The following is a 72089-nucleotide window of genomic DNA, read 5'->3' as shown; positions in this document are numbered from 1 at the left end:
CTTACCAGCAGTCGGTCCTTCTCCCTTAGGTGCGTCTCTTGTAGGTAGATTATGTCTGCTTTTAGGTTTCTTAGGTGGGCGAACACTCTGGATCTTTTCACTGGGCCGTTGAGTCCCCTTATGTTCCAGGTAACAATCCTGGTGGGGGGGTTTCTGACACCCCCCCCCCCGGTCCTACGGGATCACCCATACTTACCTGGTGGACGCGCCCCTGCACTCCGGGGTTTCCCTCTGTTAGGGGGCTGTCAAAAATGGCCGCGGCCGCCTCTCTCACCATGAGGGAGTGCCCCAGCGCTCCAGGGTTTCCCTTTGTCCAGGAGGCACCCAACATGGCCACCAATTATGTGTCTATGTGTACGCCATGTGGCTGTGCCCCTGCACTCCGGGATCTCCCTTCACCCTGAAGCCCTCCCAAGTTGCTGTTTGTGGCGCTATCCTCGCCCTGCTCCATGCCCGCTGAGGCCTGTGTTTGTGCTGCTTATCTACCTCACCCTTCTCTTTGCTTCTCTTTTATTCTGCGCTTTCCCCCCCCCTCCCCCCGATTCCTCTCCTCCCCATAGGCCCTGTGCCTCTGTGCCCCCCCCCCCCACCGTGTTCATCCCACCCTTCTGCCCCATCCCCCCCCCCCTCTTTGTGCCAGGCGCTCCCTCTCCTCTGAGAAGCGTGCCGCAGCCCCCCTTTCTTCCTGCCCTCCCGTGTTGGCCCTCCTCGCCAGCACGGTGGCCCCCCTCCCAGTACTTGCCCCGCTCTGGCCCTGTTTTACCTTCCTCTTGCTCGCCCTTGTCTCGCCCTCCTGGCAGCTTTTCTCACCCTCATTTCTCTTGCTCCGCCCCCCCCCCCCATTGCATTGAGAGAAGAAATGAGCCCGGAAACACAGTACACGCGCACTCCCACACAGTACAACAAACACGTGTGTACAGTTCATGACCTTATCGTCTCTGTTTGCGGTCTGTCCTCCGCTCTTTGTTCCGATTCTTCCTTTCTTTTCCATCCCCATCGCTTTCATGATGGCCGTTGCGGCTGTTTCTCCCCCAGTTTGTTCGACCTAACAAACTCCTCAACCTCCGTTGGGGTGTTAAAATGCAGCTCCTTCCCCTCAAATGTTACCCAGAGTTTGGCCGGGAATAACATTGCAAATTCACATTACTTTTGTGCAGCGCTGATTTCGCCCTGTTGAACTCAGCCCTTCTTTTGGCCAGGTCCGCCCCAATGTCCTGGTACACCCTTATGATCTTCCCTTCCCATCTGCTTGATCCTGTCTGCCGGGCCCACTATAGGATTTTGTCCCTGTCTTGGAACCTGTGTAGCTTCATGATTATCGCTCTGGTCCGAGGCGGCCCTCTCCAACTCCTGAATCGTTTTCCCCTGTGCCTCCACCTTCCTTTCCAGGCCGTTAATGGTTCGCAGCATTTTGTCCGTTGTCTCCGCCAGCATCCCCTCCATCATTGTGTGGAGCTTCGTCCTGAGTGCCTCCCTCATGGCGTTTATCTCCGATTGTATCTTTTCCTTTATGGTGTTTAACTCCGTTTTCAGCATGCTGGGGGGGGGGGGGGGGGGGGGGTGGGGGGGGGGATGGTCGCCGCGTCCTGTTCCTGCTCCGCTGCTCAGCTCGCCAGTTTTTCCGCTTCCTTGTTCGCCTGAACCTCCGCCTCGCCTCATGGGGTCGTCTGCCTGCGCGGCCGCAACTCCTTCTTTGTTTCCTTCACCTTCTCTGCTGCTCCTTCTCACACCTCGCCGTACCCCCGATTTATTATTATTTGCAGGCATACTTCTGTTATTTGCCTTTCTCTTTTTGCTGGGCTTTGGTGCGAAAAAGAAATTCTCTTTTTTGCCAAAGAAAAAAACCCCAAAGGATTTTTTTTTTAATTTTCCCTTTTAAAACAAAAGGGAATTTTTTTTGAAGTTTTTAAATATTTTCAGGAGAGGGAAAAAAAAACTGAATACAAAATTGTCTTATCCACTCCATGCTCTCTGAGTCCTCCGACTTTCAGGCTGTTTCTTAGTCGGGATCCCCACTCCTCCTCTTCCACGTGCAACCCACCGGGACCAGTCTCTCCCTTCCCTCACCTTCAGGGATCCAGGCTGAAGTTGCATTTTGAAATATGCAATTCTGCAAAAAAACATTTTGAAGTGAATAGTTTTCGATGGTGGACTGCGACTGGGATACGGAATCTTCTCGTTACCTCACGGGGATCAGACATGTATTCCTCTGGTATTCCAGGTTTGATCATTATCTTTTTAACACAAACTTTTGCAGCTTGGTGTGACTCAGCTCAGTCTGCTATGAGTTTGGCATGTAATTAGAGCACTGAATCCAAATACTGCTCTTAATGTGCTGAAATAGAAGGTTGAGAGACACTAATTAAAACATCAAATAAGGTATGTGTATGTGAGCATTTGTGAAATTTGCACATGTGCATCTTGTCCGTGCAAACTCATAAACTGTTTGTTGTATGTGTGTGCGTGATTTAGATCACAGCAACATTTGTGCAGTGAGATGTTTGGCCATGTCTGACTGGCTCCCAGGAGTTGGCAGGAGAATATGCTGCTCTGGTGTCTCTCTTTCGTCAGGATTTAAGTGAAACTAAATATCTCTTCTGGCTTTTATTAATCACTTTAAAACATTTGATATTCAAATGTTTCAAGGCTGGACCCTCTCCTAAAAGTCAATTTTGCCTGCCAAATTACTTGGGTGTAACCCTGTTGTCGCGCTCTCCCTCCTGAAACCTGTACAATCAATCGCATTCATTTGGGGATGGGTTGGGGAGCTGGGAGTGCTAATTGACAGTGTGAAGGGGGTGATATTGAACCCAAAGAGATGTATAACCAGCGACTGATTCAAAAAGCTCTGTTTATACAATCACCCTTGCAGTTTTCAAATTCTCTGCTCATATAATGGGGACATTGTCATTTCCTGCTCCCATTTCCCCTGATGCCTTCCTCCCTCATTAGAACATAGAACAGTACAGCACAGAACAGGCCCTTCGGCCCTCGATGTTGTGCCGAGCAATGATCACCCTACTCAAACCCACGTATCCACCCTATACCCGTAACCCAACAACCCCCCCTTAACCTTACTTTTTAGGACACTACGGGCAATTTAGCATGGCCAATCCACCTAACCCGCACATCTTTGGACTGTGGGAGGAAACCGGAGCACCCAGAGGAAATCCACGCACACACGGGGAGGACGTGCAGACTCCGCACAGACAGTGACCCAGCCGGGAATCGAACCTGGGAACCTGGAGCTGTGAAGCATTTATGCTAACCACCATGCTACCGTGCTGCCCACATTCTGTTGGCTTCCAACAGCTCTGCTCTCACATTGCTTCCACGTCTCCTCAGCTTTCTGCCCCTATTCCAGGGTCTCTGCTCCAAACAATCCCCAAATCACAGAATCACCACTGCTCTTGTGGGCTGCCTCCACCTCCTCGATCTGCACCGATGGCTGACTAAAGGTCAGAACATTGCAGGAAAGACCAAAGGAGGCTGCAAAGTATTATTGAGCACAACCTCGCTTCTTTTGCCTGAACTCTCACTTTTCTATGCCTCTATCTGGCTATTTGGGATTGTAATATCCCCAAGCACCTACTTGTGACCATGTGTATATTTTATTTTATTCATTTGCAGGATATGGGCATCTTTGTCCATGCCAGCATTTATTTTCCATCCCTAATTCCCTTTTGAGAAGTTGGTGGTCAGCTGCCGTCTTCAATAGCTGCAGTCCATGTGCTGTAGGTACACCCACAGTGCTGTTGGGGATGTGGTTCTAGGAGTTTGAACCAGCGACAGTGAAGGAATGGCAATATGTTTCCAAGTCAGGAAGGTGAGTGACTTGGAGGGAAACCTCCAGGGAGTGGTGTTCCCATGTGTCTGCTGACCTTGTCCTTCTAGACCAGGGGTGGGCAAACTTTTCCGTGCAAGGGCCACATTCAGAAATTCACAATTTTAAAGGGCCGCATAGTATATTAAGTAAAATAATTACTTCACCCGGTTATGATTCTGGGCGCCTCATATAGAACATAGAACAGTACAGCACAAAACAGGCCCTTCAGCCCTCGATGTTGTGCCGAGCAATGATCACCCTACTTATGTCAACGTATCCACCCTATACCAGTAAGTAACCCAACAGCCCCCCCCCATTAACCTTAAAATAAAAAAATATAAAAATAAAAAAAAAATTTTTTTTTTTTTAAATGACTTGGTGGGCCGCATAAAGACCTTTGGCGGGCCGCATGCGGCCCGCGGGCCGTAGTTTGCCCACCCCTGTTCTAGATGGTAGTGGTCGTGGGTTTGGAAGGTGCTGCCTGAGGAGCCTAGTTGAGTTCCTGCAGTGCAACTTGTAGAAGATACAGACTGCTGCTACTGTGCATCGGTGGTGGGGGGAGTAAATGTTTGTGGAAAGGGGCACCAATCAAGCGGGGCTGCTTTGTCCTGGATGGTGTTGAGCTTTGTGAGTGTTGTTGGAGCTACACTCATCCAGGCAAGTGGAGAGTATTCCATCACATTCCTGACTTATGCCTTGTGGATGGTGGACAGGCTTTGGGAAGTCATGAGATGAGTTACTCTCTGCAGGATTCCTAGCCTCTGACCTGCTCTTGTAGCCACAATATTTATATGACTAATCCAGTTCAGTTTCTGGTCAATGGTAACCCCAGTTTATTGCCTCATGCATCATCAATGCCAGTGAGTGAAATTATGCTCAGAAAGAACATGAGTCCATGTCTTTGATTTCAGAGTAGGAAGATTTTGTAACTACGAGCATGGTCATAGTTTCACAATCGAATCAGATCATAAGCCAGCGCTGGCCATTTTGAATTGATTATCTGCAGTGCTGACTTTAGCTACATCCTGAATGCAGAGATGGGCTTTGATTTTGTCTGTTTATCAGAACAGTAATATGTACAGATAATTGGTAGATCATTCTGATGTGATGTCTAGATTACCGTCTCTATCAGAGGCAAAGCCAGTGGGAAAGATGTCATTTTATTTTCACATGCAGAGGAATTGCCAGTCACAACAGGTAACACTGGCAGAAGGATTGATATGAAGCCTGTATTGGCCAGTCTACTTGACTAGGGTAGATTGTATGGGTAAGAATGGGTAATCAGTTGACAAAGTTGGGTTGTTTGGGAGCCAGAGTCATAATTCCTGAAATGTACAGATCTCAGTTATGGTAAACACTTAGGGATGAGCTTGACAAAGAGTCTTGTGAGAAGCTAACTTTGGTGGCCAGGGTTAGATATGGACATGGAAGACAGTGTACAGCTTGTCCAGCTGTAGAGAAAATGCCCCCATTGGTACATTTGCAAGAGTGGAAATGCACATATATTCCTCAGAATGTGAAGTGCCACATCTATTCAGTGCGATAGGAAGCTATTCATAGTGAGGTGAATGATTTCTGATCAATCGGACGAGTCTCGGGGGGAGCAATCTACAGGGGTGCAGCGGGTAGATGCCGGAGAGGCCTCCCCAGGCTTCTCAACAGCAGTTGTACATCGCGAGATCTAGCCAAATCTTGTAAGGCGTCATGATCAAGATCCCGCCCACAATGTGCAGGACCCAGTCGTGCATCGCTAAGTGCATTTAAGAACCCCACTTAACCGCGCTGACGCTTGATCTAAACTACTCCCGGCATCCACCGGCCTCCCAGGGAGACCCCAGCTGGGTGCCAATTAGTACTACACAAACGTAGACCAGGCGGAATGGTACCTGGAGAGCCTCCCAGGCAATTGGAGACCCCTGGGTGTCGGCGACAGGGCAGGGTAGCACACTGGCCCTCCCCCCGGCACCCAGGCTCCTGGGCACTGCCAAGGTGCAGTAGTGGCACTGCCAGAATGTCAGGGTGGCAGTGCCAGAGTGCCCATGGATCCACCCTTTGGTCATATTTATTCATGGATAAGTTGAATACTATGGAACCTCTTCATATCATCTACAACCAGTCCATATCCAATATCGTTTCCAGATCCTCCACCTCTAACCTTTCAGCTGTTTACATCACAAACTCAACATGTTATGTTATGCATCTTGATTGCATCCCTGGACCTGATCACCCTACATTATTTTCTTTCTTCGCACGGTCTCCATGGGCTCTGCTCTCAGATCCTATCCCTTCCATTTCTCCTCATCTAACCACCTTATATCTCCCTGCTCTCTTCCATCAAACCCCCTTGACCTACACTTCATTGCTGCTCTGTCTACCATCCCTTCTTCCACAGTCCCAGGCTTGATCCGTCTGTTACTAAGGCCATAGCTACCCTCTGCGTCTCTCTCAGCATTATCCACCAAGTCTATTATAATGTTTGCCTCTGGCTCTCCATAATCAGCAACCAAAATTAGACAAACTCTAGTCTTGCCAAAGTTCCCTGCTGAATACAATTGTTGAGGTCTAACCCTGCCAAGGACTGCAGGAGTTGAAGAATGGAATCACCATCATCTTCTCAAAAGAAATTAGGGATGAAAAATAAATTCCCGCCTTGCCAGTAAAGCCCACGTTCCAAGACTATGAAATGGTGTCCAGATGTTTTTGTGCATCAGAAGGAGTTACTCTGATTTGTAATGTAAAGACAGTAAAGACCAGGTCCAGATACATTTGAATGGATTTATTATCACAGTAGCGATGTGTTTAGCCATTACTCCAATGGTTAATTCCATTTTTTCAACTCATGGCTGAAACAATTTGTTTTGGGCAGCTAAATGGAGGGTATCCCATTGGCCGCTACTGTGGCCTCCACATGATCTTCAGTCCGATTGAAGTCAATGGAATTAAGTATCAAGCTAAGAGTGTAACTGCCCGCTGATTTGAGGAATGCCCATGCTACACTGCCCGCCAGGAAACATTTCTACCTCCGTGTCCTTCTCTTTCAGAAACTCTTACAGAAAATCAATCCTCAACTCTTCAAATGGTGAGATTTGAACGTCAGCAACAAACAACCAAAGTAAGAAAGAAAGGGTGGGATTTTATGGTGGCGGGTTTTACCGTCCCACTGCATTTTACTGTCTCTGTCACATTTGTTCTTTGAATATAGTGTGCCCAATTCATTTTTTCCAATTAAAGGGCAATTTAGCGTAGCCAATCCACCTACCCTGCACATCTTTGGGCTGTGGGGGCGAAGCCCATGTGCACACGGGGAGAATGTGCAAACTCCACATGGACAGTGACCCAGGGCTGTGATCGAACCTGGTTCCGTGAGGCAGCAGTGCTAACCACTTGCGCCACCGTGCTGCCCCTCTGTCACATTTTACTGCCCCTCTGCATTTTACCATCCTGCCACACTTTCCTTTCCCCACCGCATTTTACTGCCCCAGCCACATTTTACCACCCCGCTGCATTTTACTGCCCCGCTGCATTTTACTGCTCCACCGCATTTTACTGCCCTGCTGCATTTTACTGTCATGCTGCATTTTATCACCCTGCCGCATTTTACTGCTCCACTGTAATTTACTGCTCCATCACATTTTACCACCCTGCTTGTTGGATTTTACTGACCCTCCCCCGGCTGAATTTTACCGCGCCCGCCACATTTGACCACTCCGCTCCTGTCACATTTTACCACCCTGCTCCTGCCTCGATGGGGGTCATAAAAACCTCACCAAATGTTGTCACAGAGAAAGTCAAATCAAACATGCAAAAATGCAGAACAACCCAGCAAAACCAACCAATGCAGTAGGTGGAAATAAAAATGCAAAGAGATACCTTACCTAGAAAGCTGCCTCTGCCTTTAAGAGGCCATTCTTAGCAGGCCAGGCCCTATTTCTGCAGAGGTGAGGTTTGCACTATGGCCAGAACCTAATGCAGAGAAGTGAATCAGTGCTTACCAGCACCAGAGTTTTATTATTTATCCCCAGTGGCCAGTTGGCAAATTACTCATCCCGCAAATCCATCACACAAGACCTCATCTACTGCCTGTGGGGCTACCGTTACTGATGATAAAATTGGACACTTTATGCACCATTAGTAAATGCTTGGCCAGTGAATGGAGGGCTCCTATCTGCCAGAACCATTTGAGGCTGCAACAATGCTGCAGAACATAGGCCACACGCGGAAGCTTATCCCTTCCAATAGGATAGCCCACCATCTCACAGTGCCGGGGAACGTTCCCTGTGCAAGTGGTGTTTTCTCAGCCATCCTGGTGAATCCTGTCAGTACATGGGGGGTGATGACTCATCCCTACACTGTGTATATTTAACATTGTTGGAAATTTTCTTCATGAGGTTACTCTTTCCAATGTTATAAATGGCAGGACGTGTCTTTAATTTAAACATTTTTTGGCCTTTGAAGCTGTATTTCTGTAACAGTAAACACGCAACCCTTTACCGTATTTTACATTTCTGTACTCATTCCGTTGGCTCAAGCACTGGGTAAAACCCTCAGTAAGAGGCCCAAGTCAGTTGAGTCATCCCAGCCGCAGTCCTTTTAATAGTCACTGAAGCGTTTCCTCAGATGGTATTTGAGGAAAGTGGAGCAGGCTTCTCAGCAATGAGGATTAGTCACCGAGCTCTGTTTCTAGTCAGTGCACAGAGGCTGTGTGCTGAGAAACTTCCAACACCCATTCTGGAGGGCAATGGCGCAATTCATATATTAAAGTTTAGTCAGTGTTAACAGGTTGCCTTTTAGTAGTGTGCACCGGTTTTGATTCCTGTCTCTCACTTTAAGATGCAGTCCATCCAATCCGCTTGTTATGTTGACCGACAATTCCAGTAAGTGGGGAATCCAACGCATGCAGGCCCAAACACCTCATCTTGAAGAGAATCGCATTCTTAACAGATGGACAAAGAGTGATTCAAAATCCTGACTTGTGTCTCTCTGCTCTATCTCGTCCTCTCTCTCATCCAAAGTTCTCTCTCCTGACTTCGGCCCATTTTTCTGCCAGGAATATTTCATTCTTTACTTCATCAAATGTTAAACACTTACTGAATGTGGCTGGTTGTACAGACGCTACTCTTTCAGCCTATGTCCCAACTGAGCTGTGAGCAGTGGACTGAATGTATCCTGCAGAAAGGAGTTTCCGACTTAATTCACTTTCCAGTGCGTCCAGTCCCACAGCTTTCAACAACCTCGTACTTGAAGCAAGGAGATAAATTGGAATTCTGGCTGGGCTTTGCCAGGCCGAAAGTAAGGAAGGAACAAAATGCACTCACTGCGGAAAATGTCAGGCCCAAGAGCCTTTAACCCGTGGGCCTCATTTAAATCTGACAAGTTGGTTGCCCACACAACTTGTAGCTGAATGGGAGCATGCTCTCATGTTTTTAGCACAGTTTCCAGCCAGTCCGCCAGAGGCCAACTTAATGCAGCTGTTAAAGAGAAGTTGCATTTCCTTCCGTCAGGTTTAGCACACTGGGCTAAATAGCTGGCTTTTAAAGCAGACCAAGGCAGGCCAGCAGCACGGTTCAATTCCAGGACCTGCCTCCCTGAACAGGTGCCGGAATGTGGCAACTAGGGGCTTTTCACAGTAACTTCATTGAAGCCTACTTGTGACAATAAGCTATTTCAATTTCATTTCATTTCATTCTTTTTCATTTCATTTCTATCTGTCATGTGAGAGTGCCTTTAAGAATTGGATGTTTAATAAATGTACCTTTAAGAAATGAAACTGGTGATGTCACGGGGGAGGGGGGGGCTGAGCTCACTTTTGCTTTTTGGGAGTTTTAGTTTCAGTTTGAAGAAAGCTTGGGTGTGGCTGTGAGCTGCATTGCTGGTGATCTCTGCCATGAAGGACTATCTCTTAATCCTTTGGTGAAATCAGAATTGTAAAAAGATCTCAGTATTGAATATAAATCTAATGTGCTTCTGTTTGAAGGATTTGTTAAGTCTTTTGGATGTGTAAAGGAACAGTTTGCAGGATTGGGTTGTGTTGTATTATATTCAGGGTTATCTTTGAAGTAAGGGGTGTTAAGAGATCCAATGTTTATTTAAAAGGTTAATTTGAGTTCGTGGAATAAACATTGTTTTGGTTTAAAAACCACGTGTCCATAATTGTAATACTACACCTGGGGAACAAGCTGTGTGCTTCAAAAGCACCAATCCATTAAAGTTGGGGATTGGTTGAACTCCATGATACATTTTGGGGTTCTGAAAACACTTCTCCCATAACATTTGGTCGTCCGGGAAAAAAGTCTCTCTATTGGATTGGCTTTTGTGAACTTAAAGACAGTGAAGGATTGTTGCTTTTCCGGTGTGGTATTTTAGTTTAAGTGTGTTGTGGACAATGGCTCTTTCACAGGCTCAGAAGTTTTTGGGGGTGGAGACTGTCACACGCAGTACCTTACGGACAGAGACTAAAAGCAGACAGTTAGATTTGGCAAAAACATTGCAGTTAACGTTACCTGACAAAATGCGAAAAGATGAGGTAATTATGGCAGTGGCTAAGCATTTAAAGTTGCCTGTGATACAGTTTGACTCATTGGAAATGGCAAAAATTCAGTTGCAAATTAAACAAATGGAACATGAGAAAGAATTAAAGCGGCTTAAATACGAAAGGGAGAGAGAGGAAAAAGAAAAGGAGAGAGAATAAAGGAGAAAAGAAAGAATAACCCTAGCAGAACGAAAAGAAAGAGAAAGGGAGATACAGATCAAGGAAAAAGATAAAGAGAGAGAGTTTGTACTTCAGAAAATGGCCATGAAACAAGACAGTCAGTTAAAATTGGCAGATGTAAAGGGAAATGTACAGTTGGATGATAATGATGAGGATAGTGAGAAAGAGCGTCAAAGTCGAAGGCGTGGCGGGGATCTATTTAAATATGTCCAAGCATTGCCAAGGTTTGACGAGAAGGAAGTGTAAGCCTTTTTCATTACATTTGAGCAGGTAGCTAAACAAATGAAATGGCCACAGGACATGTGGGTGTTACTAATTCAAACAAAACTGGTAGGTAGAGCTTGTGAAGTGTTTGCATCACCACCGGAGGAGGTATCTGGAACGTATGAGGAGGTGAAGAAATCCATCTTAAGTGCATATGAGCTAGTACCTGAAGCTTACAGACAAAGGTTTAGAAATTTAAGGAAATACTTTGGTCATATATACATGGAGTTTGAAAGGCTCAAACAGAGTAATTTTGATAGGTGGATAATGGCTTTGAAAATAGACCAAACGTATGAAGCTCTCAGAGAAATTATACTTTTGGAGGAGTTTATAAATTCAATTCCTGATGCCTACTGTGGTTGATAAGCCAGTGGAAAATCAGACAACTGAAGTGTTGAAGGACGAATATCCTGGGATTTTTCCGGATTGTGTAGTAACAAGGTCGCAAAGTCACAGATTAAGACAAGAGGAAAAATTAAAGAGCGAAGATGAAGTTGAAGTGCAATTATCAGAAACGATTTTTGATCAGATGGTTGAATAAGAAGAACAGGTGGAGGATGAGGCGAATATTTTTAGTTCAGGAAAATTGGCGGAGTTACAACAGAAAGATGTAGAAATAAAACGGATGTATCAGAAAGCATATATGGAAGAGAAATCTGAGAGTATACCAGAGTGCTATTACCGTAAAACTGACGTCTTGATGAGAAAATGGAGACCTGTACATATGCAGGCGGATGAAAAGTGGGCAGAAGTTCATCAAGTAGTATTGCCGGTAGGGTATAGAAAGGAGGTGTGGCGCGTTGCACATGAGTTACCAGTGGGAGGTCATTTGGGAATAAGGAAAACTCAAGCTAAAATCCAGAAACATTTTTATTGGCCTGGACTACATAAAGATGTAGTTAAATTTTGCAATCATGTCACACATGTCAAGTGACAGGGAAACCTTAATCAGTGATAAAACCAGTGCCCTTAATACCATTCCAGCATTTGAAGAACCATTTACGAGGGACCTAATTGATTGTGTACGACCGCTTTCTAAAACCAAAAGTGGGAATCAATATGTTTTGACTAAAATGGATGTGTCTACTAGGTTTCCAGAGGCCATTCCAGTACGTAACATTACAGCTAAAAAGATTGTGGAGGAGTTACTTAAATTCTTTACTAGATATGGACTACCCACAGAAATACAATCAGATCAAGGATCAAATTTTACCTCAAAGTTATTCAAAGACGTTATGGATAGCTTCGGAATAAAACCATTTAAACCAACTGCGTACCATCCAGAATCGCAGGGAGCATTAGAAAAGTGGCAGCACACATTAAAGACAATGTTGAGGGCTTATTCTCAAGATTATCCAGAGGATTGGGATAAAAGAATTCCATTCGTACTGTTTGCAATTAGGGATGCACCTAATGAGTCAACCAAATTTAGTCCTTTTGAACTAATTTTTGGTCATGAGGTAAGAGGACCACTTAAACTGATCAAAGAAAAATTGGTGGGTGATAAATCGGAAATTACACTATTGGATTATGTGTCAAATTTTAGGGAACGATTAAATAGAGCAGGTGAATTGGCAAGACAACATTTAAAAGTTGCACAAAACGTAATGAAACGGGTAGCGGACAAGAAAACCACAGTTCGTAGTTTTGCAAGTGGAGATAAAGTATTAGTGTTGTTACCAGTGGTAGGGGAGCCTTTAAAAGCTCGGTTTCTGGACCGAATCAGATTGAAAGGAAATTAAGTGATGTGAATTATGTGGTAAAAACACCAGATAGAAGGAAGACTCACCGGGTGTGTCATGTGAATATGCTCAAAAGGTACTTGAAAGGGAAGGAGAGAAAAAGGAGGTTTTAAACGATTAAAAGTGATTCCAATACAAAGTGACGAACCAAATCCTGTGAATTTGACATACCTCAAATTAAATTGGAAAAAGTTAACTTCCAGAGGAAAAACAAACTGACCTGAAAGAATTATTGATATCACATGGGCAAGTTTGTAGAGATAAATTGGGAAATACTAAAATGGCTATACATGATGTCGATGTGGGAAATGCTGTTCCGATCAAACAACATCCATGTAGACTTAACCCTTTAAAATTGGCACAGGTTAACAAAGAGATTGAGAGTATGCTTAAAATGGCATAATTGAAGTGGGTTGCAGCCAATGGAGCTCACCCATAGTGATGGTACCTAAACCAGACGGTACCCAATGGTTGTGTGTGGACTATCGAAAGGTGAATGCAGTTACAAGAATGGACTCTTATCCTATCCCACGTTTGGAGGAGTGCGTTGAGAAAGTGGGACAGTCCGCTTTTATTTCCAAATTGGATTTACTGAAAGGTTACTGGCAAGTACCTTTATCTGAAAGGGCAAAGGAAATTTCAGCTTTTGTGACTCTAGATGATACCAGTTCAAAGTTATACCATTCGGCATGAAAAATGCCTCAGCAACATTTCAACAGTTAACTAATACAGTCGTTTCAGGATTACTCAATTGTGTGGTATACATCAATGATCTGGTAGTTTTCAGCCAGGCATGGAAAGAACATTCAAAACATCGGAGAGAGTTATTCGATCAGCTTCAGGAGGCGGGTTTGGTGATAAACCTAGCCAAAAGTGAATTTGGAAAAGCCCAAGTCACTTTCCTTGGCCATACAATCGGACAGGGTCGAATGGTCCCACGGGATGTGAAAACGAAAGTTATTGGGGAGTTTCCGATACCCTCGACACAACGGGAAATAATGTGGTTTCTTGGTATGAGTGGACTTTACCGGAAATTTGTACCAAATTTTAGCAGTGTGGTCACTCCACTGACGGACTTGCTCAAGAAGTGTAACAAATTCCAGTGGACAGCGGAGTGTCAACAGGCATTTGACGGCCTGAAGGCTGTGTTAACCACGGCTCCTGTGTTAGCCATCCCAAATTATACCAAACCATTCAAAGTCGCTGTTGATGCGAGTGATATGGGCGTAGGTGCAGTGCTTCTACAAGACGACGACGAAGGGCTAGAGCGGCCTGTTGGTTACTTTTCAAAGAAATTGAATTCTCACCAGAAAAAGTATTCGACGATTGAGAAGGAGACTTTGAGTTTGGTGCTGGCGTTGCAACATTTTCACATTTATGTGACCAGCAATCCATCTGACACCATTATATATACTGACCATAATCCTTTGATGTTTTTGGAGTGACTCCGGAATAACAATGCAAGTCTGTTTCACTGGAGTTTATTGTTGCAGCCATTTCATTTAAAAATAGTACATGTGGCAGGAAAGGGAAAATGTGATAGCCAATGCTTTGTCACGAATGTGATGAATGGAAGGATTTCGGTTGGAGGAAGAAGAAGGGAAAAATGGACTATATTATTATGCCTGTTTGCGTGTGTTGTTTTTTAAAAACGAAAACGTATATTTACTGTGTGCATTTCTTCATGGATGGTGCAAAAGTGAAAAATGAAACCATCTTGAAGTTGATGGGGTTTTTTTTTTCTTGGGGGGAGGTGTCATGTGAGAGTGCCTTTAAGAATTGGATGTTTACAAAATGTACCTTTAAGAAATGAAACTGATCATATTACTGAAGTGATGTCACATGGGGGTAGCTGAGCTCACTTCTGCTTTTTGAGAGTTTTAGTTTCAGTTTGAAGAAAGCTTGGGTGTGGCTGTGAGCTGCATTGCTGCTGATCTCTGCCACGAAGGACTATCTCTTAATCCTTTGGTGAAATTGGAATTGTAAAAAGGTCTCAGTATTGAATATAAATCTAATGTGCTTCTGTTTGAAGGATTTGTTAAGTATTTTGGTTGTGTAAAGGAACAGTTTGCAGGATTGGGTAGTGTTGTATTATTTTCGGGGTTATCTTTGAAGTAAGGGGTGTTAAGAGATACAATGTTTATTTAAAAGGTTAAGTTGAGTTCATGGAATAACATTGTTTTGTTTTAAAAACCACGTGTCCATAATTGTTATACTACACCTGGGGAACAAGCCGTGTGCTTCAAAAGCAACAATCCATTAAATGTGGTGGTTGGTTGAACTCCATGATACATTTTGGGGTTCTGAAAACACCTCTCCCATAACATATCTGAAAGCTATCTATAGCACGGCAGCATTGTGGTTAGCACAGTTGCTTCATAGCTCCAGGGTTCCAGGTACGATTCCTGGCAGAGTCACTGTCTGTGCGGAATCTGCATGTTCTCCCCGTGTCTGCATGGGCTTCCTCCGGGTGCCCCGGTTTCCTCCCACAGTCCAAAGATGTCCGGGTTAGGTGGATTGGCCATGCTAAATTGAGTGTCGAAAAAATATTAAGTGAAGGTTACTGGGTTACGGGGATAGGGTAGATACGTGGGCTTCAGTAGGGTGCTCTTTGTAAGGGCCAGTGCAGACTCGATGGGCCAAATGGCCTCCTGCACTGTAAATTCTACGATTCCATAATTCTATAAAGGGAGATTTGCAGACAACCCCCTGCACCTCGCCCCGCCCCCCTTTCCTGATCCTTCGGAACCACCCTGGAGATACTATTGGAGGAGGCAAGGTGGGGAGGTCCGGTAACCAAGCAATGAAAACGTAACTTCCAAATATAGTTTGGAGCATGATAGCTGCACGTTCCAGAAGGGCAATATTCCCAGGACCTCAATCTAGTGCGGGAAGCATCACTAACTCAAGAAAGTGACTCACAACCACCTACTCAAGGACAATGAGGGGTTGGCAGTGAATGCTCATACACCAGAAGTAAATTAAACATAATTACAGCATGACCTCCACATCCCCACCCATAGTGGGATTTTCAGTTATATTCAACCTCCCAGCAACCTTACTGCGTTGTTGTAAATATCAAGGCCTTGTTCTGCATTCAACCCTTCCTCATGCTGCTTACAACCTGCTTCTTCTCTCTCTCAGATTGTGGAATGCAATAAGAGAACCCACACTGTGCAGTGGCTTCTGCAGGAGGCATCACTAATCTCTCCAGGAGGAAGACAAGGAAGAATTTCATTTTTATAGCACTTTTTCCAGCCTCAAGAATTTCCAAAGCACTTTATAGCTGAAGAAATACTTTCAAAATGTGGCCACTGCAATAATCTAATATTGTTGTAGGGCAGCACGGTGGCACAGTGGTTAGCACTGCTGCCTCTCAGCGCCAAGGACCCGGGTTCAATTCCAGCCTTGGGTGACTATCTGTGTGGCGTTATTACATTCTTTCCATGTCTACATGGGTTTCCTCCGAGTGCTTCAGTTTCCTCCCACAGTCCAAAGATGTGCAGTTAATAATAATAATAATAAGCACTTATTGTCACAAGTAGACTTCAATGAAGTTACTGTGAAAATTCCCTAGTTGCCACATTCCGGCACCTGTTCAGGGAGGCCGGTACAGGAATTGAACCCGCGCTGCTGGCATTGTTCTGCATTACAAGCCAGCTGTTTAGCCCATTGTGTTAAACGAGCCCCGTTAGATGAATTGGCTATGCTAAATTGAACCTTAGTGTCCAGGGATGTGTAGGTTAGATGAATTGGTCATGTTAAATTGAACCTTAGTGTCCAGGGATGTGTAGGTTAGGTGGTTAGGCCATGCTAAATTGCCCATTTGTGTCCAAGTATGTGTAGGTTAAATGGGGTAACAGGGATAGGGGGGGTCTGGGACTAGGTGGGGTGCTCCTTCGGAGGGTCAATGCAGACTTAATGGGCTGAATGGCCTCCTTCTGTGCTGTAGGAATTCAATGGTTCCATGTAAGACAATAGTGCATGCACCAGGAAGAAATATAGCACCAAGAAAAGATCAGACAATCTCACGGTCGCATCAGGGTTGGCAACATTTTTTATAATAATGGGGCCTATAAGAGTGAAGAGAAGCCCATGGGTAATACTTTGGCTGAACGTTTGACTGAGTAAGGTCTTTGGTGACTACTTGTACCCCTGCATGAAACACAGAAAAATGCACTTTCAGCCAACTTTCTAATGAGCAGTATTTTGATGCGTGGCTTCTTTAACCATCCAGCCTTTCAGAGCCAGTATTGTGTCTATTCTCTTTCCTTTAGGTTCTTCCAAATGGGAATAATCTCCCCAAAGGAGAAACCACAGAAAAGGACAATTCTACAGAGGTGCCACTGTCATGCACTCAAACATTTCCCAACACTGGCACAGACTTGGACACCCAATTGGGTTAGAGAGTGAGTTTGAGAAGACCAGAGCCTGCCTGGCAGCTGTTTGAGCTTTTATCACAGCAACAAAGTTTGGTTGCATCAACTCACTCCTGTGGGGAGGGCCTGGTCGAAGTATTCCTGGAGGTGGCCACTGGAGTGTTCAACTGTTCTTCCTTTTTATTTTGTGAATCTGCCTCCTATTGATGCTCACTGTGCTGGATTGTTTAAGGCTGGGCGTGAATTCAGGAGAAAAAAAACTATATAATTTGCAGGAAGTTGGAGCTAGAAGCACATTTTAGAAGCACTGTGAATAAAACCTCTTACCCACCTAGATATTAGTGTCATATTTCCAAGCATCTGAGATTTAAAATGACCCAACAGCCACATGCTCTAAAGTGGACTGCAATGGTGTCAGCCCAAGGGAACAGGAGTCCAGCATTGCATGTGTCGCCATCCACATTCCTGTTTGGCTGTGTATTCCATTCCGAGTTTATGGGTTCGCTCAGAAATAGCAGCCTTTTTTTCTTTTTGTTTCTCTTGTCACTAACAGATGATCAGCTTAGATAATTCTCCCCTCATCCCTGCCGCACCCCCCCCCCCCCCCCCCCCCCCCCCACGCCCCAATCCTAATTCTGACATTACATCAGCATTTCTGGATACATCTGCCTCGTGTAGAAAATCCTGCAACAAATCATAATCACTCGGCGAGATTTGTTGCGTCGGTGTGCTAAATCAGCCTGTTGCGATGTCTTTGAGAATTTTTTGCTCCTTTTCCTTGGCCCAGCTGCTGCTTTTATCATTTGAACTCTTCCATCTGTGCCAGCAAAGTAACTGATGTTATTCCAACTGGTGGAGGAGATTTCATACCTTACTGTTCCCCCCTTACATCAAATGTGAAGTAACATCTTGTTTCAATTTCTCTGTTCTTTTGTCTTTTGTTAAAAAAAAATAGTGCATTGTACCTGGTTCCTCAGTCAATTTGAATCAAATGTAACCATATTTGATATAAAAATGGAAAGTTCTGGAAATAGTAAGCAGGTCTGGCCAGGATCTTTGAAGGGCGATAGGTCATTGGGCCCTCTTCAGTACTGGGAATAGTTCGAAATGTAATAGGTTTTCAGTCGGTCAAATGGGAGAAGGTGAGAAAGTAAAAGAATGGAAGATCTGTGATGGAGCTGAAGATGTGTTGCTCGTTCTGGGTGAGTGTGCTTAACACTCGATTTGGCTCTGTTTCGTTACTTAGCTTTGGAGTCGCCAGGTATCGTTAAGATACCGCCACAGGTTTCAAGGTCAAGTTCAGACCAATAACTCCATACACCAATTAGTAAGTTCAAACAAATAAGTTTATTATAATACAATTATAAACTTCTCATGCACACGCTAAGATGACTAAACTATTCCTACCACTAAATAGACCAATACTTATCTGAATAAGGAACTGCCGGATCAGGGGGACAATGGCCTCTTGCTCTGCACTGGTTCCGCAGACTTGAGGTTGGTACGGGTTAAAAGGGGTCAGGAGTGTCTATCTCTGGTAGCGATCGTTGTGAGACACTTACTTGCTGGCGGCTGCTGTCTGAACATCTCTCTCTCTCGGTCAAGGTATTTTTCGGTAAAGGCTGGTCGAGAGGGCTGGTCAAGAGAGGAGGGCTGGTCAAGAAGAACAAACTGAGTTTGGGACCTGTCTTTTATAGGTCCCAGGGCTTCGCGCCCTTTTGGGCAGACCCTCTATCTGCTGGGGATCGATTGGGTCTCTTCCCAATCGATTTGTTTGAATCCCCCCCAATACTGAGGCTGTCCCTCGACTACTGGGCGGGCCTTCAGGTGCTTTGTTTTCTAACCCGCTGGTGCCGGGGTGTCTGGCTTCCCATACAATGTTGCAATCACTTCCCTATTTGTGTCCTTTGTCCCTGGGATTGTTCCATTACTATGCTAACTGTCCCGGAGATTGCTTCATTAGTATGCGGAATGTTCGTTTCGGTGCTGTCTGCTCTCTTAGCAGACAGAATACACAGTGGCTTGTTGCAGCCTGCTTGTGCTGCAAACTTTGTCCATTTTACCCTGCAAGCTTTGCGTTCCTCCATTTTGTATTGAGGGAATGGCCAACTTCGGTGGCTACAGATGGGAGACATTCAGTCACCTGAAATGCGATGCAGGTATCTTGCCAAGAAACCGCACCCAGATATCTTATGCCCTGGATGGAAGATTTCAAAAGATTCTTGCATTGTCTACAAAGTCTTCAGCCTGCATTCCAGGTCTCTTGGGGTGTTGACACAAGTCCTTCCACCAGGTTTTTTCAGGCACCCTGATGCTGGGGCACCTTTAGCACACTGGGCTAAATCGCTGGCTTTGAAAGCAGACCAAGCAGACCAGCAGCACGGTTCGATTCCCGTACCAGCCTCCCCGAACAGGCGCCGGAATATGGCGACTAGGGGCTTTTCACAGTAACTTCATTGAAGTCTACTCGTGACAATAAGCGAATTTCATTTCAATGGAGATACAGAGAGCAAGATAAGGTGCGGAACTAGGAACAACCCCATGTGTATAACTGACCCTGCATATACTGAGGACACAGTAGCTGAGGTAGGTCATTGACCCCTCTTCAGAACTGGGAAAAGTTAGAAATGTAATAGGTTTTCAGTGAAGATTTAACGTAGAACGCCTCTGTTCTTGTACTACACCCATTGAACATCAATTTCCCAGCAAAATGAAGTGGAAAGTCTCACCCATGTGTCTGGGCAGGTATCAGGGGCTGGATTCTCCGCTTTCGGGAAGCTCCATTTTGCCGGCAGCCCGGGGGTTTCCCGACGGCGTAGGGCTGCCCCTGGCACAGCGGGACGGAGAATCCAGCCCCAGACCTCCATGTGGGGATCACCTGTGCAATAGTGATCATAATATGATCAGGTTTTAGTTGATTCAGCAAGTTTCTGCTTCAGCTACTCTAATGATTGTGTCACATTTCAGGAGAGCTCAACTCTGAGAATGACAGAGGACATGTATGAGGTCAACTGGGGGTGATTACTTAAAATTTCTTCCAGAGCTAGTCCCTCAGATTAATGAAAGGGTAGAAAATAAATGAAATCTAAATTCTGAAATGACAATGTCTGGAAGCAACTTAAATACTTATTCAGATTAAGGAAAATTAAGTACTCTCTAAAGAATAGAGGGAGGTGTAAGACTCAATTGAGGTTGACAAAATTAGTGGTAAGGTCAGCCAAAAGAGCAACAGGAAAATATAATAATAATCGCTTATTGTCACAAGTAGGCTTCAATGAAGTTACTGTGAAAAGCCCCTAGTCGCCACATTCCGGCGCCCGTTCTGGGAGGCTGGTACGAGAATTGAACCGAGCTACTGGCATTGTTCTGCATTACAAGCCTGCTATTTAGCCCACTGTGCTAAACCAGCCCCAGGAAAAGGGATTATAGTTAAATGTAGAAGTAATAGCATACTCATTCCGACTTCCTCGAGGCAGATTGGGATGAGCATTAAGTGTTGGTCTTGCCAGCCACATCCATATCCCACAAACAAATTACAAGGACCTTATGTTCAGAATAAGAGAGTGATTAGAGGACACATAAGGCCTTTAAGAGTCTCTGCAAGGGCATATTTGGGTACAGTCTCATGGTAGGAGGGAGCTGTAGAATCTGTTTTCATTGATAATAATGAGCGTCTGGAACTACTGGATATATTTGGTCCTCAAATTGACTCGATCAAAGTTGAAGCAAGGTTGTTCCATACCAGGACTCTCAAGACAACACGGACTGCTGACGTTGACGGTATTCATCCTCGAGCACTTATGAACATGAGGGCAGTGTCCTCTCAACTACTGGCTCACATATTTAGCAGGCTGTTGCAGTCTAGGAATGTTCCCATGGAGTAATGTGAGGCCTATAATTAAAACAAAACCAGTCAGAACGTGGGAATTATATGCCCATAATCTGGACTGCAGTTATCAGTAATGATATGATTAGAGGTCACTGTATGGGCTTTTGGAAAGTACAGAAGGACAATTCCTTTGGATTGGACCCTTACTCTTAGAATAGTGACAGACATGGAGAATAATGGGCACAATTCTCCCAAACAATTTCTAAGTGTGGTCTCCAGCAGGAAACACAATGCGATTCCCGACAGATGAATAGGCACGATCCAGATCGCAAAATACCCACACTTAGACGTTTTTGGAGGTTGAGATGATTTGCGCCATGAATAAGGTGTGCAGGGTCTAAAGATGCTGACAATCCTGGCTCCTCAAAGGTATGGAGCACCATTTTTAAAGAGCACCCCAATCTTAAGACAACCCTACAGAGTGCCCCCCCCCCCCCCCCACACACACACACAGTGCTGGCAAAGAACCTGGCTCCCCTCCCAGTGCTGTCATGAGCCCACCCCCCCCCCCCCACTCCAAAGTGAGTGACACCCCGCTGTGGGGTCGCCAAAGGTCCCCTCTTTCAGGGTCCGCCCACTCAGGCCCTACCCTCTTACAGCCCCACCCCTTGGCAGTGCCAATCTGACACCCTGGCATGGTCATCACAAAGGCCTCTGAACCCCCGGGCGAATTCACAATTTCTATCCAGAGAATTCGACAGTGGCTACGAGTAGATCTCACTGAGGAACTCTTGCACTTTAATTTCTGAGTGGTGCCTGCTGCTATGGTAGAAAAATAGCTCCAATGCAGGCATGCTGTTCAGGCATCAGAGGTTCAAAATGATCCAGTCTAAAAAAAAAGCTGGCAGACAGAGCACCTGCTCTTTCTAGGATGCACTTCAGACACTATAACAAGCCCACTATGTGAATCCATTGTTTCTACTTACACATGATGGTACCTTTATTTTCAAGATACAGAAAGCAGGAGATCGGCTGTGGGATTCTCCATCAGCGAGGTCCTCCACCCCGCCAGCAGCGCACCCACGCCTGCACGTTTCCCGACGGCGTGGGGTGGCCCACAATGCAAACCCATTGGCCAGCTGCGCGAACAGAGAATCCCGCTGCCGGTGGGAGGAGAGCAGCGCCGCGAAAGGGGGCTGGCAGGACGGAGAAACCCGCCCCAGGGCCGACGTTCAAAATGGCTCCCCGATCTGTGATGAGCCATCCCTGCTGACGAAATCAGCTCGCCAGCAGGAAGTCGATTTAAATGTGGGCTCAGTGAGGCAAAACTCCCAGAGGCCATAAAAAGGGTAAAGTGCCATTGAATAGGAGAGTGATTTTTAGCATTGCAACCGCCAAAAAACACCCCACCAAATGTGCCGAAAAGAGGACTTTAACTTTTGTTTGCTGAATCGCACCCTACATCTGTTTCAGCATTTGTAGCAATTCTTTTTTTTAAATAAATTTAGAGTACCCAATTTAATTTTTCCAATTAAGGGGCAATTCAGCTTGGCCAATCCACCTAACCTGCACATCTTTGGGTTGTGAGGGCGAAATCCACGCAGACACGGGGAGAATGTGCAAACTCCACACGGGCAGTGACCCAGAGCCGGGATCGAGAAAATAGCAATTCTGAAGAAGGCTTTTGAAAGCAGCGGACCTGTATCACCAGTTTAGTTGAACAGGTTACAAAGCAGCCCATTTGATCAGAACGCCATCGAACACCTTAAATATTGACACCCTTCAGCAGTGGAACACAGTGGCAGCATCTGAGGAGTCGCGAATGGTGCTGAGCATTGTGCAATCATCAGCGAACATCCCACTTCTGACCTCACGATGGAAGGAAGGTCATTCATCAAAAAGCTGAAGTGTTGAGCCTAGGACACGACTTTGAGGAACCCCAGCAGCGATATCCTGGGACTGAGATAATTGTCCTGCAAAAACCGTAGCCATCTTCCTTTGTGCCAGGTATGGTTCCAGCCAGTGGCGTTTCCCCCAATTCCCATGGACTCCAGTTTTGTTCGAGCTCCTTGATGCCATACTCGGTCAAATGCTGCCTTGACATCAAGGGGAGTCACTATCACCTCACCTCTTTGAACCAAGGCTGTAATGAGGTCAGGAGCTAAGTGGCCTTGGCAAAACCCAAACTAGGTGTCTGAACAGTTATTGCTGAGAAAGTGCAGCTTGTTAGCACTATCGATAACCACCTCCATCATTTTGCTGATGATTGAGAGTAGGCTGATGGGGCAGTAGCTGGTTCAGTTGGATTGGTCCTGCGTTTTGTGGACAGGACACACCTGCGAAACGTTTTACATGTGGGTAGATGCTAGGGTTGTAGCTGTACTGCAACAGATTGGCTATGGATGTGACTGGTTCTGAAGCACAGTACTGTTGCCGGAATGTTGTCAGGGCCCATAGCCTTTGCAGTATCCAGTGTTTCCAACCATTTCTTCATATCACGTGAATCAAATTGGCTGAAGACTGACATCTGTCATGCTGGGGACCTCAGGAAGACGCCAAGGTGGCTTTCATTGACACAGGCGAGAAAATATGATCATACATGAATGAAATTTGCCAAGGAAATTGGAGCCCAATTTATAGCAACTGCTTTAGCTGTAATGTTCATAGAATCATAGAATGTACAGGGCAGAAGGAGGCCATTCGGCCCATCGAGTCTGCACCGGCCCTTGGAAAGAGCACCCTACTTAAGCCCACATCTCCACCCTATCCCCGTAACCCAGTAACCCCACCTAACCTTTTTGGACACTAAGGGGCAATTTAGGATGGCCAATCCACCTAACCTGCCCATTTTTGAACTGTGGGAGGAAACCGGAGCACCTGGAGGAAACCCACACAGACACGGGGAGTACGTGCAGACTCCGCACAGACAGTGACCCAAGCCGGGAATCGAACCTGGAACCCTGGAGCTGTTAAGCAGCATTGCTAACCACTGTGCTACCGTGCCTCTCCTGCTTGTTGTAGCAAAGGGCACTTTCAGCTGTATCTTGACTTTGGGCGCATGGTGATTATACGGGATCTTTCTAGGCTTACTCGTACAATCATAAGACCGCCAATATTCATGCATGGCACACTTTTCAGCTTCCAAGAAAGCCTTCCAATGATGTGACCCATTCAACAATAAGCATTTACGTGTGGCGTGTTTCCACTAACAGCCGCTTGCTACGTGCTCATTGATTCATTCAGGCAGGCACTACAACATTTGCACCACAATGTCTGGGATCTTCACAATTGCTGGGCTTCACCATTGTGTATATGCCACAGGAAATCTAAGCTCACAATGAAAGGGAGCGATTATCACAATCTCGAATCCTTAACCTATCTTGAAATCCCCCTTCAAAACTTTAGATTGGGAATGGTAGAGTCTACTGGAGAAGGTCATCTAGGAAGACAGTTCTCACTTCCAGGCTTTTCCTTATTTTCGCTGTTTTGTCTTCCTCCTTTTAATCTTTCCAACACTCCAGAGTTCTGTTAATCACAAACTGCGCCAGAACTTCATGGTGCAACATATCACCTCTACTTCAAAGATGTTGCTGACATTTTTTTTTTTTTAACAGTACAGCACAGAACAGGCCCTTCGGCTCTCGATGTTGTGCCGAGCAATGATCACCCTACTCAAGCCCACGTATCCACCCTATACCCGTAACCCAACAACCCCCGCCTTAACCTTACTTTTATTAGGACACTATGGGCAATTTAGCATGGCCAATCCACCTAACCCGCACATCTTTGGACTGTGGGAGGAAACCGGAGGACCCGGAGGAAACCCACGCACACACGGGGAGGACGTGCAGACTCCGCACAGACAGTGACCCAAGCCGGAATCGAACCTGGGACCCTGGAGCTGTGAAGCATTTATGCTAACCACAATGCTACCATGCTGCCCCCAGACATCATTGTCAGGAATGTTCCTCCTGCACACTGTAACCTCTCCAGTATGGTAATCTTTTGTTTGGAAACACCAGTTGTTTGAAAAGGAATTTTGACCAGAAATGACTTGGTCCCAAGCGTTTTGAAATAGAGAAGTTGCAGGGTATTTCCCTCAGTGTCTCCAATGAACCACAAGCTGCTGGCTTGGAGGATACTGTGTGAATCATCTCACAAGCTCTGCATATAGGAGCAGGAGGCCAGGAATTTGCACTCCAGAGAAAACAAGATTTGACCTTTAACGCCATGAGTGTTCAGCTTTCCCATTTCTGTGACTCACAGGCTGATCCTAGCGACTAGCACAATTCCGCTGTTGCTGCTCACCTGAACCTTCCCCCTCTCCAGCTTCAAAAGGACCATTCTTTCCACAGCACACCAGTTCGCTTTTTACTCCGTCACTCGTTAGCTACCCTTCCTCTATTAACTTCCTGTGCAAATGCAACAGATGCAATACCTGCCCATTCCTACCACATAGCTGGTGGGGTTGCAAACAAGGTAAGGGATTAATTTATTCATCATTTCTCTGACTTTGTATATTGTATTTCTGCTAACAATGTGGTCTCCTCTATATTGGAGAAAGCAAACTCAGATCAGGTTCTTTCTTTGCTGAACACAGTCATTCAATTAGCAAGTGCACCCCAGGTTACCTGTAGCTCCTGGGCAGCACGGTAGCACAGTGATTAGCACAGTTGCTTCACAGCTCCAGGGTCCAAGGTTCGATTCCCGGCTGGGTCACTGTCTGTGTGGAGTCTACACGTTCTCCCCGTGTCTGCGTGGGTTTCCTCCGGGTGCTCTGGTTTCCTCACACAGTCCAAAGATGTGCGGGTTAGGTGGATTGGCCATGATAAATTGCCCTTAGTGTCCAAAAAAGGATAGGTTAGATACGTGGGTTTGAGTGGGGTGCTCTTTGTAAGGGCCAGCGCAGACTCGATGGGCCAAATGGCCTCCTTCTGCACTGTAAATTCTATGATTCTATGAACTCACCACTATAAGCATGAGCTGAATTTTACGGGGGGCCATATTTCTCACCCCCTGGGAGCCAACTCACAACAGGTCAGCTGCCCCTGCAGACATTTTCCGCTCAAAGGGGCATTAGTTGTCTAACGTTGTGACTTTGGTCCCCATCCGGGAAGGAAGCCCCACCTTAGAGAGCAATCTGATGGGTTGCCGGCTCAGCAGTGCCAGGTTTGGAGTGGTGTCCACTGCTGGAATTACAGGCAGCAGTCCCTGAACAAGAGGAGGTTATGGAGTTGGACTTCAAGTTAAGTCTGCGGTATTGGCATGGCCCGCCTGGAGAACCCAACTCGCAGGGTGAGGGAGGTGGGGGGGCAGTTTTGAGAGGCCGGGCAGATGTTTAAATGGAGGGCGGGTTGACATTGGGGAATCACAAAGGAGGTCTCTGCCCTCCTTGCCCAACACCAGCCCACACTAGTAAAAGCTGCTGGGCAAACCCACTGGCATGGGCTTCCCCCTGGCACAGATCAAATAGCAGCGGAGATGGAATGGACCAAGGGCAGGACGACTGTCTGACACCTCCCCCACCCACAATAAAATAGGAGTTGGGGGCAGACTTTTAGGGCCCTGCCATGGCAGAGTCGGGACTGTAAAATGCGATGAGCCATTTAAAACGTGGGGGTAAATTTTCCAGCCTCGCCTGCCGTGGGAACCGTGCACACGGGACGGAAAATTTGACGGACCATTTTAAGTTCCAGTGACCTCGGGCAAGAATTTCTGGCCTTGGGCGGAAGCCACCGGAAAATCCCGCCCTCTATTTATTTTGGCGAGACTGGAAAATCCCATCAGCGGGAGGGATGGTACATTTCTGCCCAGGGTGTGAAGGCAATGGGAGGATCATGCTCTGCATTTACTAATTGCCCCACCCCCACCCCACCCTCACCTTTTAACATAGTTGGAAAAAGGAAAAGGGGACATAAATATTTATTTTTGCATGGCCATGTCTGTCCACCTCTTCTTTCTCAGAAGGGTTTACACCTCTAATGTTAACTTGCCTGTTCTCTCAGAAGACACGAACTGACCTCCCCTGTACTTTCAGGATTTTCTATTTTTAGTTCAGACTTTAGCATCTGTGCTGAAGCTTGTCTTTTCTGCGAGCAACAATATACTCACCGAGCCAGAAAGGCTTTGTGAGCCCTTCGCTGCGCCGATCAGGCAACCTGGAGAAGGGACCGTCAGAGGAAACATTAATGCACGAGCATTCCAGGCAGTTCAAAGGCTAATGGAACATTTTAACCTTTGACCTGTGAGACCAAGAGGGAAAGAAAGATTGCAAATCTGTGCATGGGATTCAGGGTGGTCCTGGGCGGAACCGATAATGAGTGAGGAGTGAGTTACAAACGTTTAGTAAAGAGACTTAGAATTCTTCCACTGCGGTTAGGAGCAAAATGTAGTTTTAAAAGATCACAAGGAACAGCTGAAGTTTATGTACATTGCTGTCATAGGATCAGGGCTTATATTATCCTGCATGGCTTTCATTCAGAATGCAATAACGCCCTAATCCAACCTGGTTTAAGAAATCAAGCTTGTTCATAGCAATAACACCACGTACAAAGTGACTTAGATTATGTGTACCTGAAGGGCTATAGAGACTCTGCTTGGCAGAGAACCCGAGGACCACAGCTCTGGTTCATTGGGGATGTCAGTCCTGCGGGCAATTAGGGTAAACAGCTAGATGAGGGAAGGGTCGGCAAAATATCCTCAAATTATGTCACATTGACGGAAATTATTTTGTTCTAAGTTGAACCAATCCCTTTTACCCATCATCCCTGCCCTCGCTGATTTACTTTAGCTTCTGATTGGATGGTGCTTGGTTTTTAAAATTTTCATCCTTGTTTTCATATACCTCCATTGGCTTTCCCCTCTCCCAGACTCTGGAACTTCCTCTGATTCTGACATCTTGCAAATCCACCTTTTTTTTGCTCCACCATTATCTTCGGTTGCCTTGAGAAATTTGACCGCAAGTTTATCCCTAAACCCCTCCACCTCGCAAACTCTCTTCTCCTTTGAGATGCGCCTTAAAGCCTTTCTCTTTAACCAGTGTGTTGCCCACATGGTCTGTTATATCACCCATTAGAACCATGGGGAACCAATGATTGAACTCACTGTGGGGCTCGTGGGATGTGAGCTCCTGAGCTAAGAGGTGGAGTCCATCCACCTGGGCTCATTAAGGCAGGGGACAAAAGCAGGCCCAACTGAGGGTCTGGTCAGATCTGTCCTCCCAGTGAAGCCTGAAATTTCGGAGCAATTTGGCGTGGCCTATCCACCCTACCCTGCACATCTTTGGGTTGTGGGGGTGAGACCCATGCAGACACGGGGAGAATGTGCAAACTCCAGGGACAGTAACACGGGGCCGGGATCAAACCCGGGTCCTCGGCGCCATGAGGCAGCTGTGCTAACCACTGCGCCACCATGCCACCCGTACTTCTTATTAATAAAAGTATTATAGAAAGGAACTCACATGGCCTCATGGATTCCATTGGTAATTCCCTGAGGTAACTATGGCTTAGGCAGAACCATTCCGGTCCTTGATGAAGTTTGTAGAAAAAGGTAAAGTTTTATGGCTTCCTTCCTTGCCGAGAAAAGCCAAACAGCAAAGGCCATGCTCCTCAAACATGCTCTGGTCACAATGGCTAGTGCTCTATATCCATAACTTATACGATACACCTCTAGACCAGTGGGAATTAGGAAATCTTGCACATCTATCCTTGCTTGGAAGGAGTCAATGACTTTGGGTTTCATAGCAGAATTACATTGACAGGCACTGCCAGAGCTGCCTCTGTTTTCCAACTGGTTTACAAGTCTGGGTGAAGGAAGAACCTTCATTCAGACCATCCAGTGACACAGCTGGGGGCCTCTCAGCTGCATCTGTTTCTTGTCCTGCTTTCTGGCATTATACGCAGCCAGGCCAGGACAGATACCAGACCGTATCCAGGATATGCGAACAGCCTGGGCCAAGGCAATCAAGGCTCATTCTCCTCTTACAGGCACATTGCGCATCAGGTATGCCATGCCGGTCAACACACCCTGTGGTAGGCCGGAGAGGAAAGTCTACCCTTTTTTCTTTTCCTCTTCAATATTTTAAATTTTCTGTTGCTTGTGACTAACAGATATATTTGCACATTTCGAGTCTGGGTGACACTACACCTTGGATATTTAGGTTCAACAGAAACATAGTAATAGGGCCTGAGCATAGTCTCCTGTTAGTTCAGCCAGGCAGGCAGAGCGGTTTTCTGGCGTGGCAGTCAAATTTCTCCTTTCAGGAAAGTAAAGCATTGTGCAAGTTAGGCAGTTGTCTCCTGCCGATTTAGTTGGTTGCATTCCTCTTGCTCCAGATTTATAAATCTTGCAAATCATTTTGTACTGAAGCAGAATTCGGCATTCTGAATTCTCCCTCTGTGTACCTGAACAGGTGCCGGAGGGTGGCTACTAGGAGCTTTTCACAGTAACTTCATTGCAGTGTTAATGTAAGCCTACTTGTGACAATAAAGGTTATTATTATTATTGTTATTATTATTACCAGTGACCAAGTGCAGGTGGACAGGGACCAAGGTGTAGTAGGAACTGCAACAATTGTAAAGATGTTATAATTTAAGGCATTTTTCATTAGATTGGAACTGAAATTGTTCTGTGTTACAGAAATAAGGGGCGGGTTTCTCTGACCCCCCGTCGGGTCGGGGAATCACCGGAGGGCGGCGTGAATCCCAACCCTGCCGGTTGCCGAATTCTCCGGCACCGGGGATTTGGCGGGGACGGAAATCGCGCCGCGACAGTCGGCGGCCGCTGGCAGCAGCCCCACCGGCGATTCTCCGGCCCACGATGGGCCGAGTGGCTGCCTGGTTTTTTTTTTGGCGGTCCTGCTGGCGTAAATTAGAGTAGGTCCTTACCGGCGGGACCTGGCAGCGCGGGCAGCCTCCGGGGTTCTAGGGGGGGGGGGGGCGCGGGGGGGATCTGGCCCCGGGAGGTGACCCCACAGTGGCCTGGCCCACGATCGGGGCCCACCGATCCGCGGGCAGGCCTGTGCCGTGGGGGCACTCTATTCTTCCGCACCGGCGGCTGTAGCGGTCCACCATTGCCGGTGTGGAGACGAACCCCTCTGCACATGCGCTGGGATGACGCCAGCACACGCTAGCGCTCCCGCACATGCTCCAACTCGCGCCGGCCGGCGGTGGCCCTTCGGCGCCGGTTGGCGTGGCGGCAAGCCCCTTCCCCACCAGCCGGTGCAGTGCAAACCACTCCGGGGCCGGCCGAGCCCCTGAAGGTGCGGAGGATTCCGCACCTTTGGGGAGACCCAACGCCGGAGTGGTTCACGCCACTCCCTCCTGCCAGAGTTGCCCGCCCCGCCGATTACGGCAGAATCCCGCCCAATATGTATGCTAAATGTGCCGTAACTTTGTACACTGGTATATATGAAGTATTCACACATTTCTGCCTACAGCTTTTGAAATGCCACCTGGGATTAATCCAGTTTAATACCTTTGGATACATTAACTCAACAACAATGTCAGTTTAGCTTCAGTTGAAAAGCAAATGTTTTTTGAGTGACAGGTATATACTCACGTTCATAACAGACCTGAGCCGAGTGAAATGGAAAATTTGTTCTTTGTATGAAGCGAGAGGGCCATGTACACTCTCAAATGAGATAACGTAGATCACATCCATTGCAATTTAAACATGAAAAACTGCAGATGTTGGAAAAATCAAAAGCTGGAAACGCTCAGAAGGTCAGTCAGTATCTGCCGGGAGAACAGAGAGATGGAAAGCAGACTTCCTGACAATGTACCTGTGCACAAATCTGCAAGGAGACTCAATAACCTATCTCAGAGACTTCCAACAGATGGACATCAAGGGTGGGATTCTCCGGTCCCCCAGCTCCTAATTTCCCGGCGGTGTGCCATTCCCAGTCAGTGGGACTCACTACTCCCACCGCTTGTCAAGGAGAATTCCCACTGAAGCCATCCCACTGCCGGGAAACCCACAGGCCGGTGTGTGCTGCTGCAACAGTGGATCGCAATGGCTGGAGAATTCCGGCCCATAGATTTTCCATCGCGATTTACGTTGGTTTTGTTTCATTTAACCCTTTATAAAGCTGCCAAAGAGAAGAATGGTGTACCTCGGCCTCCACTGCATTTAAACTGAAATCTTGGCAGTAAAAGAATACTTATTTAATACCACCAACAGACAGGAAATAGAATCTGTCTCAAGTACAAACTAAGGACATAATCAGCAAATGAGTAATTTAAGTGCTATATTGTGTCTGAAAATATAAAGGCAGCCTTTTTGTTACTTGGCAGTAACATTGCTAACCCTCTGGGATTGGCCTGGCAGTCTTCAGGAATTGAAGATCAATCTCCACCTCACTCATGGGAGGCCACACTGGAAAATTATAGCGACATTAAAATATTTTTCTTTCTATTCTTTTGAACACTTCTCCAAAAGTATTGGAGATGGGCGGAAAGACTTTAAAGCATCAACCAATTGGGTAACAAATATTATTTTTGATTGTCATGTGGTGTGCTGTAAGGATGGTTCTTTTGGGAATAGGGAGTGAGGTTAGGATGGTTGTGTTGGGAATGTGGGGTGCCATAAGGATGGATGTGTGTTGGGAATGTACAGTGCCATATGGATAGATGTGTTGAGAATGTGGCATGCCATAAGCATGGATGTGTGTTGGGAATGTGGTATTCGTCAGGGTGAATGAGTGTTGGGAATGGGCAGCACTGTATGGATAGGTTTGTTGGGAATGTGGTGTGCCATAAGGATGGATGCGTTATGAATGTGGTGTGCCATAAGGATGTATGCGCGTTAGGAATGTGGAGTGCTGTAAGGATGCATGCGTGTTGGGAATGTGGTGCGCCGTAAGGCTGGATGTGTGTTGGGAATGTGGTGCACCGTAAGGCTAGATGTGTGTTGGGAATGTGGTGCACCGTAAGGCTGGATTTGTGTTGGGAATGTGGAGTGCTGCAAGGATGTATGCGTGTAGGGAATGTGGTGCGCCATAAGGCTGGATGTGTGTTGGGAATGTGGTGCACCGTAAGGCTGGATGTGTGTTGGGAATGTGGTGCACCGTAAGGCTGGATTTGTGTTGGGAATGTGGAGTGCTGCAAGGATGAATGGGTTGGGAATGTGGTGTACTGTAAGGATGTGTGTGTGTTGGGAATGTGGTGTGCTGTAAGGATGAATGGGTTGGGAATGTGGTGTGCTGTAAGGATGAATGGGTTGGGAATGTGGTGCGCTGCAAGGATGAGTGTGTGTTGGGAATGTGGAGAGCTGCAAGGATGAATGGGTTGGGAATGTGGTGTGTTGTAAGGATGGATGTGTTGGGAATGTGGTGCACCGTAAGGCTGGATATGTTGGGAATGTGGAGTGCTGCAAGGATGAATGTGTTGGGAATGTGGTGCGCTGTAAGGATGAATGGGTTGGGAATGTGGAGTGCTGCAAGGATGAATGAGTTGGGAATGTGGTGTGCTGTAAGGATGAATGGGTTGGGAATGTGATGTGCTGCAAGGATGGGTGTGTGTTGGGAATGTGGAGTGCTGCAAGGATGAATGGGTTGGGAATGTGGTGCGCTGTAAGGATGGATGTGTTGGGAATGTGGTGCGCTGTAAGGCTGGATGTGTTGGGAATGTGGAGTGCTGTAAGGAAGAATGGGTTGGGAATGCGGTGGGCTGTAAGGATGGATGCGTGTTGGGAATGTGGTGTGCTGTAAGGATGGATGTGTGTTGGGAATGTGGTGTATTGAAAAGACGAATGGGTTGGGAATGTGGTGGGCTGTAAGGATGGATGTGTGTTGAGAATGTGGTGTGCTGTAGAATGTTTGTGTGTTGGGAATGTGGTGTGCTGTAAGGATGGATGTGCGTTGGGAATGTGGTGTGCTGTAAGGATCGATGTGCATTGGGAATGTGGTGTGCTGTAAGGATGGATGTACGTTGGGAATGTGGGGCGCTGTAAGGATGAAGGTGCGTTGGGAATGTGGGGCGCTGTAAGGATGGATGTGCGTTGGGAATGTGGTGTGCTATAGAATGTTTGTGCGTTGGGAATGTGAGGTGCTGTAAGGTTGGATGTGTGTTGGGAATGTGGGGCGCTGTAAGGATGGATGTGCATTGGGAATGTGGTGTGCTGTAAGGATGGATGTGCATTGGGAATGTGGGGCACTGTAAGGATGGATGTGCATTGGGAATGCGGGGCACTGTAAGGATGGATGTGCGTTGGGAATGTGGTGTGCTGTAGAATGTTTGTGCGTTGGGAATGTGGAGTGCTGTAAGGATGGATGTGTGTTGGGACTGTGGGGCGCTGTAAGGATGGATGTGCGTTGGGACTGTTGTGTGCTGTAGAATGTTTGTGCATTGGGAATGTGGTGTGCTGTAAGGATGGATGTGCGTTGGGAATGTGGGGCGCTGTAGAATGTTTGTGCGTTGGGAATGTGGAGTGCTGTAAGGTTGGATGTGTGTTGGGAATGTGGGGCGCTGTAAGGATGGATGTGCATTGGGAATGTGGGGCGCTGTAAGGATGGATGTGCATTGGGAATGTGGGGCGCTGTAAGGATGGATGTGCGTTAGGAATGTGGGGCACTGTAAGGATGGATGTGTGTTGAGAATGTGGTGTGCTGTAAGGATGGATGTGCGTTGGGAATGTGGGGCGCTGTAAGGATGGATGTGCGTTGGGAATGTGGTGTGCTGTAAGGATGGATGTGCGTTGGGAATGTGGGGCGCTGTAAGGATGGATGTGCGTTGGGAATGTGGGGCACTGTAAGGATGGATGTGCGTTGGGAATGTGGAGTGCTGTAAGGGTGGATGTGCGTTGGGAATGTGGTGTGCTGTAAGGATGGATGTGCGTTGGGAATGTGGTGTGCTGTAAGGATGGATGTGCATTGGGAATGTGGTGTGCTGTAAGGATGGATGTGCGTTGGGAATGTGGGGCACTGTAAGGATGGATGTGCGTTGGGAATGTGGAGTGCTGTAAGGATGGATGTGCGTTGGGAATGTGGTGTGCTGTAAGGATGGATGTACGTTGGGAATGTGGGGCGCTGTAAGGATGAAGGTGCGTTGGGAATGTGGGGCGCTGTAAGGATGGATGTGCGTTGGGAATGTGGTGTGCTATAGAATGTTTGTGCGTTGGGAATGTGAGGTGCTGTAAGGTTGGATGTGTGTTGGGAATGTGGGGCGCTGTAAGGATGGATGTGCATTGAGAATGTGGTGTGCTGTAAGGATGGATGTGCATTGGGAATGTGGGGCACTGTAAGGATGGATGTGCATTGGGAATGCGGGGCACTGTAAGGATGGATGTGCGTTGGGAATGTGGTGTGCTGTAGAATGTTTGTGCGTTGGGAATGTGGAGTGCTGTAAGGATGGATGTGCGTTGGGAATGTGGGGCGCTGTAAGGATGGATGTGTGTTGGGAATGTGGGGCGCTGTAAGGATGGATGTGCGTTGGGACTGTTGTGTGCTGTAGAATGTTTGTGCATTGGGAATGTGGTGTGCTGTAAGGATGGATGTGCGTTGGGAATGTGGGGCGCTGTAAGGATGGATGTGCGTTGGGAATGTGGGGCGCTGTAGAATGTTTGTGCGTTGGGAATGTGGAGTGCTGTAAGGTTGGATGTGTGTTGGGAATGTGGGGCGCTGTAAGGATGGATGTGCATTGGGAATGTGGGGCGCTGTAAGGATGGATGTGCATTGGGAATGTGGGGCGCTGTAAGGATGGATGTGCGTTGGGAATGTGGGGCACTGTAAGGATGGATGTGTGTTGAGAATGTGGTGTGCTGTAAGGATGGATGTGCGTTGGGAATGTGGGGCGCTGTAAGGATGGATGTGCGTTGGGAATGTGGTGTGCTGTAAGGATGGATGTGCGTTGGGAATGTGGGGCGCTGTAAGGATGGATGTGCGTTGGGAATGTGGGGCACTGTAAGGATGGATGTGCGTTGGGAATGTGGAGTGCTGTAAGGATGGATGTGCGTTGTGAATGTGGAGTGCTGTAAGGATGGATGTGCGTTGGGAATGTGGTGTGCTGTAAGGATGGATGTGCGTTGGGAATGTGGTGTGCTGTAAGGATGGATGTGCATTGGGAATGTGGTGTGCTGTAAGGATGGATGTGCGTTGGGAATGTGGGGCACTGTAAGGATGGATGTGCGTTGGGAATGTGGAGTGCTGTAAGGATGGATGTGCGTTGGGAATGTGGTGTGCTGTAAGGATGGATGTGCGTTGGGAATGTGGGGCGCTGTAAAGATGGATGTGCGTTGGGAATGTGGGGCGCTGTAAGGATGGATGTGCGTTGGGAATGTGGGGCGCTGTAAGGATGGATGTACGTTGGGAATGTGGGGCACTGTAAGGATGGATGTGCATTGGGAATGCGGGGCACTGTAAGGATGGATGTGCGTTGGGAATGTGGTGTGCTGTAGAATGTTTGTGCATTGGGAATGTGGTATGCTGTAAGGATGGATGTGCGTTGGGAATGTGGGGCGCTGTAAGGATGGATGTGCGTTGGGAATGTGGGGCGCTGTAAGGATGGATGTGCGTTGGGAATGTGGTGTGCTGTAAGGATGGATGTGCGTTGGGAATGTGGGGCGCTGTAAGGATGGATGTGCGTTGGGAATGTGGGGCGCTGTAAGGATGGATGTGCGTTGGGAATCTGGTGTGCTGTAAGGATGGATGTGCGTTGGGAATGTGGTGTGCTGTAAGGATGGATGTGCGTTGGGAATGTGGGGCGCTGTAAGGATGGATGTGCGTTGGGAATCTGTTGTGCTGTAAGGATGGATGTGCGTTGGGAATGTGGTGTGCTGTAAGGATGGATGTGCGTTGGGAATGTGGTGTGCTGTAAGGATGGATGCGCGTTGGGAATGTGGGACGTTGTAAGGATGGATGTGCGTTGGGAATGTGGGGCGCTGTAAGGATGGATGTGCGTTGGGAATGTGGGGCACTGTAAGGATGGATGTGCGTTGGGAATGTGGGGCGCTGTAAGGATGGATGTGCGTTGGGAATGTGGGGCGCTGTAAGGATAGATGTGCGTTGGGAATGTGGGGCGCTGTAAGGATGGATGTGCGTTGGGAATGTGGTGTGCTGTAAGGATGGATGTGCGTTGGGAATGTGGGGTGCTGTAAGGATGGATGTGCGTTGGGAATGTGGGGCGCTGTAAGGATGGATGTGCGTTGGGAATGTGGGGCGCTGTAAGGATGGATGTGCGTTGGGAATGTGGTGTGCTGTAAGGATGGATGTGCGTTAGGAATGTGGTGTGTTGTAAGGATGGATGTGCGTGGGAATGTGGTGCGCTGTAAGGATGGATGTGCGTGGGAATGTGGTGCGCTGTAAGGATGGATGTGCGTTGGGAATGTGGTGTGCTGTAGAATGTTTGTGTGTTGGGAATGCGACGGGCTCAAACCACTCCAGTGTCGGGCCACCTGGATGTTGCGGAATCCTCCGCACTTCCAGGGGCTAAGCCGGCGCTGGAGAGGTTGGCGCCGCGCCAACCGGCGCCGAAGGGCCGCTGTGTTCCCGCGCATACGCAGAACAGCCGGCGTGTTCTGGCACATGCACAGGACCGCCGGCGTGGTCTTGCGCATGTGCAGGGGGATTCTTCTCCGTGCCGGCCATGGCGGTCTCCTACAGAGGCCGGCGCAGAAGGAATGTGTGCCCCCATGGCACAGGCCCGCCCGCAGATTGGTGGGCCCCGATCGCGGGCCAGTCTACCGTGAGGGCCCCCCCCCGAGGGATGGATCCCCCAGCGCCCCCCCGATGACACCACTAGACGGCCTCCCAGACAGGTCCTGCCGTGTGGGACCATATCCATTTCACGCTGGCGGGACTGGCCGAAAATGGGCGACCACTCAGCCCATCGGAGACCGGAGAATTGCCGGGGTGCAGCTGCCAACAGTGCGGCATGATCCCCGCTCCCGCCCGAAAACCGGAGCCGGAGAATTCGGCAGCCGGCATCGGAGCAGCGGGGGGGCGATTCACACTGCCCCCCCCCCTTCCCCCCCCCCCCCCCCCCCCCCCCCGGGCGATTCTCCGACCCGATGGGTCGATGTGTGTTGGGAATGTGGGCCGGGATTCTCCGCTATCCAGCGGGGCGGGCTGTACTGGCGCTGAGGAGTGGCGTGAACCACTCCGGCGTTGGGCCACCTGGAAGGTGTGGAATCCTCCGCACCTTCAGGGGCTAGGCTTGGTGCCAAGCCCAACCAGCACCGAAGGGCCTCCGCTGGCCGGCGCAAGTTGGCGCATGCGCGGGACCACCAGCGTGTTCTGGCGTGATCCCAGGGCATGTGCAGGGGGGTTCTTCTCCACGCCGGCCATGGCAGACCGTTCCAGCGGTCGGCACTGAGGGAAAGAGTGTCCCTATGGCACATGCCCGACGCAGATCGGTGGGCCCCGATCACGGGTCAGGCCACCATGGAGGGGGGGGGCCTACCGGGGCCAGATCCCCCCGCGCCCCCGGCTATCCGCTATCCGGCAGAGAGGACTGTACTGGCGCCAAGGAGTGGCGTGAATCACTCCGGCGCGACCCGGCCGGAAGGTGTGGAATCCTCCGCACCTTCAGGGGCGAGGCCGGCTCCGGCGAGGCCAGCCGGTGCTGAAGGGCCGCCGCCGGCCGGCGCAAGTTGGCGCATGCGCGGGAGTGCCAGCACGTTCTGGCGTGATCCCAGCACATGCGCAGGGGGGGTGCTACTCCGCACTGGCCATGGCGGACCGTTACAGCGGCCGGCGCGGAGGGAAACAGTCTCACTTGAACACAGGCACCACAGACAGTGCACCATTCACTCAGGACTATCCTGGCACTGTAACCCTTACAGTATCTGTATGCAGGGTCTTCATGAACGCCTGCTTCATCGGAGATCTGACCTTCAGAGAGCCCCTACTCTCAGCTCAACCCCCATATAATTACTGTCACACTATGCCAAATGGCCATGAATTACCGAGAGCATTTTGGCTTGATATTCTTCAAAGACTTTACCAAGATCACTTAGGGATAACAAAAAGTTATATGACAGCCCAGCAATCAATCTGATGACCAATGTTTAGATTCGGCAGGTGGTAAGTGCCGTACGAGCCAAATCCAAAAAACGAAAATTTGGGAACTATTTTCTATTTGTATATTCCCAGGAGAAAATATATGTACTGAAGCCAGGAGCCACAAATTCCAGTAATTCCAAATTGCAGATTTTAAATATTAAAATTAAAACATTTCTTAGCAAAAGAAAGGAAAACTTAAACACAAAGGATTACATTTACACAGTTGGAATTAGTCTTACGGAACATTCCTCGAAAAGATTCACAAATAAACATCCCTTTCGGCAACAGTCCTTATAGATAGTTAATCTATAAAATTCTAGTAATATTGCCACAAACCACAACCCTCCGTTGCTGTAGCTGAGATATTTCCCAGGGTTTCCCTCTCTATCCCACTCAACTGCTCAAATTCAAGATGTTAAGGCAAAACCCTGCTTTCTGGAACAACCAGTCACTTCTCTAAGGTGGCTGAAGGCTGCTCACTTCACTTCTCCGCAGTTCTGACTCAGCACTGGGCAGTCTCTTCAGGAGATTTCATATCGTCACCCAAGCACAGCTTCCAACCTCTCTTTAAATACATTTTTTTCTCTTCAAATGTTCCCATTATCCTAAACCTTCTTTGAAATTTACCTTTCCCAGAAAATAAAAACCTTTATGTTCTCCTTATTGCCACCACCTTCGGGTTACATAAAATTGAAAACTTTTTCCCTATATATTCTTCAAGACCTATCTTACCTCCCTTTGAAATTCAACAGCTAAAAATCCAAATCCTCACTTATCTCGGAATGCAAATTTCTATCCATGTTGTGTTTGCTTGTAGAATATCAAACTTGGCCCTATTCACTTGAAATGCCGGCCTATCACACCTAGCCCCTTTGATATCCTCACCTTTATAGACACCTAGTCCCCAGCTTAATTAAATTAGTCATACAGACACACACCGCCCACAATCCTGCTTTGCGGAATACCACAGTAGATGCAGAAATATTAAAAAATAACATTTTCTTTCTACCAGACATTTGTCATTCTATAGAAGAAATTCGTTCTATTGTCTTACGTGTGCAGTAAATAGCGAAGAGCAAAAGGAAAGATCAACACCTTCTACTTTTCCATTCAAGCCACAGGTGTGCCTGGAATTGGAGTTATTCAAATTTAGTGGGGTGGTAGAAATGTCCTTATTGCCAATGATTACTACTTGGGGTGGATTGAACTAAACAGACTGCATAGCGTCATGGAGGGAGCAGTCATTCAATCACTGACGAGAATTTATGCACCATATGACATTCTGGTCACTCTAGTGTCAGATAATGGACCGCAATGTTTGCTAATGAGTTGTTCCTAAATTTTGCAAATGGATTACCAAATTGTTCAGCTAACCACTTCACCTTGTTATCCTCAAGAAAATGGAAAAGCTGAGAGGCAGACGAATCATCAATGTTTTCGTGAAGAAGAATGGAGGCCTTAATCTAACCTCAATCTTAATCTGAGTTATCCAACCTCACCACCACAAAACAGTTTCTCATCATCTGAGTTATTAATGGGAAGGAGATTGAGAACACAACTTCCATCTCTGATACAGAAACTTAAACCCAATATCACCGGCGGAGGGTGAAACAGCGTGAGGAAGAACAGAGAAACAAGTAGACTCGAAACTTTAACCACAGACACAGATTTACCAGTGCTGAAACCTTGGAAGAGAGCATGGATTTGAGACCAACAGACAGAAGGCATCATCATCAAAAGAACACCACAACCAAGACCAAACAGAATTGAGACAGATGAGGCAACCATAAGGAGAAACCTCAGCATCTTAAGATTCATAGAAAGTAACCAATAAAATCCTGGACTTCCTACTCAGTACTTACTATTGTTATGGGCCAGGGTTTAGAGAACCCTAAAGTGTATCATGGAGTTCACCTGACCCACACTTTTAATAGATTGTGGTTTGGGGAAACACACAGGCCTACTCTGCAGGTGTGATGCACCAGAAATCTACATTACTTCTTGTCATGTGAGAGTACCTTTAAGAAATGCATGTTTACGCAATGTACCTTTAAGAAATGGAGCAGCTCATATTACTGAAGTGATGTCAGAGTGTGGGTGGAGCTGGGCTTTTAGCTCAGCCATTTTGTAGTGTTTAGGTTTTCAGTTTTGAGGAAAAGAGCTTGGGTGTGTCTGTGTTTGCAACAAAGCTGGATCTGCAGTGATCTCTGCCAGAAAAGACTATCTCTAAATCATTTGGGCGATTTAAACTCATAATAGTAATGTCTTTAACCTGATGTGTTTCTGTTTAAAGGTGTTTAGTCTTTTGCAGGTTTGAAGGAACATTTTGAGGGATTATTTAGTGTTGTATTATTTTGGGGGTTATTTTTGAAGTAAGGGGTGTTAAGAGATCCAACCTTTATTTTAAAAGGTTAATTTGAGTTCATGTAATAAACATTGTTTTGTGTTTAAAAACCCATGTGTCAATAATTGCAATACCATACCGTGTGCTTCAAAAGCAACAATACATTAAAAGGAGAGGTTGGTTGAACTCCATGATACATTTTGGGGTTCTGAAAACGCCGCTCCCATAACATTCTGAATTAAAACAATGTTTATTTATGAAACCAGTTAACATTTTATAAACCCACAGTAAACATTTTAACAACTACCAACACCAATCCTCCCCACAAATACAATGTTCTATAAGTAAACCTTAATCTTTCCTTATTAACATTCAGAAGACTAAAGATCCTTTTTAACACAGACATCAGGTTTAAATTCACTACTGAGAGCAGTCAGCACTTTGAAATCACCCAATTAACCTGGAGACTGTCTTTAGTTTGCAGAGATCCTTATACAGCTGCTTGTTTTGTCTGCAGCTATACAGCTCTCAAAACGAAACTAAAACGCACCCTGTAGCAGTCTGAAGCGAAAGTAAAGCAGACAGACAGCCCAGCTCCAGCCACACTCTGACATCACTGATAAACACCCATTTCTTAAAGGTACATCCACAACAGAAATTTTTATAAACATCCATTTCTTAAACACCCATTTCTTAAAGGTACTCTCACATGACACTACTACTCCTGAAGAGAAAGATGAAGTAAGAGAAAGCTGTACAACCATCAAGGGAAGAACACTAACACTGACAGAAGAGTGGGTACAGGATAACCTTGATCTCAGAAAGAGATCTGAGCAAGATCAGAGGGATTGATCAAAGCACCTCAGAGACTAACCCTGTGAGGTCAGATATTTTGGAGGGAGATGTAGGTTGAAGAAAAAATGATCGGGATAAAGACTTGAGGGGAGATGTAAAGAGTTATTACCAGAAGCATGTGATACTGTTGTAATAATAAGAATCTTTATTATTGTCACAAGTAGGCTTACATTAACACTGCAATGACGTTTACTGTGAAAATCCCCTAGTCGCCACAATCCGACGCCTGTTCGGGTACACTGATGGAGAATTCAGAATGTCCAATTCACTTGTGGGAAGAAACCAGAGCACCCGGAGGAAACCCACGCAGACACAGGGAGAACGTGAAGACGCCACACAGACAGTGACCCAAGCGGGAATTGAACCTGTGACCCTGAGGCTGTGAAGCAACAATGCTAACCACTGTGCTATCGTGCAGATTGGGATTACCGGGCAAAGAGATTTGCAGGGAGGAGAAGTTCCAATTTCGTGTAGAGTTCCCAATATGTACAAAGTTGTTGTAAATAAAGCATAATTGTTTTCACTATTGCTTACTTGGGGAGAATAGAAAAAGCCAGAAAGAAGTCAGTCCTGGTCACATGGCAGAGCAGTCACCATGGCTTTTTTGTGCCCTCTGGTTCTCAATCTTTCTACCAAAGGGAACAATTTCTCCCTATCTACTCTGTTCACATCCCTCCTCATGGAATGCTTCTATCAAATCTCCTCTCAATTTTCTCTTCTCCAAGAAACAGCCACAGCATCTAAATTTTTCTACGTAACTAAACTTCCTCATTCCTGGAGCTATTCAAAATGAAAAATGAAATGTCTAATTGTCAAACCTGTTATGTCTAAAACTGTCAAACCTAGTCCTAACCAGATACTTAACCAGCTCTTTGTCAACCTGCTTTATTGCTTATTTTCAGGCTGGTAACATTGCAATACAGATTCCCAGGAAAGGTGGCTCCAGGTCAAACATATTATCCGGGTATCAGGTTTCCAAATGCATTCTTTATAAACAGATCATGGGATGTCATTGATCAACAATGGGTAGCATAAGAGAAAGCAGGAACACAAAGGGTTAATTCTACTTGCAAATCAAGTTTTCCACAACACAACACAGTCATAGACATTCAGTGGAAGGGCAATTAATGCTTAATGTAGACATTTATAGATCTCCCATGGAGAAGGTTGAAAAGATTCATCCTAAAAATGCACAGGCCTTTTTTGGCTCATTAGCATCATATATAGGAATTACACCATTAACGGCAGAGAATCTCCAGGATACAGGTGTGCTAGCTCCTGGCTTCCACTTGTAATTCCTTGAGGTTACTGTTTGGGACTCCAGCCACCTTAAATGTGGCTCCTGACATCAGAGGGAACAGTTCAGGAGATGCATTTTTCATGGCAGGAATTCCGTCAGCCTCGACCTGCCTTTTGTCGAGTGCCTAGGACACCAGCGATGAGAAGGCTGACCTGGATTCGGAGTAGTGCAAGAGAGGAAACAACTGAGGGTCCGGGCCTATGCCCTGAGACAGACCACCCAGAAGTATTGTCGCCAGCCTTGAATAGTTTCAGCCCCCTTATATGAACGACCAAATGTTTGATTGGAGGTCTTGTGGCACAGTGGGCAGTGTCCCTGCCTCTAAGCTAATAGCTCTGGAGTTTCAAGTTCCACCCACGAAGGAGGTTCATAACATGGTCAAGCAGGTTGAGCGTGACAACCTGCAAATTCTTCCAAACACGCCAATGGTTGCCGGTAAGAGTGGGAGTGACTCCTGGTCAGCCGTGTGTGATGTGGAGTGGTGCCTCTGAGGCTGTAAGCTCCTAGCCACAGACTAACAACCTGCTCTGGGAATTACTAGCTATGGAAACTTAGTGCACAACTGGGTGAGAGAAGAGAATTGGAATGGAAAGGTTTAATTTAAAATGTTTTTCTATGAGTGATGCCTGTGCTCCTCCAGAGTTTTTGGCACCCTTGTAGGTGCCCATCCGAGTGGCCTACCCACCATGGCCATATTTGCATCCCAGCAGTATTACCACTTTAGCGCCTTTACAGTTTAGCAAGTGCCGACCCTATCAGCATTCCTGTCCAAACAGACTTCCCAGCTTGGCCGCATTCCAACACTATCCCATTAACATAGATAAATAACCACAATAGTGAAAATCAACAGTCCCCAGTCAGAAACAGGAAAAAGAAAGTCAGAACTCCCACTTATATAAAACCCTTTACAAATTCAGGGAATCGCCTAGTGCTTTTCAGCTAATGAAGTGGTTTTGGAGTGTAGTCAATGTTGTAATGTAAGAAACATGCTGCCAATTTTGCGCAGAGTAAGATCCCACAAACAGCAGCACTATATTCACCGGTTAACTGCTTTTAGTAATGTTGCATGAGGAATAGATATTGGACAGAAGAGCCTGGAGAATAACCCTACTCTCTAGGAATACAGTAGGACCTTCTATTTTCATCTTCGAGGACGGGTTTCACATCTCATTTTCATGGCGCAGGGACGGTATATTCAGAACAAGAACCATCCTCAGGGTTCAAGTGACCACAACTGTGATTTTACTAGGAAACACTGCTGACATCGGCTGGATGTAAAACGTACTGTTGTTACTGTCCCACCGTGGAAACGGTGGGGTAGTAATCCTACCTCACAGGGTGAGATAGGTAACAGTCGCACTTTGATTATACACTAGGTTATGTCAACCTCGCTCAGTTATTCTTTCTGTCTGATGCAGTGCTCATTATCAGTTCTGGCTACAAAATGTGGCCACTCACAGTGTTTATGGAAGCTTCAGACACTTCTTGTAACAGACAAGAACGTTTTGGGGACATTTCAGGTTGCTCTCAAATAATGTGATACTTGTAATCCGCACTGTTTTATCTTGATTCCTGGCCTGGGATGTTTCAAGATTTTGACATCAATAATTTGATATCAATAAGCAGGTGATCTCTCATTCCCTCCTCTGAATGAGTTAAACATATTCATATATAGCTCCGGCTCCTTAAGGTAAACACAAGAAGGGCCTGGAAGAAAACTAAAAGAATAAATCCAGACAAGCCTCTCTAACCTCTCTGGAGTTCAGCAGCTGAATGTGGTGACCACTGGACAGAATGGAGATTATTAGGCATTTTCCCCATTAATTGGGCGACATGATGGCACAGTGGTTAGCACTGCTGCCTCACAGCTCCAGGGTTCCGGGTTCAATTCCGGCCTCGGGTGACTGTCGTTGTGGAGTTTGCACTTTCTCCCCGTGTCTGCGTGGGTTTCCTTTGGGTGCTCCAGTCCAAAGATGTGCAGGTTAGGTGGATAGGCTATGCTAAATTGCCCCTTAATGTCTAAAAGGTAAGGTTGGGTTATGGGGATGGGGTGGAGGCGTGGGCTTAAATTGGGTGCTCTTTCCAAGGGCCAGTGCAAACTCAATGTGCTGAATGGCCTCCTTCTTCACTGTAAATTCTATGAAAAAAAAATCTATAATCACACCTAGACACTACACTGCTGTAAATGAGATTGACTTTATGCACTTAATATGAATTATGTAACTGTTCTCCACTCATTGCATTTTGCTGGGGAAATAATCCATTTGTATTATGTAATTATTAGATTTTTCACAGCAGTATGCAATTTACTGGGTTGATTTCCTGTGAAACAGATCGCTTGCTGTGGGTCCTGCTGTAAATCCTGTGCTGCCTTCAACTCAACGGCTGGCACGGTAAAGTCAATGGACACTTTGAAACTTAACAGCGCTCCATGGTGAGCACATGTCTGTTTGCAACATAAGCAATTCTGAAATGGCTGGGACCAGCCTCCTGACAAAAAACTATTCACAAAATGATGGGAATTACCTCCCAAAGCTTTGGAAGAGTATGTATTCCAAACCATGATTCCAGCACCCAAAAGCCAAATGCAAGGGTCATTCAGCTTCCTGTTTCGTCCACTCTAATTGAAAGTGGAGAAAATGGAACAGCGGCATTAACGAGCTTAAAGCTCTCGTGCTAGGTTCACATTATAATTGGGCTTGTTCCCAATGTTTTTTTTTCTCATTCACACCACAAAAACAGTTTTCACAAAAGAACAGGGCTATAATCTGAAACTTAACTTAAACATTATGTATATGGGTAATAGTAGAACACAGTACAAAACATCATTTCTATTGTAAACCTGCTACTGCATAATTTGCAGGATTCCATTGTGCCTCATGCTACATAAGAAGATATACTTTCAGCTATGCCAGACATGATTGTGGTGACATTCTAAACTGGTAGAGATGTTTACTTAGGAACTGATTTATTTAAAGGGACAAGTATTATGGACTCAATGTTGAACAGGCGAATATGAGAGTTTGATTCTGGAGTTTATCAAATAGAACAGACAGACAATTCATCTTGTGGTAGTGCAGCCCCATTAAGGGGGCGGGCCTGGTGGACCACGTGACCGGCTTGAGCCAACCGTGCAGGGAGCGCATAAACCTCAACAAATAGCCAGTTTGTGCGGGACCCTGGAGCCAAAGAGACAAGACCCATCTTTTTGTGCTCCATGCCTGAATAATTACCTCAGCCTTCGCTTTTCATTAATAAACCCCTTTGTTACTGCTGGAAGCGTCCAGAGTGTTTCTCGAGCTACCACATTGGCAACGAGGTAAAAGGTCCGATCACAGCCAGCAGTACCTCTTGATTCAAGGGGGGGAAGGAAGGAGCAATTGTAAAAAGAAAGAAGGGCCAACGAGGAATAGGGAACCATCAAAACGTGAGTGAAAATGCCTATTATTGGTAAACTAGACACGTTTGACTAAGGAGCTGAAGGTTGGTGCCAGTACATCGGACAGCTCTGCTTTTTCTGCATCATTAAGGAGATCACAGGGGGAGACAAGCAGAAGGTAATACTTCTTTCAGTTTGCGGGCCCAAACGTATAATCTAATGAGGAACCTCATGTCCCCGGAGGCCCCACCTTAAAGACCTTTGATCAGATAGTCAAGTTGGTCAAAGAACACTTTAACCCAAGGCCATCAATTATACTCCAATGTTATAAATTTAACACTGCAGTTAGAGACCCTGAAGAGTCCATCTCAACCTTCATAGCCAGGCTTTGTCAACTTGCTAAGCACGGTGTGTTCGGGACTGCACTTACTGATATGCTGCGTGATCGACTCGTTTGTGGGATCCATAATCTCAACCTCCAAAAGAAACTCCTGGCAGAAGCCGCCATAATGTTAGAAAAAGCAATCAAGATAGCTCAAACGATGGAGTGTGCCGAAAAAGGTGCCACTGAGTTCCAAAGTGTAGCTGAAGGGGAAGCCAATCAAGTGTGTTGACAAAAGAGGGCAAACATTTCAGTTCTATCACTGGCAATTTCAAAGCAAGTCAGTGGTTTTTGACACTGTTACTTAAAACCACTTCAGTTCTTCCCCATTCACCCGACTCCGCATCAACCATGACTGACGATAGACTACAGCCACAAGTTAATTTAGATAGGATCCCTTTTGTGCAATTACTCATTCTTGTTGATGAACATAATCCATTGATTTTACTTCTTCCGTTAATCTCACAACATTTCTGTGCCATAATCTATCTTTCCATTAGCCACTTTGCAGCACCAGGGTGTTTAGCAACTAGTTCAGTGTTAGCGAAAGTCCAGAAATCACTGTCAGGAAAGTTGTCACATGGAAGGAGATCTCAACAGAATAAATTTCAGATCCAGCACAATTGAAAGCTGGAAAACAAAATAAGGGTGACACAAATATTATTCAGTGAAAGAGCAAGTCATTTGAAATCCTCCAACGTTCCCTTGTGCCTGAGAGCTCTGCAGGATGCTGGTTTCTGCATTGAATTAATAGAAATCTCAGGGTAGATGTTCTGACTACTGGTAATTGTTATGCCAGTTTACAGTTTTGCAGTAAAATGGTTGGCAAGACATGAAGGTTTGTTTGAGAGTTCAAAAATCCTGCCAGTAATGCCAGATCACAGATTCTAATAGGTTCAAACGGATGTATAAACATTTTAGATCCTTGTCAATTAAAAATAACAATTGCTGCTAATTCCAGGAATATCGAACCGTAGAAAAGGTACAGCACAGAAGGGGGCCATTCAGCCCATCCTGTCCATGCTGACCCAAAGAAACCCAGGTGCCCTTTCTAATCCCATCTCCCTTCACATGGCTCATACCTTCCAGCTGTTAAGGTAGAGATCCAGGTTTTTTACAAAAGAGTTTTGGGTGTCTGCCTCAACCACCAATCTCTTACGGCAAATCTGCCTCCTTTACATTGTTCTGGAGCAGAAGCACAGTATTGGCATGAAAATGATATGGGAGAGAATTTCTTGGCTTTCCCTCGTATCCTCTCAAATGATTGGAAGGTCTGAGCAGGTCAGTGAGCAAGGGTCCAACTGGTAAGACTTTCAGAGATCTTTGGGCTATTGGGTATTCTGGTCATGCTTTGAAGCCATTAAGTCCTGAGGCTGATGGTTGGCCTGCAGCTCTGGCCTGATCCTGATCCTTTTGTTTGGGGGTGCGATGGGCCATACTGATGTGGGCACAAATTGCTGTTACCAATCCTGTGGCCAGGTTAAGGGATTGGGAACAATGCAGTAATGTTGATGTATTTGGCCCACATTGTTGCACGATGCAATGTGAGGAACTAGTCTGTTGGATTAAATTATATTAGTACATTATACTCAATGGATTAACATGAACAAGAAGGAATAATTTCCCTGTTGCAGCTGGAACAAGTCAATGCACCCTCAGCACTAAAGATTTTAAAGCCAGAAGCATAGAAGAAGTGAACCTTATCTAGCTGAGCACTGTAAAAACTATTAGTTACACCCTGGAATGTGAATTATTGAAAGCTGTCACCTATCTCTGAAATGGGATTGAAAACTGGCATGGAAGGATACTGAGCACATTGGAGGTGTAAGTCAGCACAATTAACATCCTTTGAAACCACAACTAAAGCAATATTCTAAGTAAGCTGCACCATAAACAGCAACTTGAGTTTGTAAAATGTCTTTAGTGCAGTAAAAAACATCCCGAGTGTTTTCACAGGAATGGAATCAGACAAAAACTGACACCCAGAAAAAGGAGAGATTACATCAGGTCGTCAATGTCCCCTCTCATTTTTTTCATTGTGCATAGTTTTGAATGCACAATGGCTTTAAACGTTCTCTGCATGGTTGCGCTATTTTAAAGAGGACAGAATAGCCTATGAGGAACGTTCCAGGCTGCCTTGTGGCTGCAACAGTAACTGTGCGCGCACAATTTACAGAGGACATTGCAGATGACCAAAAGGTAGTTGGAGAGGAACGGTTTAAGGAATAGCTTAAAGGACGAGAGAGTGACGGAGAGATTTAGGGAGGGAATTTCAGAACTTGAGGTTTTAGCAGTCGACGAAATGGTCATCAGTGATGGGATGAACAAAGTCGAGGATTCATATTGGCATGGTGGCACAATGGTTAGCACCGCTGCCTCACAGTACCAGCGACCCGGGTTCAATTTTGTCGTTGGCACCACTGGCCGTGAGGAATTTCCACATTCTTCCCGTGTCTGCATGGATTTCCTCCGGATTCTCCGGTTTACTCCCACGGTCCAAGGATGTTAGGGTTAGGTGAATTGGTCATAATAAATTGCCCCTTAGTGTCCAAGGATATTCAGGTTACGGGGATAGAGTAGAGTCGACGGGAAGTGGACATCAGTAGAGAACTCTTTCAACGAGTCAGTGCAGACTGGATGACTGAATGTTCTCCTTTTGCACTGTAAGGATTTTAAGATTTCATGATTCTATAGGAGGCCAGAATTGGAAAAATACATTCTTGGAGATCTGGAGAAGGTTATGGACATAGGATGGAGAGAAGCCATGGAGGGATTTGAACACAGGGAGGAGAATTTTTAATTTGAAGTATTGATAGACCAAGAGCCAATCTATGTCAGTGACTACAGGGTGAACGGGAGTAGATGTGAGTCAACCTACGGGAAGTTTTGGATGAGTTCGATTTTACACAGGGTAAAATAAGGGAGGCCAGCCAGAATAGCATTACAATAGTCAAATCTGGAGGAGTAAAAACAAGGACGACGGTTTCAACAGCAGGTGGGCTGAGGCAGGATCGAGACAACTTGTGTTGTAAAACCCAGATATATCAGTGTGGCTTTGTTCAGCACAGCCTGTGGCAATAACATAAAACATTTCATGGTCCATATTTCCTCTGGTAGATATTTGAAGGCTCGGATTGCTCACTAATGGAAAGGTTTTTAAAACACAGCTTTTATTAAGTCAGCAGAACCTTCGGTAACCACAGATTTAAGAGTCTGTCTGCAAATTAGAATTTTTACACTTGTCAGAAAGCTAACAAGCTGCTTAGTTGACATAAATCTCAGAGAATAGCTATTCCAGCTGTGTGCCAAGGAACCCGAGCTTTGATGCGGTGGTTGGACATGGGGTAACTCGAAACCCATAGGCGGAGGTAGTATCAGCGAAGCTGCTCGCTGTTCAGCCAATACAGTCAGAAAAGTTGCCACTTGGAAGGAAAAAACAGGTTTGGAAACTGGTGATCCATTGGAAGCTGGAAAGAAATTGGAACTTGAATAGGATCACATTAAGGAAAAAATATATAGTGCAAATGTATCCTACCATCCTACCTTAATCTGTCCTCTAGACTTAGAGCTGCAGCACGGTAGCATTGTGGATAACACAATCGCTTCACAGCTCCAGGGTCCCAGGTTCGATTCCGGCTTGGGTCACTGTGCGGAGTCTGCACATCCTCCCCGTGTGTGCGTGGGTTTCCTCCGGGTGCTCTGGTTTCCTCCCACAGTCCAAAGATGTGCAGGTTAGGTGGATTGGCCATGATAAATTGCCCTTAGTGTCCAAAATTGCCCTTAGTGTTGGGTGGGGTTACTGGGTTATGGGGATAGGGTGGAGGTGTTAACCTTGGGTAGGGTGCTCTTTCCAGGAGCCGGTGCAGACTCGATGGGCCGAATGGCCTCCTTCTGCACTGTAAATTCTATGAAAAAAAAGTAAAGGAATTGACCACTTAGCTTCAGCAATGAGGCACTGTTGCTTATGTAGACCTTTGGAAAGTGGCAGAAGGTAGCTGGTGACTTGAAAACCTAGAGCTGTTCCTTAAATCTGTATCACTGAAGCATGGCCAAGTTAACATAGGGTGCAATTAAAAGGACCAAAATCTCCTTGTTAATGCATGTTGTTATAATCAAGGTGATTGCTGAATTCCATAATGTACCTTTGGTGCCATCATTGACTCCACAGCTACCTCTTTCTGGCCCTCCAAGATTTGAGAGAAATTAAACAATTTCATTGATAGTCATCCAGGCTTGAAACGTTAGCTTGCTTTTCTCTCCACAAATGCTGTCGGGCCTGCTGAGATTGTCCAGTATTTTCTGATTTTGTCTCAGATTCCAGCATCCGCAGTAATTTGCTTTTAATTTCATTTATAAGGCTACTTTCACAACCTCAGCAAGCACTTCACAAACAATGAGCCATGTCTGGAGTGTAAACACTGTTGTAATGAAGACGGGTGGGGGGGGGGGGGGGGGGGGGGTCAGTAATTTTGTGCATGTTTAGCTCCAACAGGATGAAATGAGATAAGTGATCAGATATTCCTGGGAGGGGGGAGGGGGGTTTAAGTTAAGTTAGTTGAAAGTTTAATATTGCCCAGGATACTGAGAGAATTACACTCCACTTCCTTGAACAGCTGCCATGGGTCCATCTGAAAGGACAACTGGGACTTTACTTTTAACCAGGAGAGGACACCTGACATCTGATTGGTTGGCCATTGCCAATTCTGTTTCTCTTAGAACTCTGAAGCAGATCTACATTTTGACAATGCTCTGCTTTCATTACTGAATCTCAAACCCTTTTTTGCACTAATGATTGCCAGATCTCAATGCACTTTCAGAACAAAACGTACTTTTATATTGTACTCCATGGATTAATAATAGTTTCATGACCTTTGCTTTTGAAAAAGAAAAGGCCTATAGCCATAAACAAGCTGTTAGTGAGGTGATTGTTTTTCTGTTGTTTTGGAAATAGCACTTTGACTAATGGCGCAAAACAAATTTGAGGCCCATCAAATTATTTTCTTAAAGGGAGACTTCCGGTGGTATCATGTAAAGACAAGCCGCACAGAATGTAGCTCCCGGCAAGGTCTTTTTATTTGATCCCTTTTACTCGCTTTTTCTGGGTGGTTTGGTGTTGGAGGAGATCCACAAAGCTCTGGGTAAGATGCAGGCGGGGAAGGCGCTGGGGCCTTTGGGTTCCTGGTAAACTTTTACAAGAGGTTCATCGACCTGCTGGCCCGATTGGTGTTGGGGATGTTAAAACACTCATTGGCTTGGGGTTCCCTTCTGGAGACGTTGAGGCAGGCGTCCATCTCCCTCCTTCTGAAGAAGGGCAAGGACCCCACAGAGTGTGGGTCGTTCCGCCCAATCTCTCTGCTTGACGTGGATGCGAAACCTTTAGCTAAAATCCTAGCATTGAGGTTGGAGCCCTGCCTCCCAGAGGTAGTGGGGGAAGGCCACAGTGGTGGCAGAAAACTGTCATCCAACATGAGGCAGCTAATTAATGTAGCTCTTACGCCAGCGGTAGGACCAGAAGCGGAGATTATTGTGTCTCTGGATGGCGAAAAGGCATTCTATAGGGTCAAATGGAGCTACTTCTTCTCGGTTCTGGAGAAGTTTCAGCTTGGTTATGGGTTTGCATCGTGAGTCTGGCTGTTATATGAAATGAGCCTCAACGAGCAACATGAATGTGGGGTTGATCAGGCTGCACAGGGGGGTGAGGCAGGATGCCCTATGTCTCACCTGTTGTTCGCTTTGGGGGGGCCTTGAGGGCCTTGGAAAAGTAGAAGGGAATTGTGAGGGGTGGAGTAGAGCACAGGGTGTCCCTATACGTGGACGACCTTTTACTGTATGTTCGGAATCCAGCGACAGTTATGGGGGAGGTAATGGGGATATCCTTTTCAGGATGTAGACTAAATATTGGGAAGAGTGAATATTTTGTAGTCTGAGGGGAGGTGATGCGTTGGTGGGGGGGGGGGGATTGTTATTCCGTCTGGCGGAGACTAGTTTTCGCTGCTTGGGAGTTCAGGTGGCCCGGAATTGGAAGCGACTTCGCAAACTGAATTTTACAAGCTTGGCGAGCAGAGTTAGTGAGGACTTACAGGGGGGGGGGGGGGGGGGGGGGGGGGGGGGGTGCGGACAGCCTTCCACTGTCACTGGCGGGCTGAGGTCAATCCATTAAGGTGAACATTTTGCTGCTGCGAAGGTGTTGGGGTGGTTTGGGGATCCGGGGGTTGGTTGGGTACAGACAGATTCAGGGTCACGTAGAGGGATGGGTCTGGAGGCCCTGCTGACGGCATGTCTGCCGTTTACAGCAGCAAAATGTTCGGTGAATTTGGTGGTAGTCGCCACATTGGCAAATATGGCATCAACTCCGCCTGCATTATAAGCTGAGAGTGGAGTCAAGGTGAGCCCCAATGCGTAGGATCAACTTATTTGAGCCGGCATTGAAATTGCATGTGGCATTGAGGGGGTGGAAAGGCAAATGGTGAGAGATGGTGAGGGATTAGTTTCTGGAGGGGCGGTTTGTGAGTTGGGAGGAGTTGAAGGAGAAAGCGGAGCTTGGGGGACCAGATAGGTTCAGATATTTCCAGTTGAGAGACTTCGTTCGATGAGCATTTCCAACTTTCCCAGAGGCACTGCCATTTAACTTGCTGGAAAGGATACTCTAGTGTGCAGGGTCAGAAGAGGGCAGTATGTCAGGGATATATGGATGGATCATGGAGGAAGAGCAGGTGGATGACGTGAAGGCCAGGTGGGAGGAGCAGCAGCACGGCAGCACAGTGGTTAGCATAGTTGCTTCACAGCTCCAGGGTCCCAGGTTCGATTCCCGGCTTGGGTCACTGTCTGTGTGGAGTCTGCACGTTCCCCCCGTGTCTGCGTGGGTTTCCTCCAGGTGTTCCGGTTTCCTCCCACAGTCCAAAAATGTGCTGGTTAGGTGTATTGGCCATGATAAATTGCCCTTAGTGTCCAAAGGGGTTGGGTGGGGATACTGGGTTACGGGGATAGGGTGGAGGTATGGGCTTGAGTAGGGTGCTCTTTCCAAGGGCTGATGCAGATTCGATAGGCTGAATGGCCTCCTTCTACACTGTAAATTCTATGATTTTATCAGTCCCATTTTGGAGGAGGAGGTGTGGGTGCGTCCCTGTGTAGGATGAATGTGATGACATCCTGCACAAAGTTGTTCTTGATGCAGCTAAAGGTGGTGTTTAGGGCGCACCTCACCAGGGCCAGGTTGAGTTGATTTTTTGAGCGGGTTGAGGATAAATGTGAGCGGAGCTCGAGTGAGCCTGCTCAGCACAGGCACATGTTCTGGCCCTGTCCCAAGCTGGTGGGTTTTTGGGGCCCTTTTTCTGCATCATATCAGCAATCCTGAATATAGACTTAGAGCAGTGTCCATTAGTCACTGTATTTGGGGTGTCGGATCAACCAGAGTTGAGGGCGGGGCGATGCTTTGGCATTCGCATCGCTCGTGGCCCAGCGGTGAATATTGCTGGGCTGGAGGAAGGCGACACCACCTAGTGCCAAAGCATGGCTGGGTGATTTGATTGAATTCTTGTACATCGAGAAGGTCAAGTTCATGGTGAGGAGGTCGATCGATGGGTTCTATCTGAGATGGCGGCTTTTTAGTTTGCACTTCAAAGATCTGGGGCAAAATTCTCCCCTACTCGGCGGGGCGGGGGTTCCCGGCGTAGCGGAGTGGCGCCAACCACTCCGTCGTCGGGCCTCCCCAAAGGTGCGGAATTCTCCGCACCTTTAGGGGCTAGGCGCGCGCCGGAGTGGCTCCCGCTCCGCCGACTGGCGCCAATGGCCTTTGGCGCTACGCCGATTGCCGTCGGGGCTGGCCGAAAGGCCATCGCCGGTCGGCGTGAGTCCGCGCATGCGCCGGAGCATCAGCGGCCGCTGACATCACCACCGGCGCATGCGCGGTGGAGGGGGTCTCTTCCGCTTCCGCCATGGTGGAGGCCGTGGCGGTGGCGGAAGAAAAAGAGTGACCCACGGCACAGGCCCGCCCGCCGATCGGTGGGCCCCGATCGCGGGCCAGGCCACCGTGGGGGCACCCCCCGGGGTCCAATCGCCCCCGTTAAAGGGAGAAAAAGGAGTGAAAATGTCAGATTATGGGGATTGTGTTATGTTTTATGATTGATTATGTACTTAGGTTTATGTATGCCCTGGTTTGAATAAAAATATTTTTTTAAAAAGGATTCAGGACCCGGGGCCCGCTTGCGCCGCCTGCTCCCGCCGGCACAGAGGTGGTTTAAACCACGTCGGCAGGAGAGGCCTGACAGCGGCGGGACTTCGGCCCATCGCGGGCCGGAGAATCGCCGTGGGGGGTCCGCCGACCGGTGGGGCACGATTCCCCACCCCGTCGATTCCCGGGTGGCGGAGAATTCCGGCCACGGCGGGGGCGGGATTTACGCCGGCCCTGGGCGATTCCCCGACCCTGCGGGGGTCGGAGAATTCCACCCCTGGTCACTGTTAGGTGTTAGTGGGGGGGGGGGAGGTGGGTTAGTGAGGGAAGGGGACTGTTCTGGGTGGCATTTCTGTTGTTGCTTGGAATTTTTCTTTAAAATGTGTTGGAACTGTTCAGTTTTGTAGACTTTTTGATAGAAAACGTTAAAATTTCAATAAAAATATTGTTAAAAAATATATATGAGCGGCGCGGTAGCACAGTGGTTAGCACTGTTGCTTCACAGCACCAGGGTCCCAGGTTGGAATCTTGGCTTGTGCCACTGTCTGTGTGGAGTCTGCACGTTTTACCTGCGTCTGCGTGGATTTCCTCCGGGTGCTCTGGTTTCCTCCCACAAGTCCAAAAAGACGTGCTGTTAGGTAATTTGGACAATCTGAATTCTCCCTCCGTGTACCCGAACAGGTGCCGGAATGTGGCGACTAGGAGTTTTCACAGTAACTTCATTGCAGTGTTAATGTAAGTCTACTTGTGACAATAGATTATTATTGTATAATTTCTTAAAGAGCTGAAAAAATTGCAGCCAAAGGACACTGCACTCCTTGTTATTTGGGGCCTATCGGTCTTCACAGTGAAGGACACTAATAACATGCCAGCAATTGACCGAGAGATGAAGGTAGGTGAGGACCTGGAAACCATTACTATCACGAAAGAGCAAGTGTTGGGCAAGCTAATGGAGCTCAGGATAGATAAGTCTCCTGGCCCTGATGGAATGCATCCCAGGGTACTGAAAGAGATGGCTGGAGTAATAGCAGATGCACTGGCGGTAATTTTCCAAAATTCGCTGAACACTGGGGCAGTCCCAGAGGATTGGAAAACAGCAAGTGTGACGCCACTGTTTAAAAAGGGAAGTAGACAAAAGATGGGGAATTATAGACCGGTTAGCTTAACCTCTGTCATGGGGAAGATGCTTGAGTCTATTATCAAGAAAGAGATAGGAGGGCACCAGGATAGAAATTGGCCCATTGAACGGACGCAGCATGGATTCAAGAAGGGCAGGTCATGCTTGATGAATCTCTTGGAATTCTATAAAGACATTTCGAGCAAGGTAGACACAGGGGACCCAGTGGATGTGGTGTACCTAGATTTCCAAAGGCCTTTGACAAGGTACCGCACAAGAGGCTGCTGCATAATATAAGGATGCATGGTGTTAAGGGTAGAGTACTAGCATGGATAGAGGATTGGTTGTCTAACAGGAAACAAAGAGTGGGAATAAATGATTGCTATTCTGGCAGGCAATTAGTGACGAGTGGTGTGCCTCAGGGATCGGTGTTGGAACCACAATTATTTACAATTTATATCGATGATTTGGAGTTGGGAACTACGTGTAAGGTATCCAAGTTTGCAGATAACACGAAGGTGTGTGGCAGAGCAAAGTGTACTGAGGACTGTAAAACCTTACAGAGGAACATTGACACATTGAGTGAGTGGGCAAAGGTCTGGCAGATGGAGTATAATGTCAATAAGTGTGAATTTGTGCATTTTATAGGAGTAACAATAGAACGGATTATTACTTAAATGGTAAAAAGCTGCAGCATGCTGCTATGCAGAGGGACCTGGGTGTACTTGTGCATGAGTCACAGAAGGTTGGTCTGCAGGTGCAACAAGTAATTAGGAAGGCAAATGGAATTTTGTCCTTCATTGCGAAGGGGATTGAGTTTAAAAGCAGAGAGGTAATGTTGCAGTTGTACAAGGTGCTGGTGAGGCCACACCTGGAGTACTGTGTGCAGTTTTGGTCTCCACACTTGAGAAAGGATGTGCTAGCACTAGAGGGGGTGCAGAGGAGGTTCATTAGGCAGATTCCGGAGTTGAGGTTATTGTATGAGGAGAGGCTGAGTAGATTGGGATTATATTCACTGGAATTCAGAAGGTTGAGGAGGGATCTAATAGAAACATATAAAATTTTGAAGGGAATGGATAAGATAGAAGTAGAAAGGATGTTTCCACTGGTAGGTGAAAGTAGGACAAGAGGGCATAGCCTCAAGATTAGGGGGAGCAGATTTAGGACTGAATCAAGGAAGAATTTCTTCATTTAGAGGGTGGTTAAAGTATGGAATTCCCTACCGAAAGGAGTAGTAGACACTACTTCATTGAATACATTTAAAGATAGGATAGATGTTTTTTTGAAAAATAAAGGAATTACGGGATATGGCGAGAATGCGGGTAAGTGGTTCTGAGACCACGAATAGATCAGCCATGATCTTATAGAATGGCGGAGCAGGCTCGAAGGGCAAGACGGTCTACTTCTGCTCCTAGTTCTTATGATACACTAGACTGTCCAGAAATTAAGGTAAGGGCCATTTATGCCTTTTTACACAATGCAGTTTGCTTTTCAACTGCAATTTGACCTTCAGCAATCTGTTCACTGAATCCTGTTCTTAAAAATATTTTTATTCAAACCAGGGCATACATAAACATAAGTACATAATCAATCATAAAACATAACACAATCCCCATAATCTGACATTTTCTCTCCTTTTTCTCCCTTTAACACCCCCCCCCCCCCCCCCCCCCACCCCCCCCCCCCCCCCCCCCCCCCCCCCCCCCACCAATCCTCACCCGCTGGCAATGAACAGATCCTTAGACAGGGACAAGAATAACCTCCATCCCGCCCAGACACCCCCCCCCCCCCCCCCCCCACCACCACCACCTCCTTGGAGCCCCGAAGAGCGAACTTAATCCACACTAGTTTAAGGAATTCTGTAACATCCCCCAACCAAGCCGACACCCTGGGCGGCTCCACCGACCTCCAGTAGAATTCGTCGCCGGGCGATCAGCGTGGCAAAGGCCACTATATCAGCCCCCCACCCCCCCCCTCCTCTACAACAGCTCCAGCAGTTCCAACACCCCAAAGATCGCCACCAGAGTGCCCGCCGACATTTCCATCCCCACAATTTCCGATAATGTTTCAAATATTGAGCCCCAGAACACCACCAATCGCGGACATGACGAAAACATGTGGACATGATTTGCCGGACCCCTCTCCACATCTCTCCCGTTTATTGTCTATCTCCAAAAAGAACCTACTCCATCCGGGCCCCATCACCGACTACTTTAAATGATGAGTTAGTGAGGATGCAGCACCAAATTTCTGGATAAGTTAGATTGGAAACTCTAAGCCTTTGTCAGGATTAGCTGAGACTCATGGGCCTGAGGAGGGAGGCTGGGAGTTTGATTATTAATGGTCATTGATGGGAGTTACCTTTTTTGGAGAGCGATTTCTTTTTTTACATTGAGGTTATTCCTTGTTTCTGACAGCCTGAGAGAGTGTGAGGTCAATGGAAGATTTTGATCTCCTTCCATCAGTACAGGAAATGCCTGTCAGTAGCAGGAATAACACTGAAGAGGGAGGGAGGGGTAGGCAATAGAGGAAAGTTAAGTGCGGCATCATCTCAGGAAAATACATTTGACCAGGTATTGCCTGAGCTCAAGAAAAGTACAGAAAGAAATGAAATGAAAATCGCTTATTTAGGCTTCAGTGAAGTTACTGTGAAAAGCCCCGGTACAGGAATTGAAGCGTGCTGCTGGCCTGCCTTGGTCTGCTTTAAAAGTGAGCAATTTAGCCCAGTGTGCTAAACCAGACTGGGAGAGCTACAAAAGAATACACAAACCAGTAAGAGATATCAAGGCGAGAAATGTAATTTATTTAAAATATGTTTAAAACTGATCGGGAGAAAATTAGGGGAACGTACAATAGAGTCCAGGATAGTGTCTATGGCAAGGTATGATAAAGAATATATAAGGAAATTAACAGTGCACCAGACATAACTTTTCAAAGCTCTCTGTGGTAGTCACCACTGATGTACATATTGTATATATAGGATGTTGATATAGGTGCTTTACGGTAAGGCCCCTGCACTACAGGTACGGGGTAGATCCCTGCCTTCTGGCTCCGCCCAGTAGATGGAGTATAAATATGTGCGCTCTCCGTACAGCAGCCATTTTGTCAGCTGCTGTAGGAGGTCACACATCTCTGTGTAATAAAGCCTCGATTACATTCTACTCTCGTCTTTGCGTAATTGATAGTGCATAAATTTATTACACAGAGAATTTTCAGAGATGGACCTCTGCATCAAGCCGGATCGCCTGCAGCTGCATCCTCAAGCAGACAACACCAAAAAGGACTTCGAACATTGGCTAGCCTGTTTCGAAGCGTACATCTGGTCTGTGTCAGACCCAATCCCAGAAGCACAGAAGCTCCAGATCCTTTACACACGGCTGAGCTTCAACGTCTTTCCACTCGTCCAGGACGCGGCGACCTACGCAGGGACCATGGCGCTACTGATCGAAAACTACGCTCAACGGACTAATAAAATCTATGCCAGACATGCGGCGCCAACTTCCCGGTGAGTCGGTGGAAGATTTCTGGCACGCCCTGCTCGCCCTAGTTAGAGACTGTGACTGCCAGGCCGTTTCGACCACAGAACACTTGAATTTGCCAATGAAAGACGCATTTGTTACGGGCATAGGGTCTGACTACATCCGCCAGCGCCGCTTAGAGGGGGCCACGCTCGACCTCACGGCAACCAAAAAACTAGCGCTCTCACTTACGGTCGCATCACGCAACATTCAGGCCTATGCCCCCGACCGCGCGGCCCACCCCCCCTGTGCATCGTGGACTCTGCAGACTGCCGCCTCACCGTGGACCCCATCAGCGTCCGCCCTCAGCCAACCCTACGCCTGAGCTGCGCGGCAGGCAACCAACCCCGGGGGGCCCAAATGCTACTTCTGGGGGCAATCAAAACACCCCCGATAGCGCTGCCCGACGCGGAGTACACTCTGCAAGGCCGATGGCAAGAAGGGACATTTCGCTGTAGTGTGCCAGGCCCGCTCAATCGCCGCTACTGTCCCGGCACCTCCCACTTGCGGCCAGTAGGCGCCACCATCTTCCGCTCCTCGGACCACGTGCGGCCAGTGGACGCCACCATCTTACTTGACTTGCAACATGTGCGGCCCGTGGGCGCCGCCATCTTGTTCCTCCCAGGACCAACTGGCGCCACCATCTTGCCTTCCTCACGACACGTGCAGCCCCAGGGCGCCGTCATCTTGCCTCCCCCACGACATGTGTGGCTGTTAGGCACCGCCATCTTACCCGACGCAGGACCCCTGCCCGTCAGGCACCTCATCCGGCCGCTCATGGCCTGCAACTGTCGATGACCAGCCGCTTCTCGCCTCGGTCACGATTGAACAGTCTCGACCACACAACCTCGTGACTGCTTCAACTAAAGTGAAGGTCAACGGGCATGGGATCTCCTGATGCTGGACTCCGGGAGCACTCAGAGCTTCATTCATCCCGATACGGTAAGGCGCTGCTCCCTCACGGTACACCCCGCCAATCAGAGAATCTCCCTGGCCCCCAGATCCCACTCCGTGGCAATCCGGGGGTACTGCATCACCACTCCCACTGTTCAGGGCGTGGAGTTCAGCGGCTCCCGCCTCTACGTCCTCCCCAATCTCTGGACTGCCCTGCTACTCGGTCTGGACTTCCAGTGCAACCTCCAGAGCCTAACACTGAAATTCGGTGGGCCCCTACCACCCCTTAATGTGTGCGGCCTCGCAACCCTTAAGGTCGACCCATCTTCCCTTCTTGCAAACCTAACCCCGGAGTGCAAACCCATCGCCACCAGGAGCAGACGGTACAGCGTCCAGACAGGACCTTCATCAGGTCTGAAGTCCAGCGGCTGCTTCGGCAACAGCCCCTGGAGAGCCCAAGTGGTAGTAATTAAAACTCGTGGACTACAGCCAGACCATCAATCGGTACACACAGCTCGACGCATACCCCCTCCCATGCATACCTGATATGGTCAATCAGATTGCACAGTATCGGGTCTTCTCGACAGTGGACCTGAAATCTGCCTACCACCAGCTCCCCATTCGCAAGGTGGACCACCCATACACTGCGTTCGAAGCAGACAGCAGCCTTTACCACTTTCTTAAGATTCCCTTTGGCGTCATCAACGGGGTCTCAGTCTTCCAACGAGAGATGGACCGAGTGGTTCACCGGTACGGACTGCTGGCCACTTTCCCGTACCTGGACAATGTCACCATCTGCGGCCACAATCAGCAGGACGATGACGCCAACCTTGTCAAATTTCTCCACACCGCCATTCTCCTCAACCTCACGTATAACAAGGAGAAGTACGTGTTCAGCACGAACCGCTTAGCCATCCTTGGCTATGTGGTCCAGAACGGAGTTCTGGGGCCCGACCCCGATCGCAATGGCCCCCTCATGGAACTCCCCCTCCCCCACTGCCCCAAGGCCCTCAAACAATGCCTGGGGTTCTTTTTGTATTACGCCAGTGGGTCCCAAACTATGTGGACAAGGCCCGCCCACTCATCCAATCCACTGTTTTTCCTCTGAAGGCCGAGGCTCACCAGGCCTTCAACTGTATCAAGGCCGACATCGCCAAGGCCACGATGCACGCGGTCAACGAGACGCTACCATTCCAAGTCGAGAGCGATGCATCAGACATCGCTCTGGCCGCCACCCTCAACCAGGCAGGCAGGCCCATGGCATTCCTTTCCCGCACCCTTCATGCCTCTGAAATTCGGCACTCCTCCGTCGAAAGGGAGGTCCAAGCCATCGTTAAAGCTGTGCAGCATTGGAGGCATTACCTGGCCGGCAGGAGATTCACACTCCTCACTGACCAACGGTCGGTTTCCTTCAAGTTTAATAACACACAGCGGGGCAAGATCAAAAACGATAAAATCTTGAGGTGGAGGATCGAGCTCTCCACCTACAACTATGAGATTTTTTATCGCCCCAATAAGCTCAACGAGCCCCCTGATGCCCTATCCCGAGGTACATGTGCCAGCGCACAAGTGGACCGACTCCGGACCCTGCACGACAACCTCTGTCACCTAGGAGTCACACGTTTTTACCATTTTATCAAGGCCCGCAACCTGCCCTACTCCATTGAGGAAGTCAGGGCGATCACCAGAGACTGCCAGGTCTGCGCGGAGTGTAAACCTCACTTCTACTGGCCAGACCGTGCGCGCCTGGTGAAGGCCTCCCGCCCCTTTGAACGTCTCAGAGTGGACTTCAAAGGGCCCCTCTCCTCCACCGACCGCACCACGTACTTCCTCAGTGTGGTCGATGAATATTCCCAATTCCCCTTTGCCGTCCCATGCCCCAATATGACGTCTGCCACCGTCATCAAAGCCCTCAATACCATCTTCACTCTGTTCAGATTCCTCGCCTACGTCCACAGCGACCGGGGATCCTCATTCATGAGCGATGAGCTGCGCTAGTACCTGCTCAGCAGGACGACCAGCTACAACCCCAGGGGAAACAGGCAGGTGGAGAGGGAGAATGGGACGGTCTGGAGGGCCGTCCAGCTGGCCTTACGGTCCACAAATCTCCCGGCCTTCCGCTGGCAGGAGGCCCTCCCCGACGCCCTTCACTCCATTCGCTCGCTCCTATGCAACCCGACTAATGAAACCCCCCATGATCGTCTCTTTGCCTTCCCTAGGAAGTCCACCAGGGTTTCGCTCCAGGACCCGTTCTCCTCTGTAGACACGTTCGACTCCACAAGGTGGACCCGTTGGCTGAGAGGGTACAGCTACTTCATGCTAACCTGCAGTACACTTACGTAGCGTACCCCTACGGCCGCCAAGACACAATCTCCCTCAGGGACTGGCACCAGCTGGTTCCCCACACAACCCCCCCTCTGACCCCGCGCCACCCTCCCTTCCCCCGGTGCACCCCACCGCAGTCCCCGCTCCGGGACAATGCATCCTCCCCTTGCCCACACCCGGGTATGAAGAGGATTTCGACAGGCTCCCGGAGTCACCGAAGACCAAGCCGGCGCTGGAGTCGCCACCAGCCGACGCTCTCGATGACAGATCAAGGCACCGGATCGCCTGAATTTGTAATGTTATCTGTACTTTTAAAACACAATTTTCTGCATATCGTTCTCCACCAGCCCCGCCGGACTCATTATTTAACAGGGGGGTGAATGTGGTAGTCACTACTGATGTATATATTGTATATATAGGATGTTGATATAGGTGCTTTACGGTCAGGCCACTGTACTACAGGTACGGGGGTAGATCCCTGTTTGCTGGCTCCGCCCAGTAGGCGGAGTATAAATATGTGTGCTCCCCGTACAGCAGATATTTTGTCAGCTGCTGTAGGAGGCCACACGTCTCAGTGCAATAAAGCCTCGATTACATCCTACTCTTGTCTTTGCATAATTGATAATGCATCACTCTCTCAGTTTAGTGATTGGGCCTTTCCATTGGAAAATCTCAAATGTCACCCCATTATTTAAGAAGGCAGCATTCAGGTATCTACAGAGCTGTGAGTTCAGCATCAATTGTGGGGCTGTTACTGTATTTTAATTTGGATAATTATCTGAAAAGAAATAAGTTGCACAGAGAAAAGGCAGGGACATGGTGGAAGGTCAGTTGCTCTAGCACGGTGGCACAGTGGTTAGTACTGCAGCCTCACAGCATCAGGGACCCGGGTTCAATTCCGGCCTTGGGTGACTGTCTATGTGGAGTTTGCACATTCTCCCCATGTCTGTGTGGGTTTCTTCCGGGTGCTCTGGTTTCCTCCCACAGTCCAAAAATGTGTATGTTAGGTGGATTGGCCACGATAAAAAAAAAGTTGACCCGTAGTGTCAGATTTGGTGGGGGTAAGGAGCTGAAAACGAAGTGGGAGGGGGAACTGGGGGAACAGATCGAAGACGGGACATGGGCTGATGCCCTGGAGAGGGTAAATTCTTCCTCCTCGTGTGCGCGGCTTAGCCTCATCCAATTCAAGGTGCTGCATAGGGCCCACATGACTGGGACGAGGATGAGTAGGTTCTTTGGGGGTGAAGATTGGTGTGTCAGGTGCTCGGGGAGTCCAGCGAACCATGCCCATATGTTCTGGGCATGCCCGGCATTGGAGGAGTTCTGGAAGGGGGTGGCGAGGACGGTGTCAAGGGTGGTGGGATCCAGGGTCAAGCCAGGATGGGGACTCGCGATCTTTGGGGTTGGGGTAGAGCCGGGAGTGCAGGAGGCGAAAGAGGCCGGTGTGCTGGCCTTTGCGTCCCTAGTAGCCCGCCGAAGGATTTTGCTACAGTGGAAGGACGCGAGGCCCCCAAGCGTGGAGACCTGGATCAATGACATGGCGGGCTTCATTAAGCTTGAGAAGGTTAAATTCGCCCTGAGAGGTACAAGGGTTCTTTAAACGGTGGCAACCTTTCCTCGACTTTCTGGCTCAACGATAGGGTACTGGGACAGTAGCAGCAGCAACCCGGGGGGGTGGGGGGGACATTGATTATGTTTGCTTATTTTATTTAAATTTGATTTATTTAATTTTAATTTATGGTTAAGTTCTCTTGTTGGGGGGGGGGGTGGTGGGGGGAGTGTGATACATGTGATGTTACGGTATGGGGGGAATTGTGGGTGTTATGGGGCTGTTAGTTGCATATTACTGCTTGTTGCTATACTTGTTATATTTTTATAGTTTCTGTAAAAAATTCCAATAAAAATTATTTTAAAAAAAAGATTTGGTGGGGGTACAAGGATAAGGTGTGGAAGTAGGCGCAGGTAGGGTACTCTTTCTGAGGGCTGGTGCAGACTTGATGGACAGAATGATTTACTTCTGCACTGTAGGGATTCTATGAATTCTAGGGAAAAGGAAAATGAGAATCGGCAAACAACAGACCAAATGGCCTCTTTCTGTGCTGCAGCAATTCCATGATCCTAAGTACTTCTAAGACGGCAGCAATATGGTTACAAAATTGGCAGTAAACAAAGATTAGTGGTTGATGGCTGTTTCAGACTGAAGGAAGGTTTGTCGTGGGATTCCCCAGGGATCGATGTTGGGATACCTGCTCTTCCTGATATATATTAATGACCTAGACTTAAGTGTAAAGGCCACAGTGTCAACATTTGTGGGTTCTATTAAACTTAGTGGCATCAACCGTATGAGTAGGTTCTTCCCGGAGGTGGAGGACAGATGTGAGCGGTGCCAAAGAGGCCCGGCCAACCACGCCCACATGTTCTGGTCTTGCCCCAGACTTGTGGAGTACTGGACAGCCTTCTTCGAGGCTATGTCCAAAGTGATGGGGGTGAGGGTGGAGCCATGCCCGATAGGGGCGGTCTTCGGGGTTTTAGACCAGCCAGATCTATTCCTGGGGAGGAGGGCGGACGCCCTTGCCTTTGCCTCCCTGATCGCCCGCCGTAGAATCCTGTTTGGCTGGCGGTCAGCAGCACCGCCCAGAGCTGCAGACTGGCTGTCCGACCTCTCGGATTCTCTCCAAATGGAGAAAATCAAATTCGCCATCCGAGGGTCGGACGACGGCTTCCACAGAACGTGGGAGCCATTCATGCAATTGTTCCGGGACCTGTTTGTGGCCAACGTACAAGAGGAAGAATAGTCGGGGGAAGGTAGCCGGCGGGGAGGGGGGGGGGCTACGGGCTCGTTACGGGGGTTTGATGGCTAGCTAAGGCCCAAAACCAAACTAAATAAATGCCAATAAACATGTTGGGGAATGTAAAATATGTATGCCGGCAAAGAGGGGGAGGCCACAGTTATTCCTACGAAGATGCTCACCTGTAAATATATATGTTAATTTTTGCGTGTTTTTTTTTCACTCTCTAACAATTTGTAATTTGTTCAATATAAAACATGAAAACTGAATAAAAAACATTTATAAAAAAAAACTTAGTGGCATCGTGAACTGAGAGGTGGATAGTGTAGAACTTTAAAAGGACGTAGACAGGTTGGTGGAATGGGCGGATAAGTGGCAGATGAAATTTAATAGAGACGTGCAAAGTGATTCACTTAGGTAGGAAGAACCCAGAGAGTCAATATAAAATAAAGGGCAAAATTGTAAAGGGGATGAAGGAACGAACATACAGACCAGGATGTAAATGTGCACAAGTCATTGAACGTGGCAGGACAGGCTGAGAGGGATCAATAAAGTGCACTGCATCCTAGGCCCATGGGGGCTGGTTTAGCAAAGGGCTAAATAGCTGGCTTTTAAAGCAGACCAAGGCAGGCCAGCAGCACGGTTCAATTCCCATATCAGCCTCCCCAAGCAGGCGCCGGAATGTGGTGACTAGGGGCTTTTCACAGTAACTTCATTTGAAGCCGACTTGTGACAATAAGCAATTTTCATTTATGAACAGAGTATAAAAGAAAGGAAGTCATGTTCACCGTCTATAGAACATCGGTTCAACATCAGCTGGAGTATTGCGTCCAGTTCTGGGCACCACAATTTAGGGAAGATGTGAAGGAATGAGAGGGAGTGCAGCAATGATTCACAAGATTAGCCCCAAGGATGAAGCACTTCTGTTGTTGGAGAGGCTGAGACTGTTTCCCTTGGAGAAGAGATGAGTGGGTGGAGAGTTGATTGATGAGGGGTGTGGAAAGAGTAGATCGGGATAACTTTTCCCATTGGGAGAAGGATTGAGAGCAAGAAGGCACAGATTAATGGTAATTAGCGAAAGAAGCAATTGCCACATGAGGAAAAACATTTTTCTGCACCAGTGTTTTGGATGTAGAATGCACTGCCTGAGATTGTGGTGGAGGCAGGCCCAATCGAGGCATTCAGTAAGGAATTGGATTGTTACCTGAAACGAATGCACGGGGCTATGGGGAGAGGGCAGGGAGGTGGGAATAGGTAAATAACTTTTGTTGGGAACTGGCCCAGACACAAGAGGCCGAAATGCCTCCTTCTGTGCTGTAACTATTCTGTAATTCTGCGATTCTTTAAGGTACACACCACCAACAAGCCACAGAGGAAGCTTATGCTTTTCAGGATCAAATTGGGAACTTTAGCAGTCGTTTTCCCTCCACTTTGCACCTACTTAGGGGTACTGTTTCAGACCAGGGCAGAGAAAAATTAGCCCTCCTGAATGAGATTGTGAACATTTTTTAAAATATATTCTTGGGATGTGGCAAGGCCAGCATTTATTCCCATCCCATAACACTCTTGAGGATATTTTAGAGGGCAGTTGAAGTCAGCTACATTGCTGTTGTTCAGGAGGATCAGACGCCAATATCAGCTATATTGGGTCGGGAAATGGCCAAATTCAGTGGCTAGAACCCTCCGTATACAAACAGACAACTTGGACAAGGACCAGACTGTCTGGGAATGGGAAGCTGATTTTAGCAGTGATCAGCTATAAAAACTCTTAATTCAATAACTTAAAGAAGTAAGTAAGCGGAGTGTCTTTTCATGGACTCTGGAAGTCCAGCCTTTCTTTTTTACTCATTTACAGAATGTGGAAGCTGCTGGTTAAGCTAGCATTCATACTTTGAGAAGGTGGTGGTGAGCTGCAATGGCCAATGGTGAACTACTGAAGTCCCTGTGGTGTAGGTACGCCACAGTGCTGTTAGTGAGGAAGTTCAACCCAGCAACAGTGAAGGAACATAAATCTATTTGAAATGAAAAATGAAAATCACTTATTGTCACGAGTAGGCTTCAATGAAGTTACTGTGAAAAGCCCCTAGTCGCCACATCCCGGCACCTGTCTGGAGAGGCTGGTACAGGAATCGAACTGTGCTGCTGGCCTGCTTGGTCTGCTTTAAAAGCCTGCGATTTAGCCTGGTGAGCTAAACCAGCCCCTATTTCCAAGTCAGGGTGGTGAGTTACTTGGAGGTGAACTTCCAGGTGGTGGTGTTCCCAAGAGTTCTGCTGCCATTGTCCTAGGCGGTAGCAGTAGTAGGTTTGGAAGGTGCTGCCTAAGGAGTGTGGGTGAGTTCCTGCAGTGCATCCTATACATGGCTGCCACTGTTCGTTGATGGTGGAGAGAGTGAATGTTTGTGGAAGGGATGCCAATCAAGTGGGCTGCTTTGTTCTGTATGGTGTTGAGCTTCTTGTGTGTTGTTCAGCTGCACTCATCCAGGCAAGTGGAGAGTAGGATTTACAATTTACAGTGCAGAAGGAGGCCATTCGGCCCATCGAGTCTGCACCGGCTCCTGGAAAGAGCACCCTACCCAAGGTCAACAACTCCACCCTATCCCCATAACCCAGTAACCCCACCCAACACTAAGGGCAATTTTGGACACTAAGGGCAATTTATCATGGCCAATCCACCTAACCTGCACATCTTTGGACTGTGGGAGGAAACCGGAGCACCCGGAGGAAATCCATGCACACACGGGGAGGATGTGCAGACTCCGCACAGACAGTGACCCAAACCGGAAGTTCAACCCAGCAACAGTGAAGGAAAATAAATCTATTTCCAAGTCAGGGTGGTGAATTACTTGGAGGTGAACGTCCAGGTGGTGGCGTTCCCAAGAATTCTGCTGCCATTGTCCTATTCCATCACACTCCTGACTTGTGTCTTGTAGATGGTGGGCAGGCTTTGGGGAGTCATGAGGTGAGTTACTCACCGTAGGATTCCTAGCTTCTGACCTGCTCCTATGGCCACAGTATTCATATGGATAGTCCAGTTCCATTTCTGGTCAATGCTAACCCCCAGGATATTGATAGTGGGCAATTCAGCAATAGTAATGTCATTGAATGTCAAGGGGTGATGGCTGGATTCACTCTTGTTGGAGATAGTTAATGCCTGGCACTTGTGATTTGTCAGCCCAAGCCTGGATATTGTCCAGGTTTTGCTGCATTTGGACATGGTCTGCTTATGGACATGGGGTGGTACAGTAGCCCAGGTTCAATTCCCAGCTTGGGTCACTGTCTGTGTGGCGTCTGCACATACTTCTTGTGTCTGTGTGGGTTTCCTCCGGGTGCTCCGGTCTCCTCCCACAAGTCCTGAAAGATGTGCTGAGTTCTGAATTCTCCCGCTGTGTACCCGAACAGGTGCCGGACTGTGGCGACTAGGGGCTTTTCACAGTAACTTATTGCAGTGCTAATGTAAGCCTACTTGTGACAATAAATATTATTATTATTATTAGATGTCTAAGGTGTCGTAAATGGTGCTGAACATAATGCAATCATCAGCCGATAGCCCCACTTCTGATCTTATGATGGAGGGAAGGCCACTGATGAATCAGCTGAAGATGGTTGGGCCAGGAATTACCCTGAAGAACCCCTGCACCGATGTCCTGGAACTGAGATGATTGACCTCCAACCACCACAACCATCTTTCTTTGTGCCAGGTATGACTCCAACCAACAAAGGATTTTTCCCTGATTCCCATTGACTCCAGTTTTGCTAGGGCTCCTTGATGACACACTCGGTCAAATGCTGGTTTGATATCAAGGATAATTACTCTCATAGAATTTACAGTGAAGAAGGAGGTCATTCAGCCCATCGAGTCTGCACTGGCCTTGGAAAGAGCACCCTACTTAAGCCATACCTCCACCCTATCCCCATAACCAGTAACCCCACCTAATCTTTTTGAACACTAAGGGGCAATTTAGCATGGCCAGTCTACCTAACCTACACATCTTTGGACTGTGGGAGGAAACAGGAGCACTCACAGGAAACCCACCCAAATATGGGGAGAAAGTGCAAACACCACACAGACAGTCACCCAAGGCCAGAATTGAACCCGGGATCCTGGAGCTGTGAGGCAGCAGTGCTAACCACTGTACCACCGTGCTGCCCTACTTTCACCTCACCACTCGAGCTCAGCTATTTTGTTCCTGTTTGAACCAAGGCTACAATGAGGTTAGGAGCTGAATGACCCTTGCAGAACCCAAACTGAGCATCAGTGAGCAAATTATTGCTAAGCACCGTTGTGACCCCTTCCATTGTTTTGCTGATGATCGACAGTAGACTGATGGGGTTGTAATTGACCAGGTTATATTTGTCCGGCTTCTTGTGTACAGGACATACCTGAGAAATTTTCAACATTGCCAGTGTTGTAGGTATACAGGAACAGCTTGGTTAGGGGTGCGGCAAGTTTTGGAGCACAAGTCTTCAGTTCAATTGCTGGAACATTATCAGGCAGTTTTTGCTAACAGCACTAAAAAGAGAGAAGTGTGGCGCAGTGGTTAGCGCTGGGATTGCGGCACCGAGGACCCGGGTTTGAATCCTGGCCCTGGGTCGCTGTCCGTGTGGTGTTTGCACATTCTCCCCTTGTCTGCGTGGGTTTCACCCCCACAACCCAAAGATGTGCAGGTTAGGTGGATTGGCCATGCTAAATTGCCCCTTAATTGGAAAAAAATAAATAATTGGGTACTCTAAATTTATTAATAAAAAAAAAAGAAGCTCTTATCAGGGTGGAAAGGTATTACTGTGTAAACTATATTACATGGCCAGAATATTTGTTTCAGTTATGAAAATACAGGATTGCCAACTAAGTTGGTCATGGCAACAAAACTGTGGGATTTTTCCACAGAGTGGCAACACTTTAAGGACTGATGTGACCCCAGCTGTCATTCACATCATGGGAACCAACAATTTTCACTTTCAAGAGATAAGTTCAAGCAATCTGGAGGAATGTGACCTTGTGCTGCTGGCAGCTGTCGGAAAAATTGAAAAGGAATGTCTGGATCAATCTGTTTAAACCCAGAGCGGAGCTCACACGGGTCAGATAAACCCAGGGTTTGAATCCGTGCTACCTTGCGTTGGTCACACAAAGGGAACAGAAAATGGGAAAATTGATCGCAGCGCGTACCAGTTTTGGGTCTGCGATCTGGTTTTCTGCCGGGCCATTGCACAGATTTAAATCAATAAGGGTCCTTCGACGGCTCCTTTCAAACCCAGGAACTCCAACACTTAGAAGGACAAGGGCAGCAGATGCATGGGAACACCATCCATAAAGTTTCCCTTCCAAGCCACACACCATCCTGACTTGTAGCTATATCACTGTTCTTTTCACTGTTACGGAGTCAAATTCCTGGAACTTCCTTCCTAACAGCGCTGCCGTGTACTTACACCATATGGACTGCAGTGGTGCAAGAAAGCGGCTCACTACCACGAAGGTAATTAGGGATGGGCAACAGAAGCTGGCCTAGCCAATGATGCCCACATCCCATAAGCAAATAAGTTACTAAAAATTACATTCTAATAAGCATTCGGGACATTGCAGAGGAGACTTCAGCTGTTGCAGGAAATGGTGCTACTTTGCTCTAATGGTGTCCCATTCGAGAGCAGAGGTCAGGCCTGCTGGTTTGGTGGTTCCCGTGAACTCTCAAAGGTGACCTTGCATTTGTAGCTGGATTGGCTGAGCTTGTTCTGTGTTCAGCCAACTCTTAGAGTACTCCAAACTATCAAACTATCGCCTATCCAAGCCAAGCTGAACATTAACACAGATATTCCTGAACATATTGTACTGACTCTTCAGGAGCTATGAACAGCTGTGAACAGTTTCCAAAGGGCAGTAGGTGATGTGGAAAGTTACTGAGCTTGGTCACCTTTTACAGAAAAGCGTTCAGATCACCTCCACGTCAGGTGCTGCTCTGCTTGTGCTGGTTAAACTGGAATTGAACTTTTCTGATATTGGCTCCTTTCAAGGCACCGCAGATCTTCCAGCTCAGCCAGCATGTGGTACGGTACGACATCCAATACATGGAATTACATGGAACTTGCAGGGATAGAAAAGGGCATTTTGACTAAAACTGGTCTATGTCAGTGCTTACACGTCACACAAACCTCCAATTGCCCTACTTCACCTCACCTTTTCCCTCTATTCCTTTCTCGCTCATGCAGAATTCCTACAATGTAAAAGGAGGCCATTCACCCCATCAAGTCTGCACCAACCCTCTGAAAGAGCACCACACCTTGGCCCACTCCCCCATCCTATCCCCGTAACCCCACCTAACCTGCACGTCTTTGGACATTAAGGGGCAATTTAGCATGGCCAACCCACCTAACCTGCACATCTTTGGACTGTGGGAGGAAACCAAAGCACCCAGACGAAACTCAAGTAGACACAGGGAGCATGTGCAAACTCCACACAGACAATCACCCAAGGCCAGAATTGAACCTGGGTCCCTGGTGCAGTGCTGACCACTGTGCCACAGCGTTGCTACCCTCCCCTTAAAGACACCTATGTTATTCTCCTTGATGGCCCCTTGTGGTAACAAGTTATACTAGGTCACTCAGAATGTTTAACGGCGCAAATGACTTTTGAAGGGGTGGTCGTGTGGTGCAGTGGTAGGATTCAAGTCCCACTTTCAGATCTGATGGCCATGAAAAGTACCTTCATAAAGTGGCCAAGCAGGTTGATTAGTAACTTGCAAATCTGTTCAATATTCCTGCCAGCAGGTGGTAAAGAGTGGAAGACCTTCCCAGTCAGTGGAAAACCACTGCTGTACTTTGTCAAGCATAATCATGGGCCAATCCAAAGGAAGCCCATAGTTGTCAACATCCTCCTAGGGTGGTGCGCCTGATGGAGGAGGCGAAGGTGCAACTTTTACAAGGAAGGATATAAGTCAGAGGGGAGCACTCAATATCCACAGGGTAGCAGGAATCTGCAAGGTTCAAGATCCAATCACTGCTACTCATGTGATTATTTTGACTCCTTCTACTAATCTAGTAGGATACATTTGCCAAAAAGGGGTTCCACTCAACAAATGTCCACATTTTAGAGATGACAGGTAGGTTGATGCCAAATATCTAGAAAGAAGAATACCTCTTTTATGCTGTAGTAGTTAACAATAACACCTTTGTTTCATGGGCTGGTCAACATTAAAAGGAGAGATTCTGGGAGAGCACTGGAGCTGCTGAAACCCGTGTAATCCCACAAACACCAGCAAAAGGGTGATTTAATGAGGCCTATT

Source organism: Scyliorhinus canicula, chromosome 18, assembly GCF_902713615.1.
Source record: "Scyliorhinus canicula chromosome 18, sScyCan1.1, whole genome shotgun sequence".
NCBI classification, from domain to species: Eukaryota; Metazoa; Chordata; class Chondrichthyes; order Carcharhiniformes; family Scyliorhinidae; genus Scyliorhinus; species Scyliorhinus canicula.
This window is presented reverse-complemented; position numbering follows the sequence as displayed.